We start from the raw sequence: 72,089 nt of genomic DNA on the forward strand, positions 1-72,089 counted from the left end.
TTAATGTATGCTAGGTGCTGTTTTAAGTGCTTTATGTGTATTTCCTCATTTAATTCTTCAAGCAACTCCATGAGGTAGGAAATGAGATTAGATCCATATTTACAAATGAAGAAATGTTAGTACAAAGAAGTTAAGCAACATATGTAAGGTCACATCGCTTGTAGGTGGAAACCTGAATCCAGAACCTGGGCTCTAAGCAGTACTGCTTGTTGGTAAGGAAATGCGTCATTGATACTAAGCTTATAAGAATGCAAAATAAGACCATCTATTATTAATAGATAAAAAACAAATACAGAAGAGTAGCTACCTCTGAGGACACATGGAAGAGAATAGGTCCTGGCAAGGTTTCAGCTCGACTGAAAATGTTTCATTATTTTAAAAAATTTTAAAGCAAATAGAGCAAGATGTTAATATTTTAATTTTTAAAAAAACTAGCCATTCTATGCCCAAACTTCCTCTTTGTTTGCAGTATTAAAAATACTTAAGAATGTCCCGAATAAAACATGCCTCATCCCTCATGCCACAAAATCATTCTGATTTATTCTTTCAGAATTGGACTTAGAAATACATTTTTAATTTGTTTAAGAACCCAGGAGAACTCACAGAATAACTTCAGAGTTACCCAGATCTATGACCTGAGGCAAAGTCAGTGAGAGAAACAAGTCCATGGAGAACCAGGAATAATTTTGCAAGTGATCTCCTGAGCAAGGTTAAATTATTATTAAGCATTCTGGGCATGGAGATAACTAGAAGGTTTTACTTAAAAGAACATTCTAAATCTATTTCACTCTTTGAAATTTAATTTTGAAAATTAACATTTTATGTTTGTAGCATCCAGCATAAAGGCAGTGTCTGGTTTACTTCTTAGAGATATCAGCTGTCTTAGAAAATTGTTCAGAGCAAGAGATGACTCACTTTGTATAGTTCCTGGACAGACTGGAACAGATTTCAGGCCATCTACTATTATCACTAACTAATAGAGGTCAAGCTATTCCCACCTTCACATCACAACATTTTAAGCAGCGTGTGTCCTGCCATCAGTCACAGTCAGATGTAGATAGAGGAAGATGAACATCATCCATTCTCCTTGTCGTGTCCATCCATCACTGCCTTGGGGAATTCCGTAGAGCCTAAGGAGGAGCTGTAAGTGGTGTAGAAAATGAACCTAGGGTGAGAATTCAGGAGATACGTGTGCTTGTCCCAACTGTGTTATAAAAATAATAGGATTTTAGAATGTTACTGTTAAAGGGACCTCATAGATCATCTCGTCCAGCGCCATCATTTTGAAGATGAGATTAGATCAGAGTGAGGAAGTGACTTGGCCAATGCCATGTACAGCCCATCATCAATTATGTGTTGAGAAACGAATGAACTGAAGTGAGAGGTGTTCTCACGTACAAGTTCTGGACTCACAGTCTCAGCCTTACTACAGAACAGTGCGACAGTGTGGCAGATGATGAATAACCTCTCACGGTCCTCTTGATTTCCAGCGCATTAAAGGGGGATACTGTGAGCCCCCTGCCTGCCCTCAGGTTTACTGTGAGAGTAGAATGAAATGGACGCATTTCTGCACTTCTCTCTGTTTTGCTTTTGGTCATACCAAGGTATTCAGTCTAGATGTAGATGCCATCTAGTCCCCCCAAATTAAAATGTTCACAAACACAGAGGTAATTGGAGATCTGTTTACCCATTGTGTGATAAACTGTTGCTTCTCCTACTCAGCCATTATAGCAGAAGTGTGTGTTGTGTGTGTGTGTGTTTGTGTGTGTGTGTTTGTGTGTGTGTATTGGGGGTAGACAAAGTAGAGGCAGGTGAGGCAGGGGAAGATGCGTGAAGCACCCAAAAGGTGGCAATAGCAATTTGGAAACAGCCTAAGAAGGGGACAGTGGTGGGAGGCTGGAATTGGAAAACAAACTTCCAGTTTTATAATTTGAGCAAAAGATAATTCTAACCAAATCAGTCTTACAGAGATTAAAACAAAATAGTATGTATATCTGGATGTTCCTGGCTACTTCTTGTACCCAAACCTAATTCCATGTAACATCGTCATATATTATCCAGAAACAACTCAGCATCCTTCCTGTGTCATAATGTATATTGTGCTTCTTGAAAGCATGGCTGATGCAAGCCTTGAAGGATGCGAAATACCCATGTCACTTGTCACTAGTAGAACCGAGCTCCTAATTAACCTTTTCCGCCTGCCCCAGTTACCGTGGGGCCTCAGCACGGGTCTGCACTTCTCAATATGGGGATCCTACTCTTGTTGTCTAGTTGGGACCATAAAGCCACAGAATGAATATTCATGGATGTTCATTTTAGTTGAAAATTTAAGGGAAATATTAATTTATGTAACAAACAGTTTAAAATATTTTCACATAAAATGGACATATGTTAGTGTCGAATGCAAAACCTGCATGCTTATGGAAAAAACAGTGACTACACGAAATTTCCCATAAGCTTGTGCTTCAGGTGATCTCATAGGCCCTGGGACTGTGCGTTTGTTGTCTGTGCTGTAAAGGAGAAATGTCCCTCATCACTTCACCTATCATGTACCAGGCATTGGATGAGAGTTGTCCTCTGGGAGGAGCTGTGACCATGGGTGAGGTGGATTTGCTGGGCTGAAGTCACATGCCATAGAGGAACCCAACTGAGAGCTGTCAGCTAGCAACTGCAGCTGGAGCCATGAGCCACAGTCCTGAATGGGGATCTGGGCAGTGCCCAATGGGACCCACCACATCCTGTGTCTGCTGGCTGCTCCCTATCTCACCACTAACTACTGGTGAGAATTATAGGACTCACCATGGGTCTGACATGCAAATAAACATAGCCTGAGAGATAGCAGCTGTTTCCAGTGAGAACCATCTATTGTCTTCAAGGACTGCCAGTGTGCATTAAATTCGGAAGCAAGTAAACACAGGGAAAGTCTTTTCACACACCACCAAATAAGATCATTTTCCAAAATTACCATTCTTTTTGACTCCCTTCCTGTTCCCCTTCAAACAAATTATTGCCGTTTCAGGGTGCCAGAATTTGTACTTAATGATTGAGAGATTTGGGTGAGAAAAGCCATTCCTCACTTTATGTATGTATTCACCTGTGTAATGTAACAGTCATAAAATTGACCCTGCTAGTTAGGAGTCATTGTAATATCCTTTAGGGCTAAAAACGTCCCAACCAGACAGTCTTATTTCTTTCTTTCTTTTTTTTTTTTTTAAGGCTCTTTCATCAGTTTTCTTCCAGGAAAGAGAAAGGAAGAAAATGTACTTGAAAATGTCTAAAATGTCTTATTTATGTAAAAGTTTAATGTTTCAAGGTTAAAAGAATTTGAGGATATGTCTTTTTTTTTTTAATTTGGGAACTTCAAAAGTCATAAAATTAAAAAAACCATCAAAAGGCCCTCAGGTATGTGCTCAGGTGTAACTCACCCACCTGATGCTAAACGCTGGTGGCATTGCTGTCTTCATACAACAATCTTTGCTTTTACTCAACCTCATCCCAACTCAGGGATTAATCCTTTCCCTTTTTTCTACCCGCTTAGGAGACTAGGGCAGGGTAAGGAGAGATAAGCTTGGAGATACGTGACAAAGCAAACCCAAATATTAAAATACTAAGAAAGATAAAAAGAGGGTCTGAGATAAAAAAAAAAGGTAATATACTATGAACTAAGGGGCAGGGAAAATTAACTTACATGCACCTGCAGTCAGGAGAAAGGAAGGGGATGGGGGGAGAGAAAAAAGAATGAGCCTTATACGAACTCAAAGAAAGGAACATCATCGCATTTATTTGGATTTGGTGTTATTTAGGGTTTCAGGCAGATGCAGAAAGTAATCATTTTCAGAGAGACAACAGGAGAGAACAAATTTTGGAGAAAACACACATGAAAATAAAAAAGTTATTGAAAGTAAGCTATTACATGGATTTTGACTTACTAGTATCTAATTTCTTAATTTTTTACTCAGAATGATCATATTATTTTAAAATTTTAAAATCATCTTTAGGAACTAAAAAACATTGCCTTTCATTTAACAACCTCAGTCCTTTGTTTCCAGTTCCCAGAGAGAAATCATTCATGCTATTGCTGGAATCTCCTTATTTATTGCCCCTTGAGACCCAAGCAAGGACCAGTACTTTAAGACCCTGCCTCAGTTAGCAACTGCTATGAGACAAATAAAACAGAAAAACAATAACAACAGGGTCTGTAGTGTGTCCACTTAGGTAAGCTTGAACTGTGTTTCCCAGAGTTCCCTTTGTTGTGTCATTCTAGGTCAGTGTGGGCCACTAGAGATGTTTTGCTGCAGGGGGGCAGGTGGAGGTGACGGCTTCATGTTTGTGTGCTGGGCAGGTGGGTGTGGAGTGTGCAGTACAGTAACAGCACACCCACAGCTTATCTCCTGGGTCACCTTGCTGCCTGGGCTGCAGCTCCCTCAGCCACACTGGATCTCCTCCTCCAGCGAGATGCATGTCAGGTCTTCCTGCAGGGACACCCCTATCATCTAAGTTGGAGCCTTCCAGGGATGAGCAATTGATGGGAGTTCCAGTCAGTCCTCACTGCTCACCCTCACAGGTTCCAGTGTGTCTTTGCTTCCTCGGCTTTGTGGTCACTTTCTTTTCCCAGGTGCCTGCTCTTGAACAGTAATTAGTATCAAGGTTGCAAAGAACAAAGAGCTTTCTTTGGGGTATTAGGAATTGCAATTTGGGAGACACAGTTTTGGGTGAAACTGAGTGTTCCAGGGAAGAGAAAAAGTTACAGGCTTATACAGGCAAAAGCCACAAGGTTGTTAAGGTTGTCTTGCAAGAATTACGATTGGCTCCATCACAAAAAGGAAATATTTGTCCTTAAGGGTTAGGCTGTCCCGAGTTATTTCGGGTTAGGATTCGATAAGGATCTTGAGTTTTTTGGAAGATTGTGCAGGTGTTCTGGATTGCCATTGTTAAGACAATAAGTGGTCAGAAGTTCAGACTACATCCAGGGTGAGACGTGCATTAAGTCCCAGTTCCTCAGTGGCCTCCTGGCTCCATTTGAGAGAGCTCTCTTAGCCATACTGACTCCATTTTGATTTTCCTTTCACACTGCTCTTTGGACATCAGCACTAGATATGCAAGCTGCAGCCTCTCACAGAGTGTATGACCAGCTTTCACAGTTGCTCAAGGTAAAATCGTTGAAATTTCCCTTCCTTCTTCCATTCTCCTTTTCAACTACTACAATTTTTGCTTGTCTGACTGAATCTTTACTGATACAGAATTTTGAACTAGAAGTGGTTCTAGAGGAAAATTGGTGACAAGAAAGTCTGGGGAAGAGGTATGTGGGTAGACCTCACTAAATGGGCAGAGAATGTATATAAACTTGTTTCCAATGCAAATGCTCACCAAAGAGCAAGGGGGAGCCTCATAATCAAGTGGGTAACATGGCTTATCCTGTGGCCATTAGTCTGCCTATTTGCCTGGTATCCCATTCTTCCCACAGGCTCATGAAAAAAGTGGCCATGATAGTAGGGATGGTCATGCATTGGATGGCTTTTCCACTTACAAAGGCGAATTGGCTGAATTCACTGGTAAGTATCCAGTCTTCCAATCACAAATACAACACTGAGCCCCAGTTAGAGTAGCATTCTCTGAGTGGATAAACCAGCCACCCGGTGGAAACTTGACTATGTAGGACTACTGCCATCATGGAAGGGGTGGCACTTTGCTGGTGTTGGAATAGATGCTCTGGATATATAAATTGGTGGAATGGCTTTTGAAGTCTCAGAAATGGTGTTAGCTGGGGCAGCAACACCTAGCACGGCTAGGAAGTGTCATGAAATATGTTACATACTCTAAATCATTGACCAGTATGTGGTGCTATTTCTCCTATAGACAGGATTCATGGATTTGATTATAAAGGAATTTCCATGGAAGTGAATCATCTTCCTATGACCCCCAGGGCTAAAATAGCAACATTTTTGCTTCCCCTCTCTGAAACTTTGGGCTCTGCTGGCCTAGAAGGGACTTCCCAACTGAAGAATGCTTTTACCAAAAGATACAACAATAGCTTAATCAAATAATTAAGCTGAAAGTTGAGGCTGTCTTCTGGACACTTGGGGCTCTTCATACCAGTAATCAATAGGCAAAGAACAGAGTTACTTGTACTGGCTGGGATAATTGATTCTAATTATCCAGGGAAAATTGAGTTGCTACTTCACAGTTGGGGTAAGAAAGACTCTGTTTGGAATACAAATGGTTCCTCTGGGGTGTCTCTTAATACTCTCATGCCCTATGATTAAAGGCGATAGAAAACGAAACAACCTGATACAGTCAGGATTGCTAGTGGTGTAGACTCTTCAGGAGTAAATATTTGGGTCACTTTAACAGACAAGGAACCACAGCCAACTAAGGTGCTTGCTTAAAGCAATGGGAATAAAGAATGAGTAGTAGAAGAAGGTGGTAAAAAAATACCAGCTATGACTATGGGACCAATTCCAAAAGCATTAGAAGTTTGCGTAACTCTTGGCCAGGCTTGATTTTTCTCAGATAGGTTTTCTCATGCATCTGTGATCAGCTGGCATTTTGGCTGGGACATGAAGCTCTGCTCCATGTTGTCATTCATCCTCCAGCAAGTCTAGTGCACCATGTTCTCATAGAAGTAGCAGGATTCTAAGTTGTGCAAAAGAGAGACCAAAAGAGTGTAGGACCATATTATGATTTCAGCCAGTCCAGACTCAGAGAAGGTAAGGGCAACCAAGTTTCAAGACAAAAGGTGTGGCTACAAGGAGGCCTTTCGTTGTGGCTGTTAACGCAGTTAGTCTACCACGGAAGGTTTATAGCTCATGGAGGACACTAGGATGCTGATAAATGTGTCATCCTAGCAGAAAGTCTGCAAAATTTCTTAAAGCCTGAGTTCCTGACACCACACTTCACCTACTTAGAACTTGCTTCATATTTCTTAGTCTGTTACTAAGAATTCAAATGTTTCCAGTGTCACCTTTGCATCTCCAGTTTTAATACTTCAGAGCATCTGATCTTTGCTTGCATTTTCTTGATTATCCCTGGTAGCGACAACAGGAAGTTTGGGAATATTCAGGGTATCCCATAAACTATATCAACCTCCTCAAAGCCGCCTCAAATAAACATATTATCTAAATAAATTTTATGTAGCTTCTGTGCAACTGTAGTTGTAAAGACAAATCCGCGAATCCTTTTCCATTTACCTAATTTGAACCATATGAACTTGCTAGCTTTGAACCCTTTTTGACCTGCAGAAATGGTGGTGTCAGATAGTTGAACTCAGAGATTACTGAAAATTTTGGTTTTCCCTCTTTAGCACAGTGTCCTCAAGATGTCTCCTGGTGTTTAACGCAGCCTGGGACCTCCCATCCTTATGTACTCCTGTCAGATACAGTTCTCCTCATACCTGGCCTACTCAGTGGGCCAGCTCAGACTTTAGGAGACTGAAACACTTCCATTAACTGCAGAATCAAAAGGCAACAAGAGGAAGCTAATGAGCAAAGGAGGCAGTAAAGTCTTATCCTTTCTCCTGTGAAAATGTCAATGTCCCCTGGGGTATCCATTCATTTCATTCTTTTATTGTGTTTGAGCTATACTAGGATAATAATAGTCTGATATTTAAGTCAGTTTAAGATGTAAATCTTCCTATTGCATAGTTTCCATGTGTTAGCACCTTATAAAAATCTTTATTATTTTTAAATTAATTTTTAAATTGCGTTTGTAATTATAATTTGCCCAGCACTCGGAAAGCGAAATAGGTGAATGCGGATATGTGTGGAGGTAAATCCCGGGAATGGGGTGGGAATAATAGGAACAGGGAGTTTGTTTTTTCTCTTTTTGCCTCCCTCCGCGCCCCCCCTTAAATTTCTCTATTCTCTTCAGTAAAGAGAGACTAAGATCTGGGATGTTGTATTTCTGGTGATGTATACAAACTAGTAGTATATATTTATAGTTTATCACTATAGAAATAGACATTGGATCATAAAGTGTTTCAGCTATAGAGGAAACAACTGTGCAGCGGTTGACCACCAAAATCTATTGGTATGTCCTTCCAGTAACTTTTCCAAGGGGTACGATCATTTAGCTGATACTTGATTTCTCCCAGGGTGCTCTCCCACAATGTGAAGCAGTCCATTCTATTTGAAGCATTTCTGATAATGTGTAGTTTTCCTAAATGAGCCAATATCTGCTTCCCTGAAATTTTCATTCATTGATCCTATTTCTCCCATTAGAAGGCTATTTAGAAAAAAAAATTTCCGTTGCATAACGCAGTTAGGAATTGTGGATTTGTGTGAGTGCTATAAATTGGAAAGGACTACATGCAAATATGTGCTGTTACTACTGTTTCATATAAAAAAACCAAGTAATTGAAATCAACTATCGAATCAATGAATGGAATAATTTATTTAAAAATGACCTAAGCTTCTCCCTATAATTAAATTCCTAAATTAGAGCACTATTATCCAAATGCTAGTCATTCATACTTAATTGAAAGTAGTATTTTTAGAAGCCTTTTCTAGAAGTATAAGTTGTATTTTACTTTTTCAAAGAGAAGTCGAAGAATGAATATGTTTTACAAGAACATCCTTAATATTCAATTAAATATTAATCTAAATTTTGTTTGTGATTTATCTTATAAAATATGATTTACATACAACTATTTATACATATTTTTGTTTGTAAAACTAGGTATATATGTAACTAAATACTTTTTTAAACACTTCATTCTTTGTTATAAGTGGCTTATCAAACACTGTACATATCTACTTGGCAACCCATAGATTTGTACTAGCTAATATGCTAATCAGGAAAAGATTCAGATGGAGAAAGAACTGATACTATGATTCTATTCTATTCTATATTCTTCTGGCAGTTCATCTGAATATCAGCTAATTTATTTTTAATGTTTTATCCCATTTGTCCTTATTTATCCTCATAATCACACTATACTGTTATTGGTCTCAGGTTACGAGACCAAAAACTGAGTGGCTGAGACAGAGAAAGACTTAAGTCAGCAGCCCAAGGCCACACAACCAGTGACTGGCTGAGCAAGGTCTGTTTGACCCCATTCCGCTCTGCCTTGAGTCTTACTCCAAGTCCAAATTGCCTACCTGACTCTGGTTTCCATGTCCTTCTGACAGGCTTGCTAGCAGTGCTGGTGTGTTTTTTGTTTCCTTAAAACCCTTGAGGACAAGGATTGCATTGACTTAGCTGACCCACAAGTGTAAGACACAATGTTTCCACTTTTGGTCTTTGCAGACAAGCCTCACTCCTTTGCTTGCAACAGGAAGGCAGTCTGCAGCTCCGACCCCTGGCATCACTGTGAAGTGGGCTGGTCTGTTTGTGGCATCCTAGCTTTATTTCTCTCTCTACCCTCTTCTTGAGGAAAATACCTTGTGTTAATTAAGTCCTTCTGGCACTTTTACTTAGGTTTTTTATTTGTTCTCACCCAATCTGCTGCACTAACTTCCCTGAAGGACTTCTAGTCTGCCCTGTCCTGTCCATGCTCCAGAATGCCACCAGAGTGAGCTTTAAAATAATCGAATCAGGACATTTCCTCTGCTTAACTCCTCTTTTCCCACCCCTTGGAGCTAGCTGTCTATAACTAACTGTGTAAACTTTATTTAGCAGTACGAGGTGCCAGTAGTCTGGCTTCAGGCTGCCTGCTCAGAACCATTTTCTCTGTGAAAGTCCTCCCATGTGTCCTACACACCATCCACGCTGAACTTGTCAAGGCTCCCGTATTAGTAATTACATTGGTTTCCTATGGCTGCTGTAACCAGTTGCCACACATGTGGTGACTTAAAACAGCAGAAATGTATTTATTCACAGTTCTGGTGGCCAGAAGTCCAAAATCAGTATCACTGGGCAAAAATCAAGGTGTCAGAAGGGCCACACTCCCTCTGGAAGTGAGAATCTGTTAGTTGCCTTTTCTAGAATCTGGTGGCTGCCAGCGTTCCTTGACTTATAGCCACATCACTTCTCTCTCTGCCTCAGTGGTCACATTGTCTTCCCTTCTGTGTATGTCGAATGTCTCTCTGATTTCCTCTTATAAAGACACTTGTGATTCCATTTAGGGCACACCTGGATGGTCCAAGAGAATCCCGCCCCCCGCCAAGATCCATAACTTAATCACATGCAGCAAAGTCTTTGCCATGTAACATTCACAGGTTCTGGGGATTAGGATGCAGACATATCTTAGGGGGCCACTGTTTAGTCTACTACAGTTATCTATTACCGGGAAGCATAGTGCCCCCCAAATTTAGAAGCTCAAAACAATACTACTATATATTATCTCCTAGTTCCTGTGAGCCAGGAATACGGGTGTGGCTTCGGTGTGGACTCTGGCTCAGTCTCTCACAAGGCCCCAGCCAGGACGAGACTTCCTTTGGAAGGATCTACCTCCTGGTTGACCTATGTGGTTGTTTGAGTATTCGGTTCCTCGGGCTTGGTTGGACTGCGGCCTCAGTTGCTCACGAGCTGCTGGCTGGAAGCCTCTCTCACCTCCTTGCTACATGGACCACTTCATAGATCATGTCACATTGCGGCAGCTGACTTCACCAGAGTGAGCAAGTGAGGTAAGACAGTGCCAGCAAGACTGCAGTCAGTCTGTTTAACCTTAGCCATGGAATTTGAATCCTGTCACTTTTTCCATGTTCTGTTTATGAGGAGAAAGTCACCAGGTCCACCCCAGACTCCATGGAAGGGGGATTACACAGGGGCAAGAATACTAGGGAGCGGACATCGTTGAGAGCCTTGTCAGAACCTGCCTACCTCAGCTCTCCAGACATGGTGGGTCCTTTCACTACTACATTATGTTTTCCCCTCACGGTGGTTCAGAGCTGTCTGCTTGTAGAGTTCTTCCATATGCTTCCACTCGAATCTCAAGTAGCATCTCTACAGTGACGTGTATCCAAGCAATATTTGGAATCCCATAACACTTTATTTACATCTCTCTATCGCCTATAGCTGTTGACACATTTGACTCTCCCATTAAGCTGGGGGTTCTTGGAGGTCAGGGGCTCTGCTCTCTTCCTCTGGGACTCAGTGTCTTCCTGGCACAGTGAGTAGCACTTCATAAATGGTGTTCTGAATATTAGTTATTTTCACAAGTGCATAATTTGGTGCTCATTTGCTTAAAATGTAATCATTTGAAGTTTATTACTCATCATTTTCCTTGAAGAAATTTAGTCTATTGTGTTTTAGCAGTGTTTCTTTTGCTTTATTGTACAAATAAATCCCCTGAGAATTCTCTTAAAATGAAAATTCTTATTCTCTAAGCCTGGGGGTGGAGCTCAAGATTCTGAATTCCTAACACGTTCCAAGGCTGACGCTTGTGTTGCTTGTCCAAGGACCATGTCGTGCATAGTGAAACATAGAGAAATGAGGGAGAGAAGAAAGGAAAAGAGGTTATAGGGAGGGATATTTGAAGTAAGAGAATTTTCAAATAGTGAGATTGGTGTAAAAATAGGATGTGTCTTTGTGGAATGTGTGTGAACTAATGAGTTCATTTTCCCTGGAGTCAATCAGATGTGGGCTAGAAGTCCAGTTGTTGGGGACAACATACACTCAGGTAACAATTAAAATAAGTTGGGATTTTTCTCAAAGTGATCTGTGGAGTGCTGTGTTTCTTCTTAGTTCCCTAAGGACATCCATGCAAGGAAAACCTGCTAAAACATCTCTAATTTTATACATTTATACAATTTACACATTTTACCTATGGAAGTTCTGCATAGGATTTAATTTTTTAAAACAAGTGCAGCTGGCATAGCACAGGGAGATCAGCTCATTGCTTTGTGAAGACCTAGAGGGGTGGGATAGGGAGGGTGGGAGGGAGGCTCAAGAGGGAGGGGATATGGGGATATATGTATACATATAGCTGATTCACTTTGTTGTACAGCAGAAACTAACACAACATTCTAAAGCAATTATACTCCAATAAAGATATTAAAAAAATGAAAATAAACATTAAGGAAGACAAAAAAAGACAAGTGCGGCTGTGAAGCACACACCCTCACTCACATAGCACACATGCTGCACCGGAAGAGTTTCTCTGATTCTGTGAGCCCTGATCACAGAACCATCGTCAAATGTTAAAGGAAAGACTCCCCAGTGCACAACTTTTCAATTTGATATGTAGAGGTTCTTCTCTAATCTTCAAACCTTTGATTAAATTGTAGTGAAAAACTCATGATCTACCAACTGTGTCCAACTGCAAAATAGCTCAAAACCCCACTGAGTAAACAAACTGACTCACAAAATCCATGGATATGTTTATATGCTTTGTTCATAGTAGAGCCCCTCGAGCCTTCCTTCACTCTAAGACCTATTTGTTCTCATTTTGCAGACAACCTGACAACACGACATAATGGAAGGAACAATATGGTGGGAGTCCAGAGTTATGGTTGACATTTAGCTTTGCCAGGATAACTCCTATAGTCTTGGTTATGTCCCATGCCCTCTCTGGATCTCAGTTTCCTCACAAGACAGTTTTTTTATACCATATATTCAGTGGCCAAAGTCCAGATTCCACCCAGATGTCACCCTCTCTCCTGCCCTCCAGCATCGTCCTTCCTGGGCAGTCCACTCCGTTTCTAATAAGTTTGGGGAAAGGGATGGTGTTTCCTCACATCCTGAATTTTTGTTCCCATAGTAGCCTTATCAAACCATTCTGATACACCAGGCCATCTAATATAGAGAGAACTTAGACCATTCCCTTAGTAAGTGAGGGAGCTTGTGAGTTTGAGTAGCATTGCTTTCTTTCTCACTCTCTCATACGTAGAAAACAGGCAGAGAATTTAGACTAGACTCAAATTTCAAACTTCCTTCATTTTTAAGTCAATGTTTTGAACATTTTTAATAAACATAGGTATCAACTTTGGGAGAGAGAAGAAAAGAATCTTTCTCTTAGTTCCCCATAGTGAGAGTGTAGACTATGTTATATGATACGTACTCAAGCGTTCTTATGTTTTCTTCTCCTTAAGTGCTTCTCCAACATTTTTCTGACCGAAAACCAAGATAGGCACAGGACTCATGAATCAGCTTAACTCATTTTCACTTGTTGTTGAAGCAGAATGCTCTCTCTGAGGAGCGCTCCTGTGGAGGGAGACTTAAGTTGGGAGTCTCCATCCTTGGACTGCAAATAACTCAGCGGTATGGCCTTAGTTAAATCACTTTACCTGTTTGGAATTCAATTTCCTAAAGGAAATAATTTGGCCGCAAGAAACAGAAAAATGGAGCCACAGTAGTTTTTATCAAATTGAAGGTTATTCTCTCCTGTAGCAAGGTATCTGACCGTGGGCAGCCTCTGCTGTCATTCTAGCAGCCTAATAGCATTAGGGCCCGCGACTCTGCAGTTCTTCTGGCCTCGCCTCATTGTCTCAATATGCAAGTTGTAGCTCCAGGCATTAGGTCTGCATTTAGGGCAGGAAGGAGAAGGGGAGGGAAGCAGCCCTCTGCTTCTGTCCCTTAGGTCAGCCAAAGGAAAAGCCGTCTCAGAAGCTCCCAGCAGGCTTTCACTTTGATAGAATCACAGGAATACCCCAGCTGCAAGGGAGGCTGAGAAATTAAGTGCTTAGCTGTTCCAGTCTCTGTGGTGAGGCAGGCAGAAGAAAGGGATTGTGCTTATGCGTTGAGTTAGCCAACCCAACAGTGTCCACCACACCTTCCTCATATATAAAAGGCAAAGGTTGAGCTAGAAATGATCCCTACGACCTTTCTGAGCTCCAACTGTTTGTGAGTCTCTGAATAGGGAGGAAGAATTCAGTATGTAGCATCACTTCTGTGTGTATAGCAAGTCCTCCCCCAGAAAAGCATCCCCTAATAACCTATGTACAGGTTGGGGAAGGAGTTGGAGAGAAAGTTCGGAATAAAAATTGACAATGTACCTTTCCAGGTCTCTCTATACAGCAACACATTTCTCATATGGTAACACAGTATCATCCCTAGAAAGAGGCAGAGGAGGCCAGTATTCACAAGATAATGCTGTTCTGACAGTTCTGAGGAAGGTAAACGAAACAAAACATCTATTCAGATGGAAATATTCCTCAGAGAGGTACTAGCACACATACTGGAATTACATCATGATTTTTCAAATAAATTTGTATTAATGATTATAGATTTTAGAAAATTTACAAAATTAACAGAAACGCATTTTCATTTGAAAAGTTCTCTTTCGATCATCACTCACATACCTGTTTGCATGATCACTGTCTTACATGCATACCATTTTGTGCCCTCATTTTTCCACTCAACGTAATCAGATTATTATTATTTTACAGAAAGTGTTGTAAGAGGAAATAGAAGGAAGGGGAATGACCGAATGAAATAGTCATGGGAGAGTGGAGACAGAGGGACAGGAGAATCCTGCTGTCCTGATGAGAAACCTGGCTCCTTCGCTGATGTGTCCAAGTTCTTTGTGTGATTACAAAGATGGAGACCTAAGCCAGCAAAGTGAGCTATGGCTCCTTGGACAGTGGGATGCTCTCCAGGAATCCAAAATAGATGCTTAATATCCAACTACCTCTTGGCTCTTAACCACTTGGTGTGGGAAATAACTTTGACCCACTGAGCTCACTTCCCTTTGGAGTCAGCAAATGCTTTTGTGAAGAAAGCCACTTCATATAGTATTTCATAGAGAATCATGTTTGCTCCGTGTATGCTTTAAACACGTCCCAAGAAAGAAAAGTACTCTCTGACAAGCAGTGGTCCTCTGATACCAGGATCACACACACAAAGCCTACAGGAGCCAGACAGAGAACACAATGTGTGTTTCCCTCAGTGAGAGATGACAGACAACAGTAGACCAGTGTTAACTGGAGTGTACCTAGACCTTCTCCTCAAATCTTCATGTGTTTAATATCGGATGAATTTCTGGGAGTTTGGGGCTCTCTTCTAGTGTATGACAAGGTTTGAGAGCTTTCATGTTGACTGTAGGGGTTGCTCACAAACCATTGTGGTTTGCACTGTTTGATATATGTTATTTTAACAACTCTGGTCTTTGCTTCTGGATCTAGAATTGAGGAAGTGTAGAAATAGAAAGTTAACTATTTCAGGAATCACTCATGCAGTGTGCCAATGATGTTCAGTTTTCCTCCCTTTTGAGCACATAGTAGGATTGCATTTTGGATTCTCTGTGGTTGACTGGGGCAGTGTAACCCATTTTTGTCAAATGGGTTATGAGCCTAAGTGATGAGTGTACTTCCATGCTAAGCATTTAATTATATATTGTATATGTGGGAACCTTTAGAGCATTCTTTTCCTCTGGCACAAGCAACTAACAGTGTTCAAGGTTGTTGCTCCTATTCATCTATTCACAAGTAACTGCAAAGAGAAGCACCCTTGGGAAAAGTCTGATTGATAGTAGGAGTAAGAACTATACTTTGTTATTAAGCCATTCGAGTCTGGAGGATATTTACTGTCATCCAAAACTTAAGTCTATCCTGACTGCAAAGACTTCTGAACTGTAAAGAATTTGAGGTCTTTTACCTCAGGACATAAAGGAAAACTAAAACTGTCAGGGGTGTATTAGATATTTAAAATATAGCATATAAATATAGATTTACTAAATAGAAACTAGGAATCGGACCTAGTTCTGCCTTCTGCCACTGATTAGTTATGTAAATCATGGCTAATCACTTGATTATCCAATGGTACCATCAGTTCATTTAAGAAAAGCAGGATACTGTCATGTCTTTCCTTTTATTCATCCAGTTTTAAAGATAATCAGACAGTTCTCTGTCAGCTTCAGAAGGTAACCAATTACCTTGAGTTTGAATCCATTGTCATTCTTACCCGTATTAAAGCTCAAATTGTCCCACGTAGAAGTCTCTTTGAATTGGCTCCTGTACTTTTTGCATCACCCTGGTAGCCTTTGATACTTTTCATGTTCTCTGTTATGTCAAGATATTCTAGGCCCAAACCAGAAATCAGCCATTTTTCCAAGAAGCTTTAGTTTCCTGTAATGGAAAAAGAATTTTAGGATCAGAGTCTGGACTTGCTATTGGTACTAGTTTGGTCATGTTTTTCTAAACTTTCAATGAACAGAAGTAGGGAGAAGTATGTAAATATGACATGTTGTGAGGTTTATACTGATATTTCAAATTCAAATTCAGGACCATAAGGCTTTTACGTAATTTCTCTGTTGCTGTTGGGAAATAAATCTTCATGGATCTCTTGTGTTTCTGAAAATCTTGAGAGCAGAGATGTTGATCATCTTTGTTCTAGACCATCTTCTGAAGGTTATTTGTATAGTGAATAACCCTGAAAGATAAAGATAATGTCTCCCTCCAGGACAAAGGCTAATGTATCAACCAGGGTTCTCCAGAGAAGCAGAATCAATAGCATATGTGTGTGTGTGTGTGTGTGTATATATATATATATATATATATATATATATATATATATATTCTCTTTCTCTCTCTCTCTCTCTATATATATATGTGTATATATATATATATATATATATATTAAATAAAATAATAATAATAAGGAATTGGCTCATGGCTCATGTGATGATAGGGGCTGGCAAGTCCAATACCCCTCTGGCAGGCCAGCAGCAAGCTGGAAATTCAGGCAAGGGTTGCTGTTGCAATCTTGAGGCAGAATTTCTTCTCCAGTTTTCACTCATAAGGCCTTCAACTGATTGAGTGAGACCCACCCACATTATCAAGTGTAATCTCCTTTACTTAAGGTCACTTGGTTGTAGATGCTAATCATATCTACAAAATACCTTCACAGCAACACCAAGATTAGCATTTGAGTAAATCACAGTATATTATCTCCTTGTCAGGTTGCTACAGAAAACTAACCATCACAAGCAGACCTTCTTGCAGACTATTATAAAAGATTCAGTGTCCCTAAACTCCAGGTTACTCAGGTGTGATGCGGATTTGCTGAACGTGCAACACAGACCTAGGCTCCTCTGTGTCACCATCGTGAGCTTTGGGGGACAAAGAGAATTGATGTAAACATAATGCTCATGCTTCTTGCTCTGCCTAATAAAGCAATGAATAAGAAATTCTTTTGGCTCTGGACCAAAGTCTTGTGTGTTCCATCAGCATCCATGAAACAGTGATGAGCTCACTTGGTAGTTTTCAAGTAGGCCAAAATCACAGACCCTTCACAGTTCTTGGTGGTTACATCTGCATTTGTTTTCTTTCACCTGGAGAATTTTGGTTCTCAAGGACACAGTGGATAGTAGACCTAGAATGTTCCATAATTACTTATTTGCTTTATCCCACCTTGCCTACACCACAGTCTCAGAATAACACTACTAATGATACCACCACTTATTATGATTAATGAAAATAGTTACCTTTTTTGCATATCTTATCCCTAGTCTCCTTTTACTTTTTTAAGGTCATACTATGTCTACGTTGTCAGATTATATGGTCATTCCATTCTCCGTTTTAACCCTTATCTTGTCTTAGTTTCACAAGTGGCTACATATGTAATACTAGCAGTCCTTATGTTGATGTCTCCCTAGTAATTTCGATTGTCTGAAGTTTGTTCTCTGATAGATTCCTTAGGAAGGTCTTCTGGAGACATCGTGAAAATATTGTCTGAATTATTGAATGCTAGTAACGATCTGTGTCTTTTATACTTGAAGATCAGTTTTGCTTGTTATAAAATCCTTGTCTCACATTTTCTTTCCTTGTATGTCTAAAATACATTACTCAGTATTCTTCTGGAATAAACCATCTGTATAAATATCTGGTAATTTGGTTTTATTTCCCTTTTAAGTCAAAAGAACTTTTTGCCTATGTGACCAAATATTTTCTTTTTCTTTTTCTTCAAAGTCCAGGAAAGTTATTAGGCTGTGTCTTGGTGACAGTTGATAGTCTTAGATATAGGATGTGCTCTTTGATTAGTTTGTCTTTTTTTCATAAAATTATTCATGAACTAAAGTTTTTAGTATTTGTTTGCTTTTATATTTGTTTTCTTCAGAAAATGCTATTATATACATGTTGGACCTTCTTTGCTTAACTTTAATAATTGTCCATTTCTCTCAGATGATTATTATCTCTTTTTGATTTCTGAAATTTCCTTTTACCTTCTGTTTCCCTTAAGACATAATTTATTGTGATCATTCTCTTGTTTTTCTTCTAGTTTAGTCATCCCTTCTATAATATATTTTCTTTTATTTTTAATTTTTGAATTTATACCTCATTTTTGAATTTGCTAATTCGTGTTGTTCTTTATTGTTCTTTATAATTTCATATGTATTTTAGCTAATTTTTATAGTTTTTTTTTAACACAGTTTTACACCTTCCTTCATTTGAGCATGCTTTGATGATACTCTTTTATTGTTTACAGGAATGTTATTCTGTTCCTTCTTTTTTCTGTCTCTTTGTTTTCACAGTAACTTCTTTCTTTTTTGCGGTACACAGGCCTCTCACTGTTGTGGCCTCTCCTGTTGTGGAGCACAGGCTCCGAACATGCAGGCTCAGCGGCCATGGCTCACGGGCCCAGCCGCTCCGTGGCATGTGGGATCCTCCTGGACCAGGGCATGAACCCGTCCGCATCGGCAGGTGGACTCTTAACCACTGCGCCACCAGGGAAACCCCTTAAATTATTTTTGAAGTATAATACACAGATAGAAAAGTACACATTTCTTAACTGTGCAACTCTAAATTTTCAGAAATTGAACAAACGTGTGTAACCAACATCTACATTAAAGAACAGAATACTGTCAGTAGTTCATCAGCTTTCCTCTTGCCCCTTCCTTTCCATAACTTCTGACTTATAAAGCATAGGAGTAACCACTCTGCTGACTTCTAACAGTATAGGCTAGTTTTGCACGTCTTCGTTAATTATATGAATGAAATGATACTTTTTTGGCCTCTCTTTTTTGCTCAACACTGTACTTGTTATGATAATCATTACTGCTGTGTATAAAGTTTGTTCTCATTTCTGTGTGACTATACCACAATTTATTTATCTGTTCTACTGATTATAAACATTTACATATCCTGGTTTGGGACAACTATGAATAGTGGTGTTATGAACATTCTAGTACGTATCCTTTGACAAATGAATGTATGCATCTTTGTCGGGTATAGACTTAACTAGGGATGGAGTTAAAAGTTAAACATCTATTCAGCTTCAATAGGTACTTTTAAACTTTTTCCAGAGATTGTACTTCCAATTGAACTTTCATTCAGCACTACGGGTATGATCTGGGTAGGGAAAAGCTATAACCAAAACTGTCTTTTAGGAAACTAGTTCTGGGAGTTCTTTGTAAGAGTAGATTGAAGGAAGGAGACAACAAAAATAAAGACTAGTTTAACTATTATAGAAGAAAATAAGAGATTAGAATATATTAAATGGAATAAAGGAAAAGGTATGGGTATGAGTCACATGCTGGCAGGATCTGCTAAACCTATGTGAGGGAGAAAAAATGATGATAGTTTGCATAGGAGTTTGGTGGAAAGAAGATGGTGAATTCAGACAGGCTGTGCCAATGCAGAAAGACCTCAGGGCCTACTTAAATGCAACTCTTTTTCCTTATTTCCCATTCCTATAAGTCCTGAACTGATTCCCTCAGATTTCCTGTTAGCATGTAAATTAAGAAATAAAAGACCATATATTTTTTACACTTAACTAGTAATGCAGTGATTTCAGTAATACAGGGTCCCAGTAACATAAAACACCCATTGAGAAGAATCTGCAATTACTGCCTTCCAATTCACATGGCTGTATTATTTTTATTTTATGTCACACAAAGTTCTTTAAAGCAGCTAATCGAAATTGACAGCTCCTGGGCTGCAGCTCTTCCCTCTGAAGCAAACAAGCCAACCCCACTTCTGTATGTCTAGCCTGTGCTATATCCATCCAGATCCCTGTGCTAACAGCCAAAAAGCTCTAAATTGTCATGGCCTGGTTGCTGTGCTGTTCCCAAGCCTGCCCTCCCTTATGAATAGGAAGAAAAGTGTTCCCTGATGGGCTGAAGAAGGGCATAGGACACCAGCAGACTCTCCACATCATGTAGAAGTCTCATTTTGGGGCAGAGCCTTCCTGTGTTCTACAGTTTTCTTCAGTCTTCAGGTACTGATGAAATTTGCATGTGAACAGACTCTTTGCCTCTTATGGGCCCATCTGTTCCTGCTGTTAATTTTTCACCTGGGGCCCTAATTATAAACGACTCCGGGCAGAAATGCCTATGCCATCACTGACGGGAGATCAGAGCTTCAGGTGAGAAGTAAGTTGCTGGAGCAGATGGACATCATATGATCAAAGATCTTAATGCTTTGTCAATATCCACTGCATAAGAATGATAGTGAAAGGAAATATTGAAAATGGAAGCAAGGAAAATAACTCCTAACTATACTGCTCTTTTTTTTCTTCCTTTCCTAACTTACCACACGGCACCAGTAGTGTAGTGTCATGATCTGTAGTTATTAGAATCACACTTTTAGTAAGCCTGGCTTCCCTAGGGTCCATCATAATGAAATAGATACCCTCTTGGGATCCCATGACATCAGCATCCCAGGAATAGCCAATGAAACATCTGTAAGACCACTCAGAGGAAGAGGCCACCACAAAGTTTGTATAGTCCAAATCTTTCTCCCCAGTATAAGCAGATTAATAATTCCTCCAGATTCAGCACTACTCCCATCTTTTAACTCATGGGACCATTGTTACAGGAGACAGGAGGGGAAGATCTCTTCCTTCTCCTATAGTGATAGGGAGTTTCAGCCAATCAGCTGTCTAGGAAATTTCCTGAAGTAGGTACTCCTCATATGTATGTGCTGAGGGTATACAAAGTTCTTCATCAGCTCATAAGCTGTTACTTAGAAGAGGTCAATTTAGGCCAGAAAGAGCTAACATGGGGCATCTAATGCATTGAAGGAGCCTTTCTTAGTCTGATTAAGGATCACATTTCCATTTCCAAGAATGAAGTCATAGGCAGTTTTTTACCCCCACTATCTGAATGGGACTTGACACAATCAACCAGCCTCACAGAAAATGTGTATGTACTAGCAAAATTTGTCACCTCTTGCCCTCCAGAGATCCAGTGAGGGGGTGGGGGGGAAGCAAGGATCCTTTGTCAAAGAGGTGTTACCTTTTATCCCCACTCCAGGCAGGGTTTGGGCGTACTCTGATGGCAAAATATGGGCACGCAGATATAGCCCAACAACCTACAAGTTCTTCAGGGAAGCTGGGTCTTCTATTGACCGTGAGAGAAGAAATAGACAGTCAGTCAAAGGATCTCCACAAGTGATAGAAAATCAGCTTTCAAATCAGGCCAAGTGAGCAACTGTTGCCTTTGGCTCTCTTGAAGGATGGCTCTCAGGTCCTCTGTCCTAGGGGACCAGTTGAGTGTCCATCTGCCTTTTACTAGGGATGGTCAAGGTCAGGGCAAGGTTGCCTATCATGTCAAGAGTTAATAGTTATGTTTGGGCTTCTCCCTGTCCTCCTGAGCAGAAATATCCTTTTGAGACATTGGAAAAACCCAGGCACATGTTCCCATTTCAAATATAATGTTGGAGTCTAAATTCAAACTGCTGTAATATTATCAAGTTGTTTCAGATGGCTTTATAGTTAAGGACTACTGGCTTCCACTACTTATAGCGATAATCTCATTGTTACTGAACTCAGGTCCAGCTGCTCACCACTCAGAAAGTCAGTACTCAAGAGACAAGTTCTGGTAGGAATGGAATAGGTGCTTTAATCAGAAAGCTGGCAGTCTGGGGAGAAGGCATACTTCTGTCCCAGAGCCAACCCCAGAGATTCTGCTTGGCCATGAAAGTTTTTGAAGGGAAGAAGGGGAAGTAATCTCAGTTAATCATTGAGGTAGCAGATCAGATTCATCATCATCTCCCATCGTGTGCAGACTTGTCAGTTCCTTGTGATCTTTCTTTAGGTGCTATCTTGTTCACAGAGTTTGTTCGTGAGATTACTGAAGGGGAAGCTGGGCAAAAGATCTGGTCATCTGTTAATCACTTATTCTTCATTTCTATTTCTTTTCTCTGAGGAGAGAACCAACAGGTAAGGCGAAGTATTGTGCGATCAAAAGATTTGAAAGCTGTGCTTGGGCTGGAGATGAGTAGAGTATAGGGGTTCCTGGTTTAAGATTAGTTACAGTATAGCTTTGCTATGACAAGACAAAAGGAGCCTCCTGCAGAAAGCTCTTTCCTGAAAAGAACTCTTTCCTGCAAAAAGCTGCTTACAAATCTCCACTGTCAGACCTCATTGCATTTCTGTGGGATCACGGGCAAAGGTCCATCTTCTGTAACTTCTTCATGCTGACATAGGGCACTGTATTCTTAGAGCGGAAGATGTTGACATGAGTCTGTAACATCTCTTTGCTGACGGTTTTAGTTGCCTGCTTATATATATGGGCAGAGCAAGCTACAATTATTTTGATGCCCACAAAGGTACAGATTATTATGAGCAGTAGTGTTAATCGCATTCTCTTGAGGTCAGTTCTTAGAAGTGTGCTAGCCATAGATTCAGTACTGTTCAAGACGGAGCAGCTTATGTCATGGCTGCAGTCTGATCACGATGCAGTTAGCTTTTTCCTTCTGGTGGTGGCATTACAGTATCTATAAAACAGCTCAGGACTGTGCATAAGACACTGAAAGACTCTGTGACTTTATTGTCCTAATTATTAACTGTTTGAGCCTGCTCCTTTGTGACTCAGGGAGGCCTGGGAGACTTCAGCTTTTCTACAAACAAGAGGCAGGTGACCTGGAGGTGCCTTTGTATTTGGGGGGAGGGGGCCCACGGGGTTCTGCTTGGTTTCATCATGAGCAAAGATAGAACCTTTCATTGTAAATAAAATGGCATTTGTTTAGGTAGTGCCTAGACCCCAAGCAAGGAGGGGCTTATCTAAGGGATCTCTTGCTAAGACAGGTCTTGAAATAATGTGAATCTGCAGGTTCAGAAGATAGACATGTATCAGGAAACACAGGCAAGGAGTCTTGAACATAGAAATACAGACGGTAAGACCATCTTTGGGAAAGAGGCGAGACCATTTTTTATCGTGGTGGCAATGCCATTCCTTCATAAAAGCTGGCAAACAACAACAAAACATCCTATTTATACAGCCCAGGATCATATCTACACAAAATGGGAGGAAGACAGAAAAGTAAATCTAGGTAAACTAGCTGATTTCAAGTTTTTAAAACAAAGCCTGAGGGTAAAAAATTTACAAAGTCCTAGTAAACGGATGTATACACAGATGAGATCGATATTCCACTGCCTGTCTGAACTGAATTTTCTTGCCAAATAGGTCCCCTTATATCAACCTAAAAGTAAGTCCACGCCAGTGAGCGATCATGTTATAATGTGACCTTCCTCCTCTCCTGCTTTTACGGCCCGCCCTTAAGGTGTTAGAATAAAATAGTTGCCATTTCAGGCCAAGAGTCAGAAAGAGCTGGTTAAACATAGACCAGCCCAAGCCTTTCTTTCTGCCGGGGCTGCTTCTCAGAAAATCAATGCATTGGTTTCCCCATCTTGATTGGAAGCCTTTACTGAGAAGAAACATCTCCGATTTCTTTCATGTACATCCCCTTCATGTAAATCCTCTTACAAAGGATTGGCCCCCGTCACCACGTGCTACATACTGTCATGATTTTCAAAATAACGAATTTGTTCCTCTCCGACAGGAAAGAAAAAAACAAAAACATGGGGGTTCCTGGCCTCTAGCCTTTCCGCTGATTGAAAAGAAGTCTCAGCACCGTTTTGACAAAGCTTTCTAACCAGATATTTTCATTACCTTTTGGGCAAGCATTTGAGTAGAAATCAAGATGGAGAGAAAAGTACTTCTCTTGGATATCTGCATAACGATCCCAACCTAATGAATCTGCCTCAGTAATTGTGTATGTTGAAAATAAGAGAGGATGTGCCAGAAGCAGCCACAAGGTTTTGTTCATTTTATCCTTTTTGATGGCCTTTATACATGTCTGCAAATACTCAGGTTTCGTTTTGCAGAGTGGAAGTTTGGGCCAAAGCATTGTTTCACTGGCAAAGCTAACTTAACTTCATCCTGATGTGAGCATTCTTGACGGACTCACTAGGTGATCTAAGACAACTTTCTTATTCTCACTGAATTTTATCTTCCATTTTCTATTAGATTCTCTAATTGGCTATTTATACCACTTCCAGACATTTGTGTACTGTCACAGGATAAGTAAATTTAAAAAATGTAACATGTGTAGCCAGCCCACAGTTAATGAAGGAGTCTCATTTATTTTGTCTTGAAGTTGGTGGTTAGGAATTCAAAATTTATTTTCCCCTAGAAAAATATTATAAAGCATAGACAGGTTATTAATTTAGGCTACCATATTTTATTTCTTTATAGAATATAGATGAATATTAAAATCTATTTTTAAAACCCAGTTTTCTCGTTCATAACACTACTTCTCTATAGAACACATTTTCATTTTCTAGTTTCACATACCACGAGCAATACATGTTCCCCGCATAATTCCACCTCCTTGCACTGGGTTAAAGTTGGGGGGTAGGGGTCAGCTGAGGTCCAAGTGGTAGCAGTAGCCAAAGTGGGGAAGGAAAGAGAGGAAGTCTCCATGGCAACGATAGCTCAGTTGGGAGGACTCAGTCCCCAAGCCTCAGGCATCTTCTGTTTCATGGGTGAAGGAATGAAGATTCTGAGTGTCCGTAGTAAGAGCAGGAAGAGTCAAGAAAACTCCAGCAGTCCCTTCATTGAGGTAAGGCTATAGGAAGGGAAGTATCTGTATGAAAGAAAGATTAATAATTGAGCATCATTCGTCCTCTGATGATGTCCAAGTTCTGTGTCTTATTAGTTGCTTATCTGCAGTTCCTGACACAATGCCAAGCAAACAGTAGGCTTTAAGTAAATATTGAATTGTCCTGGGAGATTATCCTTGAAAGGGTAAAAATAAGTCACTTTGGATAGGATCTAGCTGAAATAATCCTGCTCAAATTTATATTTCACTCTCTAGAGGGTTGTAAGCTTCCAGATATTTGTAAACGCTTACATACTGTGGTATACAAAGAGCCGGGGTGGACACTGTTATTGGAATAGAAATTCCTACCCCCTCACTCTCATGATCCGAAATGGCCATCCAAGAAACCACAGAGCAGAGGGACAAGAACCCACGTTTCAGAATCAAATGGAACTTGATTTGAGCTATCGATCTGTGCCACATGGCTAAGTGTCCGTTTTCTCAAACTCTCCACGTATTTATGTTTAAAAATGGAAATGTTTTTAGAAAAATTTACTGCCACATTAGATCTTTGTGAAGGTTAAATGAGATATTGGATGTAAAGTTGCCTAGTGCATAGTAAGAACTTAATAATTGCTACCTTACAAGGTTTCCACTTTTGGGAAATGTTATAGAATGGGCAAATGAAAGCCTTCCTAGAGAAGACCTGAGACCAGAGGCACACCTGGGCCAGGAATGAATTTCAGAGCTCTTCTGCCAGATCTGAACTCACCTGAATGCTGATCACAGCCATTTCAGCAGGTCAGGGTGAGGGCGGGCAAGGCATGAACGGTGATAGTCACATTTCCTCCTGTGGGTTTGTGTCACCCACCAGGACTTCCACATCCATGGTGCTTATGCCCCAGGCTGCTTTAGTATTAGTTTCGGTTTCTGGTTCTCCTCCAGCTGCGTGTCCATCAGGGTCCGTTGCAGAATATCAATCTGTCCTCACGTGGCACAGAAGCAGCGCGGCAGTCTATTAAAAATATCCCCAGAACCCTAGGCCTCTGATAGTCTCGACCCTCAGCGGTCTCACTGCTTGGAAGACATTGTTCCAAAAGTTTCCAAAGTCTCCTTTGTGATTTGCCTCTATCAGTCGTGTTTGGAGCTTGTCCCGGTTAATGAACTAACCCCGTGGCTAGACCTTTGACAAAAACATTGTGTCTTTTGATGGTATTATCTGTTTCCTGAGCAGAGAGAAGTCAAGGCTGGGTATCTTTGATTTTGAGAGATTATCATTTTCATTCTTCCTGGAAATACATACACGGGTTATTTTTTATCACCTGCCTTCAAGTCAAGGTCCCCATGTCAGTATGTCATTATGTCACCTGTCACCTGTAATCACAGCCTTTTTATTAACTCTGTGGTCACAGTGTCATGACCTGAAACCGCCGCATGCTTGCTTCTGATTTCTCTTCCCACGTCTCTGAATTTCCCTTTTATGAGTCCATATTCATATGCTTTGTGTCTTACTGTCTTAGCCCCCTCCACCCCCAGCCTTGGGAAACAGTATGGAAACTCATGTCTGCGCCCCGTGGAGCAGATGCGACCCTCTGAGGCTTCTTGCTTTCCTGGAGTAAGTCATGTCCACACAGCACCGTCCTGGGTTGGCCGCTGTTCAGAGTTTATTGTCTCCAGGGGCGTTTACTCCTGTGGTTCCTGTTCTTCCGGCATCAATTGGTGCTTGTGAATTTCTCTTCCTCCTCCTTCCTGTCTAGGAGTCAGTTGGACAGAGAGGGAACTAGAGTAGAAGAAAAAAGAGGCGAACAGAATTGCGGGCACAGACGAAAGTCAGCTGCAGGAAAAATATTAAAAGCAAACGTGGGTACTGTTACGGGCCAGGAACTGTTCCAAGCACTTTTTATACCTAAGCACACTTCATTCTCATATCAAGCATTTGAAGCAGATACATGAATGAGAGGACTCTGGCATGTTTATAACAAGTGTGGACTTTGGAGGCCAATTGCCTAGGTTCCAATCCTCACTCTATTAACTAATTATGAGGCCTTGAGAAGTTACTTAACACCTCCATGTCTCAAATTCCCCATTTAAAAAATGAACCTAATATACCTACTTTGTATAGTTTTCCTAATAATTAAATATGTTAATATATACAAGCTATGTAGAACAGATCCCATTATATAATAAGCGTTCATTAAGTATTAGTTATTTTTGTTACAATTACTTATGTGTTAATAATTGTAATCTCATTTGCAGAGCCTGGCCAGGGCTATAGTATATGTCCACCAAGGACCGTACAATCTGACTGTGGATAGTCATACCCCTTTGTCTACATGCAGACCCGTAAAGTCCACTGCCAGCTGCCCTTCTAGTGACTTCAGGAGAGCAGGGCACACTTCTCACACTCTCCCTGTGCACCAGTAATGCCAATAGCTTCTCGCACTCTGTTCAGTGGCAGATTTTGGCGAATGTTTCAAGAGCATTTCAACCTTTAGCATACTATTACCATAAACTGTTAAATCCCTTCCGTTATGAGAAGCAAATTGGGAACTAATTAAACGTAATCTTTCTGGAAAAATCCTGTTTGGGCTTTTCAGAGTGGGACAGACTATTTTATAATTCCTTTCTGAGAAATCCCCACTCCCTATTTAGAACTCTTTCAATTATTTATTAGCTCAATGATATGCCCATGAAATGTCCCCTGGGCAGATGAACATACTGTGAAATAAAGTACCTTTTCTTATTAGAAGCTTATCCATTCTGGTGCTCACCAGGCTACAGACTTCAGAGGAATGGGGAAGGATCCAGCCCATCTCTGAATTCCTGTGGCTCCGTAAATCATTAGCAAATTGTTCAGCCACTACTTGATATCTGATTGTTCGTGTGTCAAGATATCTAATTCTTGGTTGTAAGCTCATTGAAGTTACAGACCATGCCATCTGTATTCTCTCTTGGACACATCCTCTACCTGATAAGCACATGACTTCCCCTTCCCTCCATGTGATGGACTTCCCCTCCATCACATGCAGGTACCCCAGTTACCATGATTCTGAAGACCCATATACTTGATGTGGCTCCACCAGGATGGCCACCTGCCACCTCTCTATTCTCCTTCACACATGTGCTCCAGTTAGATGAACCTCCTCTCACCATCATGAAGGGAAAAGCCCTTCTACCACAGGGCCTTTGCACATACGGTTCCCTCTGGCTCATTGTTCTCCCTCTCTCCTTGCTCTTCTTCTTATCACCCTTTCTCCCACCTAGTTAATGTCTATTCATCCTTCAGATACTCTGACTCCCCTTAACACACCCCCACAACCTTCCTCACCTCTGCTCCTACCTAAGTACAGTTCTTTGATATTAGCAATCAGTGACTATCTTCATTTCATTGAAGATACTTCTTAATATTTGTAATTAAATTCTTACTAATGCAGTTATTTGATTAATGCCATTCTCCTGAATAAGCTAGAAACTCCATTAGGAGAGGAACTGTTTTTGCTCATCATTGCATCTTCAGCATCAAACACGGATTTAGCACAAAGGAGGGCTGCAATAAATATCTGTTCGTTAATTAATGCTCAAAAAGTGTTGGCTTTTCAGTGATTAAAGCCTTAGTTCTTATTAGATTAGTAGATACAATGAAGTCTTCTGGAACCAGGATTGAGCATAGGGTTTCATGTAGTGGTTTCAAGTAGTTCCAGTGAAAATGTGCTATGAACAGATGTGTCCGGTGTGCAGTAGGCAGGCTTGTGAAGGATAGGAGTCAGACTAGAGGTCATTGCCTGGTAGGTCATTCTGGGCTAGCATTCTCATGAGCATCAATATCAGGACAAGCTGGCATGAATCCAGATAACAAACTAGGAACAGGATAGTGGAGTACCCAGGTGTTGAACAGAGATAAAATCTATGTGATAAGCAAGAGATCTGGAGTCCTGTTTAGTGAACTCATTTATTTATTGCAGAAGCATGATGTGCTAGACGCTGTACTGAGAACAGGACATTGGTGGACAAATGATTCTGTTCCTTCTCTAGAGTCCTGGGTGGCGGGGTGGGGGTGGATAGTTAATTATAACGTGTTGTAGAAAATGCTTTGATGGAGATGCTGTAGGAAGACACAATTTCATAACATGTGCCCTTTACAGAAGGCTTCTTAGAGGAGATGACACTTGAGCTGATTCTTGAGGAATGACCAGAGTTAGGACATCAGTAGTAGTATGCATGGAGGGAGTCTAAGTAATGAGCAGCAAGTGGGAAGGTCAAATGACGGAAGAGTGCTCAGAGTACTTGAGGAACCAGAAACCTCCCGTGGATGGCTAGATTGCGGAGGTAAAATGCGCGTGGAGGGTTTAGTAAGCAATACGGCTGGGGTAAAGCTGTGAACTTGATTGGGAGGGGATTTGAGAAGCCACTGGAGAATGGTCAGATACATCTGTGGTCCAAATTGTGTTTAGAAAGTGGCTTTGCCATTAGAGTGAGAAATGGATGAAAGAGGAGCTGGGCTGACACTGGGGAGATTATTTAAGAGATAGGAGTTTATAAAAGTGACACATGGCCATGAAAGGATGTAGGGAAGTGGCTTTTGAATTTCAAGAAAGGAGATAGACGTTAGGTGTATTGAAAGATAGGGTCAGTAGAGGTTGGCCATGCCAAATGTAGGCAGTAAACTAGGAGGATGTTTCTGACTTTGGCAGTTTGGTAAATGATGCTGCCACTTATCAAGAGAGGTTCCATAAGAGGGAAAACAGCTTTAGTTGTTTGGAGGTGGATAAATTTGTTTTAAAATATATTGAAGGGTAGCGAGTCTGCTTGCTGGTCACAAATATTCATTTTCTCCCTTAAAAAAATAAATGTCCATGTTTTAGGGAAGCTTTCCCAGCTTGCTTGAAGCTGGGTGATGACCACGTGATTAAGTTCTGGCTGGTGGAATGTAAGCACACCTTTGGGTACCTCTTCCAGCAGGTGTTCTCTCTCTTCCTCATTTCCTCAGTCCTACTGTTGGGAATGTGGACATGTTGGCTAGGATTCTAACAGCCATCTTAGACCACAAGATAGAAGTCTGCATATCAAGGGTGGTGAAGCAAGGAGATGAAGTGTCTCAAGACCCTGATGATTATAGCCTTTTCAGGCTCGGCTTCCAGTTTGGATATGCCAGTATCGATCAGTTAACCTCTTTCTCTAGGCACACCTGTCATCACCCAATGGGCTTATGAACAAGTGGCCATACTGGGAGAGATGGAGGCTATACATGAACTGAGCAGATGGACTTCTGCTCATCAAGATCAACCTGGCTACTGCCACTGCTGAGTGCCAGGTCTGTCAGCAGCAGAGATCAACAGTGAGTTCCCACTATGGGATCACCTGGAGTGATCATCCAGCTACCTGGTAATGGGTTGTTACATTGTACCACTCCCATAACGGAAGGGGCAGTGTTTTGTTCCTCCTGGACTAGATAATTACTCTGGGTATGGATTTGCCTTCCTTGCAGACGGTGCTTCTATCAGAGGTAACACCCATGGATTTACAGAGTGACATCTACCTTCACAGTATTGCACACAGCATTGCTTCTCAACAGGCTGCTCACTTCACGACAAAAGGGTGGCAATAGACCTTGCTCGTGGAATTCACTGGTCCTACCATGTTCCCTACCATCCTAAAGTAGGTCGTTTGCTAGAGTTCTGGAATGGCCTTTTGAAGACTTACAATCAATAGGATATAGAATATACATCTCTCTCTCATTTCTCAATCTCTCTCTGTGCCTCTTTCAGTATATCTATACCCCTGTATATAGAGACTTTGGAGTTGTTGTTTTACTCTTTTTGGACTCCCTTCTTTGCTTTTCCTCACCTCATTGCTTGAGATGGACAGGCTACTCTCTGACTTCCTGGTGCCCATGGAGTAGAGGAGGCAGTATACCAGTTAATGACTCATCATCTAGAGCTGTGATTGCCCAAATTTGGTGGATTCCAGATTCCTATATGTCCTTAAGCGGTACAGGGCCCTTAAATACATAGGCTCAGCAAGGGTGGTTATGGTATGAAGACTTATTCATGTCATTACAACTGTTCTCCACAGAGAGGATTATGTTGTCATTGATATTATTCAAAGCCATTAAAAACACTTCTGCATGAACAGTAGGTATCATTATGTATTTTTTTCTCTGTATTAAGGGAAGCAGTAAAACATACTAGCTTTAGATTCCAAGATTTGAGATCTAAGAGATAAGAATGCGTCATGACCTGTGTGACCTTAGGGAAATTACTTAACCTCCCTGAACACTCAGTTTCTTAATTTGTAAAATGGGGATTAAAACACCTTCATCACAAGGCTGCTTAAAAGAGAAAATATACTCTGTATATATAGTGCTTAGTAAACAGTAAGGATATAGTGAATAGTGACTATTATTCTAAAAGTCAAACTACTGCCATGTGAGGGTCCAAATCTTTTCGATATTAAAAAGTTCATACCCCAAGAGGAGGTATCTCCATTGATCTTGGGAATTTTTCTCCAGGCCATGCCATCAATCCTGTATATCCTTTGTTCAATACCTGTAGGGAGAAGCGAATGCATTTAATTCATCTGTGCTAATGATTTAATTTGTTTCCCCTCCCAAGTAACCTTTGCATTGTGACAGGGAGACTTTTCAGTGCCTTAATGAACATTAGTGACTAATGTGAGAATTGCAGGCACCTGGCAGGGCCAAAGAACAAGATGCCTTTTGTGGGGGGGGGGGCTCATTTCCAGGGGGCTTCCTCCTACCAGGGGAGAAGGCCGCTCAGCCTGCCTCTGGGCAAGGCTGGCCTTGTTCTGCAGAAGAATAAATCTGTGTGAAATCAATACCAGCTCCTGTTACTTTCAAGTTGTACTCCCCGCCTTTAGGGTGCAGATACACAATGGGCACTTGGTAAATATGTGTGGAATGCAGATTGAAGAGGAGGGGCGGGGGGGGGGGGGGGGGGGATGCGGGCAGAGTCGGGGGATTGAGAGGCTCATCTCAAGAGGTCAAGAACACATTGGAGAAAAGATCACTTGGAGCAGAAAGCTGATTCAGCATGATTTCATTTCATGTATTTTCTTTCACTTTTATCATCATCTCACTCCTTATTATTTGACTTTTTATTTTTCTTAGTCTGTGACAAAGAGCACAGTAACTGGAACGAACCTCACCAGTCCAGAGTAAAAACTAAGGCAGTTTATCAGTTAGCGTTGCTAATTAACATAGTGCCTGCTGCTTAGCTGGTAGAATACTTGGCCACAGTTGAAAATATAATGTTATAAAAATAATTCTAGGTATATAAGTTGAAACAGCCCTCAGATATCAGAGAAGGGAATTTCAGAAGGCTTCTTACACGTCCCATTTTAGAGTCCAACGACCCTCCAAATTAGGATGTTATCACTGCACTGTCGGGTATGTTTATGTCCTGTCGGAGTCTGACAGCCCAAAGTGCTATGCAGTTTGTACTTACATTGTTCTCAAGTTCATCTTGGGTGCTTAAAACTTAGAATATGGGTATTTTTTAAAGGTTTCTCAAGTTATAAGGACTGGGAAAGGTTACATATCATTTTATAGAGTTCTTAAATGATTTTAGTTACTACTTTATAGTCAGGTGTTTAGTTGCTTTTTATTCATTATATTTGCAACATCTGAAAAATGTAGCAAATGTTAAGGTTTTGCAATTCAGGGGTATTTGTTTCTTTTTATTAAAACAAATACACCCGCAGAGAATCTGAAAATTTGACTTAACCAGGAAAATGCACAGCACATATGATTCTACAAACAGTCTTCAGGAGGTCGTGGATTCTCTGAAGCTTACTCATGAGCCTCTTAGAGGACCACAGATCCCAGGCTAAGAACGCCTGATGGAATCTAACCTCTTTATTTTAAGAGAAAGGCACTGAGATGCAGGGAAGTTAAAGTCCCAAGACCAAGGCCACAAAGGATTCCAAAGTCCTAGACCAGAACCCAGGGCTCATGACTTCTAGTGTATTATCCTAAGTTCTTGATAAATTCTAATGAAGCCTAACATCTTATTAAGCTAAAGACAATCTCTATTCCAGAAAGAATTCTGTGAGGGAAGATAACAGCATATTCCTAATCACTCAGGCAGAGATTATACCCCTGTCTTTAAAGAGTCCTGGACTTCTTCAACTCAACGCATGCATTTAAACTCAGTTTCCTAATCATCGTGTCCTCAAGTGGGGCTCCAGCTCTCCTCCCCATCAGTCTTGCTGACCAGTAGCTACTAAGGGGATATGTTGGGAGGGGGGATAAACAGCAATATTCAACTCTGGGCTCTGAGCGGGGGGTGGGCTGAGAGGAAAATGAAGTGTAGTTTGTAGTGTGTTTCCTACGCACCAGGTAGGAATGGATTCAGATTGTGTGATGCCTGCAGCTTATATGATTTGTGAGTTTCTAAGAAAATGAATACAAAATTGCAAACACAAAATCAAGTACAAAAATGAACATTTATGTAGAATGAGAAAAGAAAGTACAATCAACTATAAATATCTAAAAGCAACAAGTATCATAAAGGTAGACATTTAGAAAGATAACATAATAATTTAGTATTTATTAATATATTAACTTCCAGACACAACTTTCCTTTTTAACCTTTTTTTTGGGGGGGGAGGCTACATAATTTTCCATCACCTCTTCATTTGAAATGATTTTACAATATCATTTTCTGTAAATAGAATAGCAAGATAATTCAGTCTTTCCTCAAGTATTATTTTTTTCCTCTAAAATGTGTTTCTCATTGATAGTTTAGATATTTTTTCAGTTTCACAACTTGTCACGAACTTAGCATTGTTGCTAAACTTGGGAAAATCTCTATCATATTTATTTTAGAAATGAACAATTACAGATGTATTCCGTGTTTGTAATACTGGTATAGGTTTGTACAACCACAGGGGTTCTGATGAATTCTACTTAGCCCAATTTCCATCAAAAAGTAAAAAAAAAAAATGTGTGAGGTATTTATAATTATATGTACTTTGCATTTTCTATGAATTTTTGAGAAGAGACAACTTCTGTTTTGACTTGTCCTAGAGAATTCAATCTTCCAGTCACAATGTTGTTACCGAGTCAAACTTGAATCCACTGGTCTGTGCACAGTGAAGCCAATCTGCTGACACTGGTTTGTGGTGAAGGATAGTGCATTGTTTACTGCAGGGTGTCAAGCAAGGAGGCCAGGGCAACTAGAGCTCAAAACACCCGAACTCCCCGTGGGTTTTAGGAAAGCATTTCTAAAGGCCAGGTGAGGGAAGCCTCCCGAAGGGCCTTTCTGCTACTTCTGTGCTCCCCTGGCAAGGTGCTCAGCACACCAGCCTTTAAAAAGTAAATCAGGTCTTGTCATTCCTCGGTTCACACCCATTCACTCCAAGAAGCCAAAGGCTATAAAATGGCCAAGAAGGCTCTAGTGATCTGGCCTCACACTGTCAGACCTCGCATACCTCTCCCTGTCCCAGTGCTGTAACCACTGGCTTTCTGAGGCTTGTTGAACACACCAGGTGAGGGCCTCGGGGCCTTTATCTCAGGTATCTACTTGGATAACTCCTTTCCCTCCTTCAAGTATATTCTCAAGTATATTCTCCTCAGTAGACTGTCCTGGCCACCCTGCATTTGCCACACTGCCCACCCAGCTTCTCCCATCCCTCTTACCCCCTTACTTCTTCTGCATTACCATAGCACTCATCACTTGCAGGCGTACAATATATTTCCATATCATTCATGTTGATGTTTATGGTTGCTAATATATTGAATACTATATTTTTGGTAGTTTACTGTCTTGCCCCCCTAGTAGAATGTAAACACCACAAAGACAGGGATCTTTGTGTTTTTCAATGAATGGTACATCCCATGAGCCTAGAAATTCATCTAGTTCTCCAAAAACAAACTAACCTGTGAGATAAGTACTACCATTTTTATATATTAAAAAAAAATTAAACAGAGAAAAGTTAAGTAGCTTGTCAAGATCATAGGAGTAGTAGAGATGGGATTCAAACCCAGATAGGTCGCAGCACTTGCACCCCTAACCAGTGTGCAATATCGCCTCCTAGTGTACGGAGGGGAAAGGCAGCCAATGGAGTGGAGAACTAACAGCACCAGGAGACTGGTTGCCCCCTGCACCTGTGTGCTCATACCGGATTATTAGCCTCTGAGCTAAATGCGAATCCCATAGATAAATGTTCCAGGATTAAAACGTGTTTCAAAAACTAAGCCACTTACCTATATGAAGTACAGTTATGACTTAATCATTTTCCCAAGGAAATAGTCATATTCTCCCCCTTTTCTGAGTCATATTGTATACTCTGCTTGGCCCTTTGCATGGCTCAGTTACCTTCCCCAGAAGAAATGTGATGCACTCGGCTATGATTCTGTGCTAATGCGAGACGGAAAAACCACAGCAATATTTCCAAACACATTATTGTAACAACACATTGTTTTGGAGGTCAGAACATTTGCATAATGTAAGAATCGGCTGATCAGGTGGAAAAACTGTTGCTGAGGGAAGTCAGTACAAGTAGAGAGCCGGCTTTCCCAATCTGGGTTATTGGAAGCTATTTATATAATGTGGCTTACTTGAGAAGTAAATTAAAATCTATAGAGATTATAGTGATTTTTACTATGCCTCTATCATTTCTGAGTATAGATCAATGCAGAAGAATTTTTCAGGCATACGGTGGGGCTGGGACGAGCCATTTTGGAGCCAATTTTTCTGATAACCTGCATACCACTACACATGAACACACACACACACACACACACACACACACACGAGTGTGTTTCTGGACTCTTGCAAAGCCTTATATGTAGTCTCCCTGCTTCTAGCTTTCCTTTGCCCAGGCCCTCTGGCACACCTCCCCTAAAACTACCTTTTAAGAACCTAGACTTCTCTACTTAAAGTACTGCATGCATTCCTTACTGACTGTAGAAAGCACATACTTTTTCATGTGCCGACCGGTCATTCAGTCTGGGCTGCCTCACTCTTCCCCACCTCCCCCCATTACTTTCTGTTTCCTAATCACAGCGCATCCCCAGGCACCCGACACCTTGCCACATCCTTGTGCTTCCGCATCTGCTGAAACTCCTCCTCCTCTGGCTCTGTTCAGCCAGATTACACCCGACGTTTGAGAACGAGCTTAAACGTTACCATTTCTAGGAAGCCTTCCTGGCCACATCTCTGCTCCCACCAGCCCCTGCAAATATGGAGACACACACACACACACACACACACACACACACACACACACACACACACACACACACACACACACACACACACACACTGTAGAAATAATAGTATTCTGTACTTCCACAGGCCTTCGTTCATACTTCAGGGATACTGGTCTTTTATTTTGGTGATTTCCCTCTGTTTTGCCATGATTTGCAGAGTCTCCAAAAGTCTCTTAAGAACTGAAAAATCCCTTTGGGTGCTTGTGGAGGTGAGTTAGGGGGTCTCAGTGGATCTGCTCATAGCGGGGATTGCTTTGTGAAAGGTGATTTAGAGGAGCACAGATTCGGTGACAGAAAATGTGAATGGAAAGCTCTCTACAGTCGTCCACTCACACACTCACTTAGTTCAGCAAGCCTTTATGGAGCCCAGTTTCTGGGGCGCATCCTGCGAGGCCCTGGAGCTTGCATGGGGCACACACAGGCTGGCACCTGCCCTCCTGCAGCTCAGAGCACAGGAAGCAGTGGTGCTACAGTGATGGGTGTGGCTAGTATTTTAGCTAGAAGAAGAAAGGCTTGGTGTTTTATTTACTTTTGTATGTTCTACGTTAATTACTATAGGTGATACAGTAATTATATCATTAATTAGAATGTCATTATTTATAGTGACAACTGTCATTAATTAGAATGGTAAAGACTTTTTTTGCACACGGAGGTGTTCCATAGATAGCTGATGATGGAAGGAAGGAGGGAGGGAGGGAGAAAGGGAAAATGGGAGAGTGGGGCGGGAGAGAGGGATGTCTGTAGGTTATCAAACCAAGCTAAAGCTTCTGGTCTTAACTGTAGAAATAAATCACGATCTCTTCCACGTGTTCTCTTCAAACTGTTGCAACTGCAAACTCTTGCAACCTTGGCACCCAAACCAGTGTCAGAATAAAAGTAAGAACAAAACAAAATAAACTAAAACCCCTGGCAAAGAGCCTAAGCATGATTAGGCCATTAGAGGGGAGCGTTCCCTGGTGATGTGACCCCTCAACCTGTCTCCTGCACATCGGCCTTTTTCTTAAGTGACTTCCAAAAACACATTCTCTTGGGGTTTGCATACCTAGGAGGATTTGGAGATTAGATGGAGGGAAACAGAATACATTTAACAGGACCATAATTATCTCTCTTGCCTTTTTCCCGCATTCCTGTGGGGCTCTAGAAATGTCAGGGCCCTTATTTAATGCAATGCAGTGCAGCTGGGGTAAAGACTTACTTGCACCGTGGAAATCCCTCCGCGGTTGGCAGCGTTGAGGGCTGGAGGATGGAAAGGAAGATTAAAAGAAGCTTGCAGTGCTCATTGAGACAACAACCGCACAAACAAAACCCGTGAGTCTCTCCCAACAAGCACAGAGGGAACTGAGAGGTGGGGCTGTTTCAGAAGGATTAGAGCCATGTGGGAGTTTGTGCTTTGCTCTACTCATTACAAGCTCAATCACCAGGCTTTCAGCTCAGGGAGCTCACCCCTCAGGCGCAGGCAGCCATCGCGCAGGACAAACGACAATTATCTTTGCCTTCAGTGTTTCTTTACCTGTCAGCTAAGAACGCGGGAAAGAGGAAGATTATTGAAGATTGGGGGAAATTTTTCCACGTACTTTATTATCCTGTTCTGTCTTAATCATCTCAATCTTCACACAGTAGATTTAGAGGCAGGCTAGCATAAGGAAAAGAACAGCTAAGCTGCGAGGGCTGTTGAATTTTTAATCCCCTAACCTTTTTCTCTCCCTTCTCTATTTATTTTCAAAGTCCTGGAGGGAAGGGATCGTCTAAACCCCACTTTCTGGCAGCCGTTCAAAAAGCTTCAGCCTGTAGCCTAACTAGGGGAAAACCAGGAGTGAGTTCTTAGAAAAATTTTCTAGGAGTCAGGAATGAAATCAGCAACTAAATGTTTAGCATTGAAGGGAGAAATACAAGTATTAGAAATGATGGCTCAGTGATTTCAGCTTACACAGCTCTCCAGCTGGAAATCCTGGGGGGCTTTATTCCTGTCCCAGCCCCCCAAGGCAGGACATCCCTAAAGATCTAGACCCAGTATATACACCTGCACTCTTCCAGAGCGGCAGTTTTTGTTTGCTTCCCCTGATTCAGTGAGTCTTCACCTGTGCCCTCAGGTGACGGGATTTGCTGCTCTTCCTCCAAAGGCTTAAGGCTTTTCTTCCGTGGGGAGAAGGGTCCAGGAGGGGCTCTGCACTTGCTCCCAGTGACGCTTCTCTCCACCTCTGGCTGCTCCACCAAGGAGCCTCCTCCTTTCTCACCCACAGCTCATGTTTCTCCCGAGCACCCTAAGGTAAGTGGAGGAGAAGCCTGCGAATACGCACAACTTCTCCTTGGGCCTGCGGCTACCAGGGTTTTATGTTCTTGCGCTGGCCCACATTCAGCCTTTGGCAACTTATTCAGACTTTGAGCTGGTTTCTCCTTAGCAGTGTGTGTGGTATCCTGAAGCATCTATTCCCAGTCAGCAGGTGTGTGCATTCCTCTTCTCCTTAGAGGGTCCTGTCTTCCCTTATATTTTGGGTTTGCTAGTTGCTCTGTAACCTCAGCCCGCTGGTAGAATCAAGACAGTTGTCAACTTGCAGATTGTCGGGTGTGTGTATGTTTTGTTGGTGGTGGTGGTAGATGGGTGTTGCTCTTTTCAGCTTTCTACATCCTAAGTGGAAGACAGAGTCAACTGATGTGTTTGTTGAACTCAGTTTCAAGGGTTATATTTTAAAGAGATGCTTTCAAATTGCATTTCATCCAGAGGGGAGTGATTCAGGTGTGCCTTGGCCGGGAAGCCAGTGGTAAAGGAGCTAGAAACATCTAAACTAAAGATAAAAAGTCTAAGGGGAAAACGCTTCAAATATTCTCAGGGCAGCCATTTGGGAGCAAGGTAATGTTTAGTTGGTGTTACTCCAGAGGCCAGAAGTAATATGTGGAGATTACAGGGAAGCAGATTTCTGCTCAATACAAGGGGAACTTGTTCTACTGAATCAAGAGAGCCATTAAAGATGGATGGAGTGTTTTTTGAGGTAATGATCTCCCCCTGTGACTATGAAAATGGTAGAGTTGAGCTTGCATGAAAATTTGTCAGAACATTTTTAAAGGTGGTTTTAGCATTCAGTTAGCAGTTTGGAATAGATGAACTGTGGCATACTTTAAACACTTATAAGGAATCAGCTCCTTTCAGCCTCTTTTTTAAGTTCATTCTCAATTCCAGAGTAAGAAAATCCCTTGCATATGTGGTTAAATTTATGGCTTCTTAAGACAAAGTGTATATACACAGTTTTGAGCACTTAGCTATAAACAGGGTTCTTTTTTGCTGTGATCCAAAAGGAGTATCGCCAATTCTGGATAGTAATTATCGTTAGGGGTGTTTTCTACTTGGACTGGAATCTTATCATAAAAGCTTAGAAGTGAATATTAAAATTGAAGACAAGATAATGACGATTTAGCCCAGCAAAAGTAACATAGGTTTGTGCAAGAGTAACTTGAGTGACTTTTTAGGGCCCAAATTAAGAGATCCAAAAGGTCAGTATGATCTGGTTTTGAGGAGAGAAAAAGGAAGCAATTATATTAGCTGATGTGGGTCACATGTGAATGCATACATAATGTGAAACACAGTTGGAACATATATGGTTCTTTAAAGACAAAGGGAAGCAGGCTGTATTCTGTAGAGTCACAGGAAATCAGTGGCTCCCATTAAACCAATCAGAACCTGGGAAATCTAGCTGGGGGAGAGGAGGTCTTTTGGAGGTAGGCCTCCTGGGATCAGAGCTCCAGGTGGTGACAGAGCAGGGGTGAGGGCTATGTCTTTGGTTTTTGAAGTGGCAGTGTTGTGTACCAACTCATGATTTCCTTGTAAGGAATGGAGCTGATTTGCTGATGTCTGTAGGTCTTCTATATAGAAACGATAGTGCCAGAGGCATAAATAGCTTCTGTGATAGTACGTCTAGTTTTTGCCTCATGTGTATTCTGTATTGAAAGATGTAATAATAAAATACCTTTTTTTAACACCTTTATTGGAGTATAATTGCTTTACAATGTGTTAACTTCTGCTGTATAACAAAGTGAATCAGCTATACATATGCAGATATCCCCATATCCCCTCCGCCTTGTGTCTCCCTTCCACCCTCCCTATCCCACCCCTCTAGGTGGTCACAAAGCACCGAGCTGATCTCCCTGTGCTATACGGCTGCTTCCCACTAGCTATCTGTTTTGCATTTGGTTGTATATATATGTGAATGCCACTCTCTCACTTCCTCCCAGCTTACCCTTCCCCCTCCCCGTGTCCTCAAGTCCATTCTCTACGTCTGCATCTTTATTCCTGTCCTGCCCCTAGGTTCTTTAGAACCACTTTTTGTTTTTTTTTAGATTCCATATATATGTGTTAGCATACAGTATTTGTTTTTCTCTTTCTGACTTACCTCACTCTGTATTCTGTATGACAGACTATAGGTCATACAGTACTCTCTATGACAGACTATAGGTCCATCCACCTGACTACAAATAACTCAATTTCATTTCTTTTTATGGCTGAGTAATATTCCATTGTAAAATACCCTTTTTTAAAATGTCATGAAGAGGAGAGTTTGAAGCAAGTCAGTATATACACAAAAGCATTGGTGGCAATGCTGTGACATAAGCAACACTTAATCTGGCCTCTCTCAATTCCCATTTCTGTACTCTTTCCTCTTCTGCACATTCTCCCTTTGTTCTCTCCACCATAGTCCTGTCTCCTTCAGAAAGAGCCAACCCACATCCTTATGTGACTCCTGGCTGTTCCTTGTTTACCATTTGGGAGTAATGTTGGGTTTACAAAGACCAATTTGGCGGATATATTAGAGCTGAGAAGGGGGGTGAGTTATAGGTCTTTAGAGGAAATGATTGTACCTCCTCTAAGTATAAGGCAGCTTCTTCTCAAAACATGGACTTTATCTCTTACATTACACTTTGTTTCAAGGTGTAATGGTCAGCAGTGTGGTTAGTTAATGTATAAAATGTCCAGGCACATTGTTTATCCTCCTTCTACACTTGTTTCCTGCATTTTGAGTATCTCTGATCTCCACATTTCCTCAAGAACAATTCCTAGAGAGTCTCCAAAATGAAGTTGGGGGAAAGAAAATGGAAATTGATCTAGTTTGCTAATTTTATCTTATTTCATTTTATATTTTTATTTATTTATTTATAATTTTTTTTTTTTTTTTTTTGGGTTACCCAGGCCTCTCACTGTTGTGGCCTCTCCCGTTGCGGAGCACAGGCTCCGGATGCGCAGGCTCAGCGGCCATGTGTCACGGGCCCAGCTGCTCCGGGGCATGTGGAATCTTCCCGGACCGGGGCACGAACCCATGTCCCCTGCATTGGCAGGTGGACTCTCAACCACTGCGCCACCAGGGAAGCCCCATTTGTTTTTTTTTTAATTGAAGTGTAGTTCGCACGTATGGTTACCTTACCTTTGATAAAGGAGGCATGAATATACAGGCATGAATATACAATGAAGAAAAGACAGCCTCTTCAATAAGTGGTGCTGGGAAAACTGGACAGCTATATGTAAAAGAATGAAATTAGAACACTCCCTAACACCATACACAAAGATAAACTCAAAATGGATTAGAGACCTAAATGTAAGGCCAGACACTATCAAACTCTTAGAGGAAAACATAGGCAGAACACTCTATGACATAAATCACAGCAAGATCCTTTTTGACCCACCTCCTAGAGAAATGGAAATAAAAACAAAAATAAACAAATGGGACCTAATGAAACTTCAAAGCTTTTGCACAGCAAAGGAAACCATAAGCAAGATGAAAAGACAACCCTCAGAATGGGAGAAATTATTTGCAAACGAAGCAACTGACAAAGGATTAATTGCCAAACTATACAAGCAGCTCATGCAACTCAATATCAAAAAAACAAACAAACCAATCCAAAACTAGGGGGTAGACCTAAATAGACATTTCTCCAAAGAAGATATACAGATTGCCAACAAACACATGAAAGGATGCTCAACATCACTAATCATTAGAGAAATGCAAATCAAAACTGCAATTAGGTATCACCTCATACCGGTCAGAATGACCATCATCAAAAAATCTACACACAATACATGCTGGAGAGGGTGTGGAGAAAAGGGAACTCTCTTGCACTGTTGGTGGGATTGTAAATTGATACAGCCACTATGGAGAACAGTATGGACGTTCCTTAAAAAACTAAATATAGAACTACCATATGACCCAGCAATCCCACTACTGGGCATATACCCTGAGAAAACCATAATTCAAAAAGAGTCATGTACCACAATGCTCATTGCAGCACTATTTACAACAGCCAGGACATGGAAGCAACCTAAGTGTCCATCGACAGATGAATGGATAAAGAAGATGTGGCACATATATACAATGGAATATTACTCAGCCATAAAAAGAAACGAAATTGAGTTATTTGTAGTCAGGTGGATGGACCTAGAGACTGTCATACAGAGTAAAGTAAGTCAGAAAGAGAAAAACAAATACCATATGCTAACACATATACATGGAATCTAAAAAAAAAAAGGCTCTGAAATACCTAGTGGCAGGACTGGAATAAAGACATAGACGTAGAGAATGGACTTGAGTACATGGAGAGGGGGAAGTGTAAGCTGGGATGAAGTGAGAGAGTGGCATGGAAATATATACACTACCAAATGCAAAACAGATAACTAGTGGGAAGCAGCCAGGTAGCACAGGGAGATCAGCTCGGTGCTTTGTGACCACCTAGAGGGGTGGGATAGGGAGGGTGGGAGGGAGACACAAGAGGGTGGGGATATATGTATACGTATAGCTGATTCACTTTGTTAAACAGCAGCAACTAACACAACAATGTAAAGCAATTGTATGCCAATAAAGATGTTAAAAATAAGTAAATTAATAAATTGAAGTGTAGTTAATTCACAATATTGTATTAGTTTCAGGTGTACAGCATAGTGATTCAGTATTTTTTCAGATTATATTCCATTATAGGTTATTACAAGATAATGGGTATAATTCCCTGTATTGCACAGTATATCCTCTTGCTTATTTATTTTACACATAGTAGTTTGTTTCTTAATTCCATACCTTAATCTCACCCCTTCCCTTTTCCCCCTGGTAACCACTAGTTTGTTGTCTATGTCTGTGAGTCTGTTTCTGTTTTGTATATACATTCATTTGTATTATTTTTTAGATTCCACATATAAGTGATATCATGTGTTGATAGTATGTGTCTTTCTCTGTCTGACTTATTTCACTAAGCACAATATTCTCTAGTTCTATCCACGTTGCTGCAAATGGCAGTATTTCATTCTTTTTTATAGCTGAGTAATACTCTATTGTGTTTATATGTCAAATCCTCTTAAGCCAGTCGTCTATTGATGGGCACTTGGATTGCTTCCACGTCTTGGCTGTTATAAATAGTGCTGCTATGAACACTGGGGTGTATGTATCTTTTCAAATTAGTGTTCTCATTTTTTTTTCCTGGTATATACCCAGGAGTAGACTTGCTGGGTCATATGCTAGTTCTATTTTTAGTTTTTTTTTAAGGAACCATCATACTGTTTTCCACAGTGGCTTCACCAATTTGCATTCCCACCAACAGTGTACGAGGGTTCCCTTTTCTCCACACCCTCTCCAGCACTTATTATTTATAGACTTTTTGATTATAGCTATTCTGACAGGTGTGAAGTGATGTCTCATTGTGGTTGCATTTCTCTAATAATTAGTGATGTTGAACATCTTTTCATGTGCCTATTAGGCATCTGTATGTCTTCTTTGGGAAAATGTCTATTCAAGTCTTCTGCCCATTTGTAAATTGGATTTTTTTATATTGAATTATGTGATCTATTTGTATATTTTGGATAATAACCCCTTGTTATTCATGGCATTTGCAAATATTTTCTCCGATTCTCTAGGTTATCTTTTTGTTTTGTTGATGGTTTCCTTTGCTGTGTAAAAACCTTTAAGTTAATTAGGTCCTGTTTGTTTATTTTTGCTTTTATTTCTTTTGCCTTAGGAGAGTGATCCAATAAAATATTGCTATGATTTATGTCAAAGAATTTTTTGCCTGTGTTCTCTTCTAGGAGTTTTATGGTGTCATATCTTCATTAAGATCTTTAATCCATTTTGAGTTTATTTTTGTATATGGTGTTAGAGAATGTTCTAATTTCATTCTTTTACATGTAGCTGTCCAGTTTTCCCAGCACCACTTATTGAAGAGACTGTCTTTTCTCCACTGTATTGGGTTAGCCAAAAAGATCATAAGATCTTATGGAAAATCGAATGAACTTTTTTGGCCAACCCAATGTATGCTTGCCTCCTTTGTCATAGATCAATTGACCATAAGTACATGGGTTTATTTCTGGGCTCTCTATTCTGTTCCATTGATGCATGTGTCTGTTTTTGTGTCAGTACCATGCTGTTTGATTACTGTGGCTTTGTCGTATAGTCTGAAGTCTGGGAGGATTATACCTCCAGGTTTGTTGTTTTTTTTTAAGATTGCTTTGGCAATTCTGGGTCTTTTGTGGTTTCATATAAATTTTAAGATTATTTGTTCTAGTTCTATGAAAAATGTCCTAGGTATTTTGTCCTAGGAATTGGATTAAATCTACAGATTGCTTTGGGTAGTATGGCCATTTTAATAATATTAATTCTTCCAACCCAAGAGCATGGGATATCTTTCAGTTTCTTTGAATCATCTTCAAATTCCTTCATCATTATTTTATAGTTGCTAGACTATAGGTCTTCCACCTCCTTGGTTAAGTTTATTCCTATGTTTTGGGGTTTTTTTGGTGTGATTTTAAACAGGATTTTTTTAATTTAAAGTTTATCTTTCTGATATTTCATTATTAGTGTATAGAAGTGAAACAGATCTCTGTATATTAATCTTGTATCCTGCATCCTCACTGAATTCATTAATTCTAATAGTTTTTGGATGGAGACTTTAGGGTTCTTTATAGGGTATCATTGTCATTTGCAAATAGTGACAGTTTTACCTCTTCCCTTCCAATTTGGATGCATTTTATTTTTATTTTTTTCCTTGTCTGATTGTTGTGGCTAGGACTTCCAATACTATGTTAGGGAGAAGTGGTGAGAGTGGGCATCCTTGTCTTTTTTTCTGAATTTAGCAGGAAGGCTTTCACCTTTTCACCACTGAGTATCATGTTGGCTGCGTGTTTATCATAAATAGCCTTTATTATGCTGAGATATGTTTCCTCTAGATCCTCTTTGATGAGAGTTTTTGTTGTGAATCGATGTTGAATTTTGTCACATGCTTTTTCTGCATCTGTTGAGGTGATCATGTGGATTTTGTCTTTTCTCTTGTTAATGTGGTGTGTCACATTGATTAATTTGCATATGGTGAACCATTCTTGTGACCCTGGGATAAATCCATCTTGATCATGGTGTGTGATCCTTTGGATTTTTGTTGGATTCTGTTTGCTACTATTTTGTCGAGGATTTTTGCATCTGTATTTATCAAAGATGATGGCCTGTGATTTTCTCTTTTTTTTTGTAGTGTCTTTGCTTGGTTTTAGTATCAGGGTAATGATGGCCTTGTAGAATGAATTTGGGGGTGTCTCCTCCTCTTCAATTATTTGGAATAGTTTGAGAAGGATTAGTATAAGTTCTTATTTATATGTTTGGTAGAATTTTGCAGTGAAGCAGTCCAGTCCTAGACTTGGTTAACTGTTGCAGTATTTCAAACTTTTTTACTATTATATTTTTGATCTGTGATCTTTGATTTTACTATTGTAATTATTTTGTTTTTTATTTTTTAATTAAGGTATGTTTTTTTATTTTTAGACATAATGCTATTGCACACTTTACTAGACTACAGTATACTGTTAACATAACTTTTATATGTAGTGGGAAACCAAAAGATTTGTGTGACTCACCTTGCTGTACTTGCTTTATTGCAGTGGTCTAAAACCAAACCCATGATATTTCTGATGTATGCCTGTATGTCCAATCTTCAGCTGTATTGGAGAAAACAATTTGCCCATCTGTGGGGCATCAAGAGGGGATTTTAGAGCTAAACTAGTTCTTATACAGACTTTCCACCAATCATACGATTTTTATTGCCACCTTCATTACCATGTCAGAGGTACTTGTGTCACCTGAGCCTTTCTGCATTCATCTTCTAGGGTTTTGGTCCCATTAGCTTAGGTTTTTGCTCTCTGTTAAGAGTGGCCATGTGCTTTCCAGTTTTTACTGTATATTGCTATTGTCCACTATAATTTTCTTGGTCTTGGTGGGTTTTTCTTTTGTAATTTTTAAATAAATAAATAAAATTTTAAAACAAAATCCACTCACTGTAATTTGAGTAGGGTTTTGAGAGGTAAGCATATTTATTCAATTTACAATTATAATCACAAGCCCTCAGAGTAAGTACTGCACTTTTCAAACATTTAACACTCAAATAAATTACCAAGGCTATCTTCATTATTGAGAATACACTTCACGAGGACCTCCAGAATGCTACTGACTTTCTACGCTCCGCCCCCAGGTTGACAAATCTAATTTATTAGATATTTTTTTAATCTTACCCAGACTAGATATGGAATGATTTATATGTACTTCAACTGTAGCAATACTTTACTTTTGCTGACCATTTTCATAACAATTAGCTACTTTAAATATTTATAAAGTCGGAATAATTGAATAATTTGCAAATTGCAAAATTCACCCACTTTACGTGTAGAGTAGAATGTGTTTTCACAAATGTGTACAGTCAGTAAACCTCTACCAAAATCAAGATGTAGAATGTTTCATCACCCAGAACAGTTCCTTCATGCATACGTGTAGACAACCTTCTCACCCCATCTGCAGACTTCAGCAACAATGGTGTGCCCCTACAAATTTGTCTTTTCAAGACTGTCATATAAATGGAATTCCACATGTTGCCTTTTGTTTCTGGCTTCTTTTACTCCACATATTGTTTGTTTGTTTGTTTGTTTAATAAATTTATTTATTTATTTATTTATTTTTGGCTGTGTTGGGTCTTCGTTTCTGTGCGAGGGCTTTTTCCAGTTGCGGCGAGCGGGGGCCACTCTTCATCGCGGTGTGTGGGCCTCTCACTGTCGCAGCCTCTCTTGTTGCGGAGGACAGGCTCCAGACGCGCAGGCTCAGTAGTTGTGGCTCACAGGCCCAGTTGCTCCACGGCATGTGGGATCCTCCCAGACCAGGGCTCGAACCTGTGTCTCCTGCATCAGCAGGCAGACTCTCAACCACTGCGCCAGCAGGGGAGCCCCCCACATATTGTTTTTGAGATTCATCCACGATGTTGAGTGTGTAAGTAGTTCACTCCTTTTTTTGCTGAGAAGTAATCCAACGTATGGATACAGTATAGTTTCTTATTCCATCACAGTTGATGGATATTGAGTTTCTTCTAATTTGGAGCAACTACAGGTAAGGCTGCTACAGATATTCATGTCTAGGTTTTATGTGCATGTTAGTTTACATTTCTCTTGGGTAAATACCTAGGAGTGGGATTGCTGGGTTATAGAATAAGTATATGATTAAACTTGGAAGAAATTAAGAAAGCATTTTCTGAAGTGGCTGTGTCAGTTTGCATTTGCACCAGAAGTGTATGAGAGTTCCAGTTGTTCCACGTGTCTTCTGTTAATTTTTTTCTCACCTTATTGCACTGGCCAAAAATTTCAGTAAATGTTAAATAGAAATGGATGGAACAGGAACCCTCACCTTGTTCCCAATCTTAAAAAGAAGTCAATCTTTATATATAGTAGGATGTCAGCCATACTTGGTTTTTAGGATGTCCTTTGAAAGAATAAGTTCCCTTCTATTTGTATGTTGCTGAGAGTTCTTATCGTGAGTTGGTATTCAATGTCAACAAATTTTAATGCATCTATTGTACTGATCATGACTGTTTGTATGTATGTGTGTGCACGTATGCGTGTGTTTACTTTGTTGATATAAGTGAAATCCACTGATTGATTTTCAAAGGTTAACCAACTTTGTATTCCTGGTATAAATACCATGGGGTCATGATGCATCATCCTTTGTATATACTGCTGGGTTTTATTTGATAATATTTTGTAAAAAATTTTTGCAACTAGGTTCACGAAGGATGTTAGTTTGTGGATTTCTTTTCTTGTAATATGTTTGGTTTAGAGTTAAAAAAGCTTTCTTCTCTCCTGTTTTCTGGAATAGCCTGTATAGAATTGGTATTATTTTCCCCCAAAATGTTTGGTTTAATTTGCAAGTGAAGCCACCTGGGCCTGGAGTTTTCTTTGTGGGAAGAGTTTTAACTACAATTCTATAATAGAGAGTGATTCATGTTATCTATTTCTTTTTGAATGAGCTTCGTACTTTGTGTCTTTCAAGTAGTTTGACCATTTCATCTACATCGTTTTTATTGACCTGAAGTTATTCATAATATCCCCTTGATACGTTTGCTATCTGTAGGATCTGTACTATTTTCTCTCCCATTCCAAATATTGGTAAATTGTGTCTTGTTTTCTTCTTTGGTCTGGTTAGTGGTTCATCAGTTTCATCAATTCTTTCCATGAACAAGCTTTTTATTTCTTTGATTTAAAAGTTCTCATCCAGTTTAAAATGTCACTGATTTCTGATTTTTATTTCCCTCTTTCTGTTCTCTTTGAATTTAATTAACTTTTTCTAGCTTCTTAAGGTGGCACCTTATTTATTTGAGACTTTCTTAGATTTTAATAAGCATAAAATTCTTCTAAGCAGTGCTTTAGCCATATTCTATAATTTTTGATATGTTATATTTAATTTTTATTCAATTCAAAATATTGTTATGTCTATTTTGATGCATGGGCTAGGAAGAAGTATAATGATTAATTTCCAAAGAGATTTTCCAAGTATCCTTCTGTTACTGATTTCTATTTTAACTTCCTTGTAAACATAAAACATACTTTTATGATTTTATTTTTAATTGGTGAGATTTTTATTATGGCCCAGAATGTGGTTTACCTTGGTCAATGTTCCCTTTGCTTTTGAAAAATAGACATATTATTCTATTGTGTGGAGTGTCATATAAATGTAATTTATCAAAGCTGTTTGACAGTACTGCTCAAATCTTATATACTTAATGATTTTCTATTTGTTCCACCAGCTAGTGAGAAAGTGTTGAAATCTACAACTATATTTCTTCTTTGAGATTTTTTTCATATGTATTTTGAAATATTCTGAAGCATTTTTGTAGGTGCCTACATATTTCGGACAGTTATGTCTTTTTGATGCATTGATAACATTATCATTATATATTGTTCCTCTTTATCCTTAATAATATTCCTTATTCTGAAGCCGACTTTGTGTGATACTAAAAGACATTTCCACATTGTTTAGCATTTGCAAAGTATCTTTTTTCTATCTTTTTACTTTTAACTTAATTGTGTCTTTATATTTAAAGTGCACATATGTGGGGGGGTGTTGGTCAGCGGTATAGAGCTCTCTTGCATTTCTATCTAATCTGACAGTCTTTGCCTTTTATTTAGGGTTTTGGCTATTTATAGTTAATTAAATTATTTATGTTTGGATTTAAATTTTTGAGTTTGTTAGTTGTCTCTTTGTCCTATCTGCCCCTTCTTTTTCTCTTTTTCTGACTTATTTTGCTTTTACTTAGTTCTTTTTTTTCTTTTTTTATGACTGAACCATTGGAATCATAATTTTTTTAGTGCTTGTTCTAGGGTTTACAAAATTCATTTTTAACTGATCAAAGTCTACCTTCAATTAATAATACACCATTTCAGGTATATTAAAATATTGTAATGGTACACTTTTATATTTTGTGCTACTGAATAATACATTTTACTTGGATATCTGTTATAAATCACACAACACATTGCTACATGTTTTTTTGCTTTAAATAATTAACTTTTTAAAAGATTAAAAATAAAAAATATATATTTATCCTCACAGCTACCATTTTCCATGCTCTTTCTTTTGTAGATTTAAATTTTTATCTTTTATCATACTCTTTCTCCTTGAAGTACTTCCTTTTAAAATACTTCTTTTAGTGCAGATACGCTGGCAATGAGATCTCTTAGATTTTAATTTTCTGAGAAAGTCTTTCTTTTGCCTTCACTGATGAAGGATATCCTGGATAGAAGTGGGTTTTTTTGTTTGTTTGTTTGTTTGTTTTTGCGACACGCAGGCCTCTCACTGTTGTGGCGTCTCCCGTTGCGGAGCACAGGCTCCGGACGCGCAGGCTCAGCGGCCATGGCTCACAGGCCCAGCCGCTCCGCGGCATGTGGGATCTTCCCGGACTGGGGCAGAAGTGGTATTTTTGATCTGTATTAGATACATATAACATCATCAAATTCAAGAGCTTTAAAGAGACCTTAAAATCCTCTATGATAGTGATGGTCAGGCATTTTATGTTGGTGGAATTCTAGAATTTGTAAAAACATGCCTGAAATGATTAAGAAATGAACAGGAATTTTTAAAATAAAGCTTATAAAAAAGCAATGAAATAAAAACAACATTCAGTGGTTATTATGCTATTTACTGGCTACTCTCTATCACTGTTTACCTATTTATAACAAATTTTTTACCACCCAAAGTATTTAATTTTCAATATTAAAGAGGCAAAGCAGTCACATCTTACAGTAAACCTAAATTCTGTCTTGAACTATATTCACATTAGACCATATCTTTTCACTCACAGTAATTTCTTCTCCATTTTCTTCTATGACGAAGCTCCTATTTCCATCATTTGTATTAAAGTGAAATGCACATATTCATTAAAATCTAGCAGCACAGCTCTGAAGGATTTTAGTAACTCAACATGCCAGAAGATTTACTACTATAGTCCAACTCCTACATTTATAGATGTACAAACAGAAGGCAGATTAATATTCCATAATATCAGAATCAAGACTAAAATTTAGGCCTTATGATTCTAGTGCCATTGATTTACAAAGACAGTGTTCTATAGAAGATTAACAGATGGTGCCTTTGTTTTTTTTCTATTCAAAATTCAATGGTTTACTTCTGAAATTGCTATGAAATTTAAACAAAAAATTTTATTTTTATTGTTATTCCAGTTGTTATCCAATTGGTCTGCAAGAAAATTCAGTGAAAATAGGAGAAAAATGTTATCACCTCTTTTTTTCCCGGTCTCCCAAAGAGACTAGAATATTGGTCACATCAAAGTTGATCTATAAATGTATGAAACTAGGTTAATCTTTCATTAACATAGACTCTTGGCTATTCGTATCGTACATGCATCTAAGCAAGTAGATGCATATCCACATATGTTTGCTTCAGTATCAGTGCTTTCTTACTACCGTCCAATAGAACTGGAGGAGTCTATCTCATTTGGTTTTGTATGTGGGAGGCAGGGTATTTGGTTCAATCTTAACCAAGGCAAACAAAATCTGTGCCTTTGCGAGTGTCTGTACAAGGCACACCACAGTACAGACACAATTTCTCATTTATTTTTGATGATTTAGTAGTGATTCAATCATTACCTATTTAATAACTCAATCACAGACTGAAAAATATAGACTGGTTAATTTGGAGCAAAACTTACTTTCACTGATTCATACTGACACAACAATAGCTCTGTCGTACAGTATGAAAAGTACTGATGACTGACAATTCTCAGAGAAGATAAATAAGTAGCGGGATAGGATACTTTCAGCCTCCTCTGCAGTTGTGTCACAAAGAAAAATTTTGTCTGAGATGCACATTGCCAGAGATTATCTCATACCTCTGCCAAATATGGATTATAAAGACCTAACACAGGAATAAAGTAATAAAAATTACCTCTATTCCTTCCACTAGAGACAACTGCCACAAATTACCAGAAATCTTTCCAATTATGGCTCTAAAATTGAGCATTCAGTTGGGAACTCACAAAGCCTACTCCACTGCTAATCCTTAGATAATTACAAAAATTCTAAATTGCCTGTCATGTGATTGAAGTAGACACTTATAAGGCAACAGGGTGGTCGTGGTCACTAAAGAGATGGAAATTCAGGTGAAGGATGTGACACTGTGGGTGTTAGCAAATGGTAATAGAAAGGACACCTCTCTCTTCCTATGCCTGTTGACCTGTTTGCTCCAATGCTCAGTCTCTGGGGTTAAATGCATTTGCATTTCTTGGCATCTTTTTCAGATTTTCCCAAGAGAAATCTTTCTGTATTCTCCTGTACTCTCCAAGCATCTCCAAGCAGATTATCCATCTTGCTCCTTAAAAAGGCTGACCTGTGTTGGGTCAGTCCCCACCATTTTAAAGTTCTACAATCACTGGATAATTCTTTCAAAAATTCAATTTTAGCAAATGTTCAAAAGAGTGCCACATACCGTATAGGAAAATTTTATACAGATAAAAGTATTATAAAATGATAAACTCATAGAATATAGTATCTTATATATCTGATATTCTGAGTTTATCAGTTACTTGTAAAAGTATTACAAATCAACTAGTTCCATGTCTCATAAGGTCCTACACTACATCCATGAAGACATTTGTGATTTTCTCCAGCCTTCTTCGTCTCCCTCTCTCAGTAATTCATACAACACATTAAAATTAGCGACACTTAGTTAGCAGCTACTCACTTGCTATGATATGATTGTTTTCTAATTATGTCATGTACATTATTCTTGGCACCCCAACAAAGTTGTAGTATATAGATAAAAATGACTATACCTTATACCACTCACGTGTGCCCTGTGCCTTTTGTATTTCTGCTGATCACATAACAAGCACTCAGTACTAACTTATTTTCCTCCATCTATGTGTGTTCACAGCATCCAACATACTATCACAGCCACAGCCCCATCAACTGTACTTGAATAACCTTAACTCTCTCTCTCCTTCTGTCTACATTCTCATCCTATAGGTTTTACTCAGTCTCTTTCTTAATCTCCTGGACTTCTTAGATGTTACATAACTGCCAGTACTTAGCCAATGCTCCCTTATATTCCCTTATGTCTGGAGCCTGTGCTCTGCAGCGGGAGAGGCCACAACAGTGAGAGGCCCGCGTACTACAAAACAACAACAACAACAACAAAAAAACCAAATTTCTAAAAATATACTGCCTGCCAAGACTGAGTCCAGAAGAAAGAGACAATTTGAACAGACCAATCACCAGTAGTGAGATAGAGTCTGCAGTTAAAAACAAACAAACAAAAAAACAGTTAACCAAATGTGACACAGAGACATGAAATGAGCAGTAGTGTTGGAAAAATGGCGCCTATAGACTTATCTGATGCAGAATTGCTGCAAACGTTCAGTTTGTAAAACAAACAACACAATATCTACAAAGCGCAATAAAGTGAAGCACATTAAGCAAGGTATGCCTGTATGTTCCTTAGACAGAGTGAAGCAGAAAACTGTGGAGTATTAGATTAGACAGGGATACGGTATTGAAAATAATGCATTCATATTCAGCTCCCAGAATCTGAACAGTTAGGGTGAGGATTATACCCCTCAGTGAAGGGCAGTGCCCACTTTACTGAGGCAGCAGCTGTGCATTGGGGTTTAGATTGACCCTCACACTCACAAGATGCAATGGGTTACACACAGCTTTACGAAAGTGTACACAAAAAGGCTACAGGATAGCACAGTAGCATCAGCCAGGGATGGCCTTGTGGCACTTAGGCACGGCTTCAAAATTTTCCAGCCACTGCAGACTTGGGAAATGCATGGTCACAAAAAGACAAACTTGGGTGAGATCAGACCATCTCAGCTCAGGAAAACCATAGTTCTTGGGTCTCTTTAGCTACTCTATCTTATTAAAGGGCAGCTCCTTCAGGGCTGCATGACTAGTACTTAATCTCTAAAACAGCTGCATCTCATGATTACCAGTTACTGATTACAGTTCCAACAATGAGGTACTTGTACTTGGTATGATACATGGTTACCTCAGCTCAATTCTCACTCATCTTGGTTACAGTATATTGATAAATCCCTTGAATTAGTGTTAAATCTAAGGTAACTCCTAAGGCATCCCTGAGCCTAGGGAAAAGGTCACAAACCAATATCAGGAGAAAATTCTCCAAGGGACTCTCATGCTTCTGCATGTCTTGTCAGCAGAGACACTGACTGCCCTTTGGTCCAGACTGTTGGTTCGAGGATGTTAAGCAAACAGCCTCTGAGGGTAGAGGTAATGTCTTCCTCTTAAGCAAATGCAGGAATGCTTATTATCTAGTATGACAGAGATAATGTTTCCCTCCATGCTCATTACCCATTATAAAAGATTCTGGAATCCTAAGCTCAGGGTGTCTCTCCTGTAACTTTACCCATAGTATATGCAGGTATCCATCTGGTATGACCTCAACAATACTCAGAGCCTTACCCTGTTTAGTCCTGGAACCTCAGAAACCATGCACCATGATCCTTTTTGTCCTGTTCACTGGTGATAGTACAAGATCTTTAAGCCAAATACTCATTCTGATACTATTCTATGCTTTTTCTCCTCTAATTCTTCACAATGGGCTTCCTTCCTATGGGAACCACATTCAGTTTTAAACAGATTTTCCTCACTCTCTTCAAAATCCTTGACTTAACATACCCGGCTGTCTCCCAAAGGACCCACTTCCTTTTCAGTATTCTGCATAGGAGACATTTCATGTTCTCATATCACACATATGTTGAGATCTGGGGATGATCTTGGAATTTTTAAGTTACTTCCAGACCATGATTTTTCTATAGCTAATGCAGTAATTCTTTCTCATCTGTAATGTATGCCGCCCAGCTATAACATCGATTATCTGACACACTCCCGGTCATTTGAAAGCCCCCTAGTTTATGCTATTGAGAACTTTGGTTGGGGCCAGTCTTCCTTTTCCATCCCCATCACTACCAGCATCTATGGCAACCTGAATACAATATTACTTCTGTAAACCCATACGATAGCTTGACTTCACCCATGAGGACATCTATCCATTCTTTGGATGGTATGTTCTTCACTGTCCTCTGGGTTACTGGACAGAAGAGATTCTTCTCTCCTTTTGCTTTATGACATGCTACTATAATAGTCACAGTAGCATGTGACAGATTTTATGTGTTTCACTTGTGTCTTCTATAGGGATATAAGCACCACCAGGCCTAGGGTTTTGTCTCATTTTTTTTTTTTTTCACGTATTCTAAGAACCTAGAATGGTTCAGGGATCATATTCATGGCTGAGAGAATACTTAGTAAATGAATTGATTAAGAAGATTATAGAATGAGAGATCTTGGTTTATCCCAGCAGTTATTAGTCTATAGACTGAGGTGTCAGAATAAGGCCAATGTGACTCAAAGGTCTTTTCCTTAGGGAAGTGAGTGAGCCTAGGGGTGAGTTATAAAGAACAGCATCAGCTTTGAATTCAATGTATCAATCACAAGTATGTGATTGTGTTTCCTTGGTTTGCTCTTTGAGAAAATTGAAACAGTTAATTGAATGTAAGTGACATGATGAATTTCACCTATTCTGCCAGCTACAGAGTACAGATTAGAAACCTGAGTCTTATTGCAAATTTATTGCCTTGTACCTTTAGCCAAGCCATTGAACCTGAAAATGTTTTTTCCTCCCAATACCCTCATATTCCTAATTTGGAAAAAGTAGACAAAGGAAAACATTTCTTTCAAACAGCACATAAACCCTCCTCAAAGTTTTGACCCCAAACAAATATTCTTTACCCGTTGGACAATAATTAGGGAGGTGGGAGAAAGAGAACCAGATGTGAAATCAGAAGTTCTGTCTCTTTCACTTTTTTAGTGTGTAACTTTGGGCAAGTCCCTCATTTTCCTCAACCTCACTTGCCTAGTTTGTAAATAAGAACACAACTTTAATATGATTATAAATATCAAAAGATGGACAGCATGAGTAGAGAGATTAGAAAACTGAAAATTAGTTATACAAATATGAATTCTTTTTATTCATTTACCATTTAGTTAGCATTTCGTAAGGATGAAAGCAATATGTCACTGCAGTGTCATAATTGAATTACTCTGATTTTACAGGAGACTAAGAAGTGTTATCCTCTGATGTCACAATTGCTTTTTGTGTATATATATATGTATGAAAATTCGAACGTGGATTCCAAAAGATAAGGAAATAAAGGTTTGTTTTACTCCTGGAATTTGAAATTTTCCTGTATTTCACACTCGGCAAATTTGATGTTCTATCTTGTTTGTGTTGAACGAGTCTATTTACTGCCTTTCCTTTTTTGTTCTAATTAATGTATAAGTATTTACAAAATATAAACATTGTGACAAAAGTAAAAAGATATTGATCACACTTTGTTCTTTTTAAATTGAAGTAGAGTTGACATACAGTATTATATTAGTTTCAGGTAGCAATTCGACATTTATATACATTAAAAATTGATCACCAGGAAAAGTCTAGTAATCATCTAGACTTATAATAACTTGTCACCATGCAAAGTTATTACAGTATTAGTAACTATATTTCCTGTGCTGTACCTTACATCCCTGTGACTTATTTATAATGGGAAATTTGTATCTCTTAATTCCCTTCGGCTATTTTGCACCCTGACAATTACCCCCCACCCCGCCACGACCACCAGTATATTCTTTGAGTCTATTTCTGTTTTCTTTTTGTTTGTCTGTTTTGTTTTTTAGATTCCACATATAAATGAAATCATATGGTATTTGTCATTCTCTGACTTATTTAACTTAAGCATAATACCTTCTAGGTCCATTCATATTATTGCAAATGGCAAGATATCATTCTTTTTATGGCTGAGTAATATTTCGTTGTGTGTGTGTGTGCATGTGTGTGTATACACCACATTTTCTTTATCCATTTGTCTACTGATGGGAACCTAGGTTACTTCCATATTTTGGCTATTGTAACTAATGCTGTGATGAACAGAGGATGCATACATCTTTTTAAATTAGTGTTTTCATTTTCTTCATATAAATACTCAGAAGTAGAATTGCTAGATTGTATGATAGTCCTATTTTTAGTTTTTCGAAGAACCTCCATACGTTTTCCATAGTGATTTCACCAGTTTACATTCCCACCAACAGGATTCCCTTTTCTCTATATACTCTGCAACACTCGTTATTTCTTGCATTTTTCATAATAGCTATTCTGGCAGGTGGTATCTCATTGTGGTTGTGATTTGTGTTTTCCTGATTACTAGTGATGTTGAACATCTTTTCATGTGTCTGTTGGCCATCTGTAGGTCTTCCTTGGCGAAATGTCTTTCAGGTCCTCTGTCCGTTTCTTAATTGGATTATTTGGTTTTTCTGATACTGAATTGTGTGATTTCTTTATGTAATTTGGATATCAATCCCTTATTGGATATATGGTTTACAGATATCTTCTCCTATTCAGTAGGTTGTCTTTTCATTTTTTTGATGATTTCCTTTGCTGTGCAGAAGCTTTTAAGTTTGATGTAGTCCCATTTGTTTATTTTTTTCTTCTGTTTCCCTTGCCTGAGGGAGACATTCCAGAAAGACAGTGCTAAGACTAATGTCAAAGAACATACTGCCTATGTTTTCTTCTAGGAGTTTTGTGGTTTCAGGTCTTACACTTAATTCTTCAATCCATTTTGTGTTAATATTTGCATAAGGTATTAAGTAATGATCTAGTTTCATTCTTTTGCGTGTAGAGGTCCATTTTTCCCAACACAGTTTATTGATACTATCCTTTCTCCATTTTATATTCTTTGCTCTTTTGTTGTAAATTATTATCCATGTATGTGTGGGTTTATTTATGGTCTCTCATTGCTGTTCCATTGATCTGTGTGTCTGCTTTTCCAATACCATACTGTTTTGATTCTATCTATACCTTTGTAGTATAATTTGAAATCAGGGAGCGTGATACCTCCAGCTTTGTTTTTTTGTACCTAAGATGGTTTGGCTCTTCTGGTTCTTTTGTGGTTCCATGCAAATTTTAGGATTTTTTGGGTTCTACTTCTGTGAAAAACTGTTAGTGGGATTTTGATACTGACTGCATTGAATCTGTAGATTGCTTTAGGCAATAGGGACATTTTAACAATGTTAATTCTTCTGATCCATGAACACATATTATGTTTCCATTTTTTTGTATCTTCTTCAGTTTCTTTCAACAATGTTTTATAGTTTTTAGTGTTCTTTCACTTGGTTCAATTTTTTCCTAGGTATTTATTCTTTCTGTTGCAATCGTAAATGGGATTGTTTCTTAATTGCTTGTTCCACTAGTTTGTTGTTAGTGTATAGAAGTGCAACAGACTGTTTTATGTTGATTTTGAACCCTACAACTTTACTGTATTTATTATTTCTAACACTTTTATGGTGGAGTCACTAGTGTTTCCTGTATATAAAATTATGCCATTCACAAACAGTGACAGTTTAACTTTTTCCTTTCCAATCTGGATGATGTTTATTTCTTTTTCTTGCCTAATTTTTGTGGCTAGGCCTTCCAGTACCATGTTGAATAAAAGTGGCAAGAGTGAACATCTTTCTTCCTGATCTTAGAGGGATAGCTTTTAGTTTTTTACCATTGAATATGATGTTAGCTATGAATTTGTCACATATGGCCATTATCATTTTGAGGTACACGGTACATTCCTTCTGTACTCATTTTATTGAGAATTTCTTTTCATAAGTGGCTATTGAGTCTTGTCAAATGCCTTTTATGCATCTGTTGGGATGATCATAGGATTTTTAATTGTTATTTTGTTAATGTGATGTATCACATTGATTTGTGGATGCTGAATCATCCTTGCATTCCCTGGAATAAATCCCATAGAATCATGGTGTGTCATCCTTTTAAGGTTTTGTTGAATTAAGTTTGCTAACATTTTCTTGATGATTTTTGCATCTATATTCATCCGAGATATTGGCCCATAATTTTCTTTTTTTTTGCATTGTCCTTGTCTGGTCTTGGTATCAGGGTAATGTTGCCCTTGTAAAATGAGTTACAAAGTGTTCCCTCCTCTTCAATTTTTTTGAAAAAGTTTGGGAAAGATATGTATTAACTTTTCTTTGAGTGTTTGGCAGAATTCACCTGTGAAGCCGTCTGGTCCTAGATTTTTGTTTTGGGGGGAGGTTTTTGGTTAGTGTTTCAGTTTCCTTAGTAGTGATTGGTCTATTCAGATTTACTGTTTCTTCATGATTCTCTCTTGGAAGGTTGTATGATTGTAAGAATTTATGTATTTCCTTTAGGTTGTTCAATTTATTGGCACATAGCTGTTCATAGTATTCCCTGATAATCCTTTGCATTTCTCGTATTTCATTCCTAATAATATTTATCTGAGCCTTCTGTATTTTTTTTCTTACTGAGTCTAGCTAAAGGTTTGTGAGTTTTGTTTATCTTTTCAGAGAATGAGCTCTTAGTTTTACTGACCTTTTATATTGTCTTTGTAATCTCTATTTCATTTATTTCCACTCTGATCTTTATTATTTCCTTCCTTCTATTGACTTTGGGCTTTGTTCTTCTTTTTCTAATTTCTTTGGGTGTATGGTAAGATTGTTCATTTGAGATTTTGTATGTTTGTTTCTTAAGGTAGGCCTGTATTGCTGTGTACAGTTGACCCTTGAACAACATAGGTTTGAACTTCATGGGTCCACTTATGCACAGATTCTTTTTATTAAGTACTACAACACTACATGATCCACAATTGGTTGAGTCTGCAGATGTGGAACTGTAGATACAGCTGGCTGACTATAAAGTTATACATGGATTTTAGACTGCACTGGGTGTCAGCACCACAAACCTCCTTGTCATCCAGGGGTCAACCGTACTTTCCTCTTAGTACTGCTTTTGCTGCATCCTATAGGTTTTGGTATGTCATATTTTCATTTTCACTTCAAGTTTTAAAAGTTTTCTTCTTTGATATCTTTACTGCTCCAGTAGTTCAGTAGCATGTTTTTCAGTCTTCATATATTTGTGATTTTTCCAGTTTTCTTCTTACAGTTCATTTTTTTTTGTTTCATACCATTGTGTTTAGAAAAGATGCTTCATATGATTTCAGTCTTCTTAAATTTATTGCACATTGTTTTGTGTCCCAATATATGGTCTATCCTTGAGAACATCCCATGTGCATGTGAGAAGAAAGTGTATTTTGCTCTGTTTGCATGGAATGTTTTATATACATCTATTAATAAGTCTACTGGGTCTGATGTTTCATTAAAGTCAATACTTTCATGTTGAATTTCTGTCTGGAAGATCTATCCATTGATGTAAGTGGGGTGTTAAACTCCCCTACTATTATTGTGTTGCTGTCAATTTCTACCTTTGGGAGTGTTAATAATTGCTTTATATATTTTGATACTTCTGTGTTAGGTACATATATATTAATAACTATTATGTTTTCTTGATGAATTGACCCCTTTATGAGTATACAATATCCATTTTGGTGTCTTGTTACCATTCATAGCTTGAAGTCTGTTTTGTCTGCTATGAGTATGGCTACACCTGTTTTCTTTTGGCTGAAATATTCTTAGAGTGTTATCTTTTATATAAATTTATTTTGTTTAATTTTGGCTGCCTTGGGTCTTTGTTGTGGTGCGTTGGCTTCTCATTGCGGTGGCTTCTCTTGTGGAGCATGGACTCTAGGCGTGCAGGCTTTAGTAGTTGTGGCACGCGGGCTTAGTAGTTGTGGCTCACAGGCTCTAGAGCACAGCCTCAGTAATTGTGCACGGGCTTCGTTGTTTTGTGGCATGTGGGATCTTCCTGGACCAGGGATGGAACCGGTGTCCCCTGCATTGGCAGGCAGATTCTTAACCACTGTGTCACAAGGGAAGCCCAGAGTATCATCTTTCATCCCTTCGCCTTCAGCCTTTTGTCTTTAGAGCTGAGATGAATCTCCTGGAGACACTATGTAGTTGGTTTAATCCAACCAGCCACTCTCTGTCTTTTGATTGGTGAATTCTATCAATTTACGTTTAGGGTAATTATTGATAGATGAGAACTTAGTACTGCCATTTTATCTTCTGTTTTCTGGTTGCTTTATACTTCCAGTTTCTTTTTCCTTGTGTTCGTGATTTTCTGTGATGTTTTTCTCATTTTTCTCTTTTTTGTGTGTTTTGTGTCTGCTCTAGATTTATGTTTTGTGGTTACCATGAGGTTTTTGTAAAAAGTCTTAAAAATGAAATGGTCCTTTTTCTGCTAATGTCATCTTATCTTCATTTGCCTGTAATAGTTCTGTCCTTTTCCTCTTCCCCTTTTACATTTCTTTATGTAATTTGTCGCAAATTATCCCTTTAAACGTTGTGAGTTTATTTCCAAATTGAAGTAGCTTTTGTCAGTTTTTACTGTGTTTTTCTCTTTAACTTTTATGCTATACTTAGCTGTTTAGCAATATATTCTGATATAGAGTTGCAGTTTTCTGATTCTGTATGTCTACTTATTATATTACTCTAAGTTTTGTGTACTTTTGTGTTTTCATTTCAGGTAGATTCAAGATTTCTTGTAAGGCAGGTCTAGTGGTGATTAACTCCCTCAACTTTTGTTTGTCTCAGAAAGCCTTTATTTCTCCTTCATATGTGAAGGATAACTTTGCTGGATAGGGTATTCTTGACTGAAAGTTTTCATTTTTCAATATCGTGAGTATTTCATTCCACTCTCTCCTAACTTGTAGGGTGTCTGCTGAGAAATCTGCTGAGAGCTTAATGGGGTTTCCTTTGAAGGTTGCTGTTGTTTTTCCCCCTGGCTGTCTTTGAAATTCTTTGCCATTGACTTTTTTTTTTTTTTGCTGTACGCGGGCCTCTCACTGTTGTGGCCTCTCCTGTTGCAGAGCACAGGCTCCGGATGCACAGGCTCAGCGGCCATGGCTCACGGGCCCAGCTGCTACGCGGCATGTGGGATCTTCCCAGACCGGGTCATGAACCCGCGTCCCCTGCATTGGCAGGCGGACTCTCAACCACTGCGCCACCAGGGAAGCCCTGCCATTGACTTTTGACAGTTTTAATAGAATGCATCTTGGAGAAGGTCTTTTTGTGTTGAGATAATTAGGTATTTCTTAGCCTCATGGATTTGTCTATCCAGTTTCTAACCCCAGGTTTGGGAAGTTCTCAGCTTTTGTTTCGTAAATAAACTCTCTGATCCCCTCTCCGTCTCTTCTCCTTCTGGGATATCCATTATCCTTATGTTGCCCTTTTAATGGAGTGGGATAGTTCTCATAGGATTTCTTCTTTTTTTTAGATCTTAATTCTCTCTTTTCTGCCCATATAATTTCTAGAATTCTATCTTTGAGCTCACTAATTCTTTCTTCTGTATGGTGTGCTCTATTTCCAATGCTTTCTTTTTTAAAATAATTAATTAATTTTTGGCAACATTGGGTTTTCATTACTGCACGCGGGCTTTCTCTAGTTGCAGCGAGCGGGGGCTACTCTTCGTTGTGGTGCACAGGCTTCTCATTGCGGTGGCTTCTCTTGTTGCAGAGCATGGGCTCTAGGTACACGGGCTTCAGCAGTTGTGGCATGTGGGCTCAGTTGCTGTGGCTTATGGGCTCTAGAGCGCAGGCTCAGTAGTTGTGGTGCATGGGTGTAGCTGCTCCACGGCATATGGGATCGTCCCAGACCAGGGCTTGAACCTATGTCCCCTGCACTGGCAGGTGGATTCTCAACCACTGTGCCACCAGGGAAGTCCCTCCAGTGCTTTCTAATGAATTCTTCATCTCATTTATTGAATTCTTCATCTCCAGAATTTTTGTTTGGTTCTTTTTTTAGAGTTTTAATCTCTCTGGTAAAGTTTTCCTTCTGTTCATTAATTTATTTCTGAGGTCATGGAACTGCTTTTCTGGGTTTTATCCTAGCTTATTGAGTTTATTCATGACAGCTATTTTGAATTCTCTATCAATTAGATCATAATATTTTGTGACTTTATGTTTGATTTCTGGAGAATTGTTATTTTCTTTTTGTTATAATGTGTTACTGTGGTTTCTCCTGGTATTTGATGAGTTTTTCCTCTGCTGACAAATTTGAAGTAGTAAAGACGTTTCTTTAGGTAAAGCTTTTATTACTTCATTCTAACAATTCAACAGATTGGTAATTAGAAGCCTTTCTTGTGTTTTTCAGTAGGTGGCGCTACAGCACAAGTTTTTGTTTCCCTTACCTGAACTGCCTCTGGCTATATGTAAGCATCAGTGCTTTCCACCCTTTATGGCCTCTGCCTCTGCCAGGGGTGTTGTCTGGTGCCCTCATTGTCACTGCTTGTGCCTCTGGGGTTGCTAGTGCCTTGCTGCTATCAGTGTCACTGGTGCCACTGGTGTTGCTACCTGGGGCATTGAATGGTGGGCGCCTCCACTGCATCCAGAGTTGCTTGAGTCACAGGCACTGCCATTGTTGTGAGGGTGAGGGTGAGTGTGAAGGGAAAGCTGGGGTTGCAGGTGCCTCTGCTACGTCTGGGGTTGTCCAGTTAGCATGTGCCTTTGTAGCTGGAGGGAGAGAGTCATAGGCCCCACTGCTGCTGCTGCTCGGATCCCTGTGGCTACGGGTGCTGCTCCAGGAAGCTGGCGTTTTATGCATTGCTTCCTCTGCTGCTACTGAGCTCTCTGGGCAGCTGGCTCAGCGATCAGTGGCATAGGCACCACCTCTGCTGTTCCCCCAGTTTCACCTCCTCTGTGTGTTCTGGTACATCCACCTTCAGGTGTACATAGGTATGGATCTCTCTGGTGTCCTGGTGTGTTGGGCAGATAAACCTTTGTTGAGTTATAGATGTTTTACTTGTAGATTTGAACGGGAGAGACAAAGGGAGTGTGTCAGGCCACCATGATCCTGATGTTGCTCAATCCATCCTGTGTCTTTTGGTTAGAGCATTTAGTTCATTTACATTTAAAGTAATTATTGGTAGGTATGTACTTACTGCCATTTGTTAATTGTTTTCTGGTTGTTTTTGTAGCTCTTCTCTGTTCCTTTCTTCTCTTGGTTTCTTCCCCTGTGAGTTGATGATTTTCTTTAGTGTTACATTTGTATTTCTTTCTCTTTATTTTTTGTGTATTTGTTATAGGTTTTTGGTTTGTGGTTTACCATGAGGTTCATATATAACCACATATGTATACAACTGTCTATTTTAAATTGATGGTTGCTTAAGTTCAAGTGCATTCTAAAGCACTACATTTTTGCTCCCCCTCCACATTTTATGCTTTTGATGTCATTATTGTTTTGACATCTTTTTATTTTGTGTATCACTTAACTAATTATTTTATGCATAGTTGGTTTTACTACTTTTGTCTTTTAACCTTCATACTAACTTTATAGGTGGTTGATCTACTACCTATACTGTATGCTTGCCTTCACCAGTGAGATTTTTTCTTTCATATTTTTTTTGTTTGTTTCTAGTTATGGCCATTTCTTTTCTTTTCTTCTTTTTTTTAATTAAAAAAATTTTTTAACATCTTTATTGGAGTATAGTTGCTTTACAATGGTGTGTTAGTTTCTGCTTTATAACAAAGTGAATCAGCTATACATATATCCCTATATCTCCTCCCTCTTGCGTCTCCCTTGGCCATTTCTTTTCCATTGAAAGATGTCCTTTTAACATTTCTTGTAAGGCTAGTTTAGTGGTGATTAACTCCTATAGCTTTTGCTTATGTGGGAAACTCTTTATCTCTCCCTCAGTTCTGAATGACAACCTTGCTGGCTAGAGTATTCCTGTCTGTAAGTTTTTTATTTCAGTGCTTTGAATAAATCATGCCAATCCCTCTGGCCTGTAAAGCTTCTGCTGAAAAATCAGCTGTCTTGGTGGGGGAGGGGGTTCCTTTGTACATAACTAGTTGTTTTTCTCTTGCTGCTTTTAAGAATCTTTCTTTAACTTTTGACATTTTAATTATAATGTGTCTTGGTGTTAGTGTCTTTGGGTTCATCCTGATTGGAATTCTCTGTGCTTTCTGTGCTTGAATGTCTGTTTCCTTTACCAGGTTAGGGAAGTTTTCAGCCATTACTTCTTCAAACAGGTTTTCTTTCTCTTTCTCTCTCTGTTGTCCTTAAGGAATCTTACAATGTGAATGTTAGTGTGTTGATGTTGTCCTAGAGGTCCCTTAAACTGTCCTCGTTTTTAAAAATTCTTTTTTCTTTTTCCCTGTTCCTATTGGGCGATTTCCAGTACGCTGCCTTCCAGATTGCCGATCTGTTCTTCTGCATCCTCTGATATCCGCTTGATTCATTCAAGTGTATTTTTCATTTCGGTCATCATATTCTTCAGTTCTGATTGGTTCCTTTTTACATTTTCTCTTTGTTGATGTTCTCCCTGAGTTCAGCTCTTCTTCTCCCGAGCTGGTGTGCGTTGCTAGGACTATCACCTTGAACACTTTATCTTCTAAATTGCTTATCTCTGGTTAATTTAGTTCTTTTTCTGAGGTTTTGTCTTGTTCTTTTCTTGGGAAGGTGTTCCTTTGTCTCCTCATTTTACCTAACTCTCTGTGTTTTCTTTCTGTGTGTTCAGTGTATCAGCTATCAGTTTTCCAGTCTTGAAAGAGTGGTCTTATGATGAAGGTATCCTGTGAGGCTCAGTGGCACAGACCCCTGTGGTCACCAGATGCAGGTGCTCTGGGGTGTCCCCCCGAGTGGACTGCATGTGCCCACCTGTTGTAATTGGGCCACAATTGCTGTGGTCGCACTGGCGGTTGGGGTTGACCCTCAGGCCAGCTGGCTGTGAGGCCTGGCTCTGACTGTGGCGGGTGTGGTAGTGCAGCACTGCTCCCACCCCAGAGTGGGAGACAGTTTGGAGGGGTGCCGGTGCCGGCCAAGACCACCTGCTGGGTGGGGCAGGGCTGGACCTTTGGAGCAGGGGCCGCTTTGGAGGGGCACGATTGTCGCTGGGGCTGACTACAGGGGTAAAGAAGAGTAATATTATTTTTTAAATAAATGATATTTTAAGTCTACAGTAGATGAAAAAGGATCAGTTTTAAATACAGCATTCAGAAGAAGGAATTGCAATTACAGGGTGAGGTGACCAGCAAGTAATAGTTGGAACAGTGTGAGTTGTACTGGATTTAGGTGGATGAGCGGAACCAGTTGTGATGTACAAACTGGGTCTCAGAATTTTTGTGAAATTGGGCCACATGATTGACGATGCTTTTCAACTTTAAAAAGTCTATGGATGTTTGTTTGACAGAAAAGAGGGAGTGAGAGGATAGTCCTGTGAGTAGAAAAATATGAGAAAAAGTTCATAGGTGGGGTGGTAGGATTATACTTTCCATAATGAGGCAGGTCTGGATAAACTGTGTCTGTGCAGGCATTACGCTATGTGTTTTATACAGTATGATAGATGACTTGTGGATATCCAGTCTCCTCTGCTTTATTACTAGATCCCTTATTTTGCTCAAGGTGTCCATGTGCCCAGTTAAAGCATCCTTTTCCTCAGACTCCTTTGAGGCCAAAGGGGGCCAAATGTCCTGATGAGGCTAATGAAATATAAGTAGAAGTTGCTAGGTTAGGCTTCCCAGACAATTGTTTTTTAAAGAGAGAGACTCAGCAGACATGCATCTTTGTTATTTTCCCCTGTGACATTTTGCTTTTTTCCTTTTTTAGCCAGAGCAGTGAATCAGTGCTTGAGGTGAAACAATCATCTTGATGTCATGACAACAGAAACCAACAGCAAGGATGGCAGTGCAAGAACCCAGAAGGGCCCAGGATCAGAGGTAACATGCTTAGCTGTCTTGCCATCCCAGATTGTCTATCTCTGTGTGAGACAAATAAATGTCTGTGTTTTAAATTACTGCAGTAGGGTTTTCTCTTGGGTGCCACTGACTGTAATACTAACCAAACACAAAGTTTATATCATTTAATGGTCATAAAATGTATGCCTTAAAGAGATTTCACATAATTAAAATTGAAGTTCTGCAAGGTTAAATAGGTAAGTAATATCACAGAGCTGGTGAGGTAATACAGCTGGACCTTGAACTTTCAAATAGAGCTTGCTGCCACTCATAGTCCAGTAGATAGGTAAAGAAATGACTATGCATGGCTAGGAAGCACAGATGAGAAGGCTCTCTACTTTTTCCCAAGGATGCTTTAGAGATTCAGGGCAATAGAGAAACGAGAATACAGTTATCTCATCTGATCCTTTTCCTTCTCTGAGAAGACTGGCTAAAAAAGGCATCCCGGTTCTTAGAGCCAAGAGAAAGGGAAGTTACCTGGCTCAGAAAACAGATCTAAAAAGGCATGTGCCTTTCCTCTTCCCTCTCCCTCCTCTTTTCCAGAAATAGTAATGGACTGGAAAGATAGACTGGCCTCCTGTAGACAAACAAATACACTGAGTACCTAGGCAACAATGAGTAAGATTAAGATTGGTAACGTTTCTATTGAGTCCTGAAAAAACTGATCTAATTTGGACTAAAATTACACATATCAACACTTCAGGAGTCTGAAATTGGTCACTTTAGCAAGTGATTCTAACATAGACTGAGGATAAACAAAATATCATCACCCCCCCTGCCCTGCCCCCAACATACACATGAAAATGAAAACAGAAAATTAAGAAATGAATTAGTCTAAGTTGTATGGGTCCTTAGTGATCTGCTTTACAGGACCTCTAAGGGCCCATACAGATTCCAGGCTGAGAATCAGTGAGCTGGGATGCTTAAGTGAGTTCTGACAGCATCATTAAAGTAGGAAAAGGGAGGAGAGGGGCACGCTAACACATCTGCTTTTTCATACGTGCTCCTTTAACACGGTCTCCAGAGCCTGTCCACCTTTGATCTTTTCATAAATAGTAAGTGTTAAGTAAATATGGAGGAAGTTAATTGTGATGGATGCGTGAGTGAGTCTCCTAGGAGTGAAGACAGATGTTTGTGAGTCATAAAGGTAGACAGGTGTATAATTAGAGTGATTATGTGTGCCTGTAGTCCTGGTGTAATTATTAATATCCACTCCTTTTACTCTCAGAAGGTCATACTTTGGACAATAAGTAATGTGATCACCATTTGTAAACATACACACAAAAATAAGACATCATTTTGGATCTTTTTTCCAAAGGCATGTGTGGCAGACACAGAGTTACACAGCCCAGGTTCCCCTTTGAGAAAGGACATGCTGTCCATCTGTGTGGAATGTCCTTAGCTGACAAACTCTAGTTGCCAGAATCCACCAGAGTTTGTATCATGTTTTTTTTGTTGTTGTTGTTGTTGTTTTGCGGTCTGCGGGCCTCTCACTGTTGTGGCCTCTCCTGTTGTGGAGCACAGGCTCCAGATGCACAGGCTCAGCAGCCATGGCTCACGGGCCCAGCCGCTCCGTGGCATGTGGGATCTTCCCGGACTGGGGCACGAGCCCGTGTCCCCTGCATCGGCAGGCGGACTCTCATCTGCTGCGCCACCAGGGAAGCCCATGTATCATGTTTTGAGAAGCCTTCAGTCAATGACTGAGCAAGGCGGTTGTAGCTGAATTCACCCCTTCTCAGGCTGGTCCCCATCAGTAACTCAGCAAGATGGTGGTGCAAAGCCACTTCCACCTAGCACAAGACTCCTCTGACAGATCTTTACGCCAGAGTTCCCCACTGGTCTGACTTTGTCAGGTGGGCATGATGATCTGCCAGATTTCCTTCTTCTAGTCCTTTTTCCATCCCAGGAGATCTTTTGTATGCCCATCTCAGAGAATGTTCCCAGACAGCCCAACCCCATAATCTATAACACTTCTTTTTAGTTATATTCATTTATGGGCTGGAAATTTAGCAACATCAAACTATTTTAAAGAATTCCAGTTCAGGGGCTTCCCTGGTGGCGCAGTGGTTGAGAGTCCGCCTGCCGATGCAGGGGACATGGGTTCGTGCCCCGGTCTGGGAAGATCCCACATGCTGCGGAGCGGCTGGGCCCCTGAGCCATGGCCGCTGAGCCGGCGCGTCCGGAGCCTGTGCTCCACAACGGGAGAGGCCACAACAGTGAGAGGCCCGCATACCACACAAAAAAAAAGGAATTCCAGTTAAAATCAGATGTCAAGTTATTAAATGAGACGCAGCTTAAAGTTCAGTGTAACACGTTCCATAGGCATCTAGCAGTGGACCAGCGTGAAGGGTGGTAGAGGGAGCATCTTCTCAAAGAGAAAAAGCCACTTAGAACTTTAAAATCTCTTTGCTGAGGGAGAACTACTCTTGAAATCCATGTTGCTCATGCTCAGACATGGACATGATCTTTTTCTCTTTTTCCTCCCTGCTTTGCTGCAGGAGAAAGGAAGCAAAGGCTTGAGCGGGGAATTTATAAGGGCAAATATAACCTTTGGTTTGATGCACAGTAAGCTGACAGTTAAAGGTGTATCATGCTAGATAAATGTCAAAAGCCAAATAAAAGCCTTAATAATATGCTGTCCAGAGGCTAAAATCCAGAACCCTGAAGCCACGAGAGAAGGATTAATCTTTAAAAACAAATTTTAACCCAAACTAAAACTGTCCAAGGTGACTTAGAATGTTCTGATAAACTGTGGTTTGGGGGGCTGAGTATGAAGAAAAGAAAGGGAAGAGGAGAACAAATCCAAGGTAGAAAATGTACCTCATTCTACCAAGATTTTTGTATTTATTTAGATCTTACTCTAAAGAATAGTAGAGTGGAGCTAAACGCACTAAGTATCATTGTGGACTGAATTGTGTCCCCACCAAAGTCATATGTTGAAGTCCTGACTCCTAGTACCACGGACTGTGACTGTATTTGGAGAAAGGGTCTATAAAGCAGTAATTAAATTAAAATGAGGTTGTTAGGAGGAGTTCTAATCCAATAAGACTGGTGTCCTTATAGGAGGAGGAGATTAAGACACAGACACAGAGGGAGGGCTGTGTGATGACACAGGGAAAAGACAGCCATCTCCAAACTACATGGTGACATAGGAATGGGGAAACCTTTCCAGGGGAAAGCCTGAAAGCAGAGAGTTCAATAGTGATTGTTTATTTCCAGCAAGAATTAATTCCACGTAATATTGGTACAACTGAAGCACAGGAAGTTGGAGTAGCATTCACATGGCCATGCCACAGGCTAAAAGTGGTACTCTGTCCTGCCTTTTATCCTCCGTTTGTCTCCCTAGTCTCCTCTTCCAGCACCTAACTTAGAAGATGCTTGGATGGTCTTAATGCTCATGATTAAAGTCTGTAAAGAAAAATTCAACTGTGATGTAACTGTTTCCCACGTACTAGCAAAGGATCATTTTCTCCAAATGCTTATTTTGATTAGGGTAGGATACAGTCTTCAATTTATTATTTTCTTTGTTAGAATTAAATCTCTATAAAGTAAAAACATTTCCTTATTTGGAAATGCTTGTGAGGGGTTTGCCAGTCAACCTAAAAAAATAATCTATTTAAATTTCTGGGGTCACAAAATCTCGAAGAAAGGCTCTATGGGGCTTTTTTTCATCCTAAAGAAAAAACAGTGTGTGCTGAATGGACTCATGGGGTCTTTGGATTACTAGCGCACCATGTAGAATATTTCGGTAGGTAAACTTTCAAGGACCAGGACTCCTTGAGAGATTACTAGAGTTTAAGAGCTCAACTCTTGCTGAATTGAATCATCCCATAGTGGCAGCAGCACTTGTTTTTATCATACTGGGTTCGCTAGAGATGAGGTTCCATTGCAGCCCATTATTCAGACTGGAGAACAACCAAATTTTTGTCTTGCCTCCTGCTGTCACCTACTGACATGACTTTATGTGCAACTCCAAAGCTAGGATGATTAAATCACCAAAGGCAGTGACTTCCTGGCTCTCAGCTTGGCCCAGAAAAGCTATGCTCACAGACTTACCCTAATATAAGAAAGGCTTGGTCCGCAGTCTTGTGAGGTGCCCTACTTCTCAAGGGCTTAGTGGAAGATAAAAAAGAACATGGTTTGTGATGCACTGGCCCACTCCCTTGTGCTCTGCTGGGCTCATAGCATGATTTTTCTTTTGCTTATAGCAAAAGAAAGGGCTTTCAGAATTCAAAGGCTCTTTGCATCTATGACAGGGACCTAGAGTCAAGAATAATTGGAGTTTCATATATCATAAAGCTGAAGAAGCCTGGGGAGCCCCTCCAGAATGGTTTGGGTGCTTGATCCTTGTGGAGATCTGAAATAAATGAGTTGAATGTCAAATCTTTAAGTGCTTATGACATACTAAATTCTTCTGTAATGCACTTATGAAGAACCCTTCAAGAGACTTGTGTTTTGTATGTAGAAAAGTGTTGAGTCAAATATTCAACTCAATATAAAATAATAAGAAACGCTAAAAATTTTTTTTTTTTTTTTTTTTTGCAAAGGAGGGTCTCCTTTGCAACTGAAGCATTCATCCATTGTTTTCTTTTCACTACCTCCATCATAACTTTGGGCAGTACCCCTCGCCCCCATTTCTGGTGAGCATTCTTCTTGGCCATTATTTTCCCTATTTCTTAGGTGTGGGGCATTGAAAAATAACTTATGACCTGTACCATTATAGCCAAACCAAGTCAACAAGTCTATGTTTAAAGCATGTCACATGCTTGTCTTGATGTGTGTGCTGTGTAGCGAGACATGGGATTAAAAGTAGTAGTGGAGAAGATAGAAACAGAGGGTAGCTTCTAGACCCTAATATTTTATGCCCTAGCGCAGTGGTTCTGGGCACTGACTACACATCATCATCACCTGGGGAACTTTTCAAACCCATGTCCAGGTCCCTCTCCCAACAAGCCTGATTAAATGCTCTGCAGTGGAGTTGAGGCGTTGGTAATTTCATTTTTTTCTCTGGCTTATTCTGGTGTGGAACCAGAATTAGGAATGGCCGGTAGTTGGAACAATCAGGTATAATCATGAGTATGAGTGTGTGTATTTTTAAAAGTGCTACGCTAAATAAGAATGGAACCTGCACAACCTTAACACATATGTAGTGAGCAGGCCAAAATAAGAGTCTGTGGGTAGAAGTAGGTGGAGCTTTTCATTCAGTCTTCCCAAAATTGAAGCTTAGATAAATCTTTGCTGAATTGTGAGTTCCTTGTTGCTTTTTATTGTTGTTGTTTTTGTTATTCTCAGTTAGGGTCATTCTTGGAAGCAAGATCTAGATTATTTAAAAGCATGGGTCCTTGTCTTGAAATTTCTCTGAGTTTGACTCCCCCATATGTCGAAATATTTCAGATGGTTTCCCCTGAAGGAGGTCTCAAGCTGAGTTTTTAACGAAGTGAGAGACATGGATGGAATCGGCAGGTTGGGAGAATTACACGTGACTGGAGTATTGGAAATGGGTGAAGCAAGAGAGGAGAGGTTGGGGAAGAAGGACTTGATACACATACCTCCCAGTCCTGGGGAGGGGCCTCTGCCCTATGGCAGGATGTACCTGAGACCTAATGGTCTCTTAATGTTTGGAATGGGTTTTAGGTCCTCTTTTAAAACAGTATTCCAATTGTCCATCTTTTGGGATGCTCCTGTGATTCTACTTTACATGATGTATATATGATTTGTTT

The sequence above is a fragment of the Aethalodelphis obliquidens genome, unplaced genomic scaffold (genome assembly GCF_003676395.1).
Source record: "Aethalodelphis obliquidens isolate GAN/ISIS:26980383/991018 unplaced genomic scaffold, ASM367639v1 scaffold19, whole genome shotgun sequence".
Classification (NCBI taxonomy): domain Eukaryota; kingdom Metazoa; phylum Chordata; class Mammalia; order Artiodactyla; family Delphinidae; genus Aethalodelphis; species Aethalodelphis obliquidens.